This window comes from Trichosurus vulpecula, chromosome X (assembly GCF_011100635.1).
Source record: "Trichosurus vulpecula isolate mTriVul1 chromosome X, mTriVul1.pri, whole genome shotgun sequence".
Classification (NCBI taxonomy): domain Eukaryota; kingdom Metazoa; phylum Chordata; class Mammalia; order Diprotodontia; family Phalangeridae; genus Trichosurus; species Trichosurus vulpecula.
The window spans coordinates 52850543-52922631 of record NC_050582.1 but is presented as its reverse complement, the minus strand read 5'-3'; the positions used below and the strand labels follow the sequence as shown (position 1 = coordinate 52922631).

Genomic DNA, 72089 nt, shown 5'->3' with positions numbered 1-72089 from the left:
CCTGATGGTTAGAAGCTGCATTTAAGTGGTTTTCATGTGAATTTATCTGATTATTTGAAATTGAACAGTTTTCAAATTGATTTGGGGATTTGTTTGTTTGTGTCCTTTAACTATTTTATCCGCTGGGATAAATTGGTAGCCATTCTTTAGAGATTCTAGATGTCAGGTTATTATTAGGTGTATTTACAGTAAACCCTCTCCCCAAAACCTTTTCTTTTATTTTTATTTTGGAAGCATTGCTTTTTCTGTCCCACAAAATTATTTTTGTATAATCAAATCCCTGGATTACATTTCCAGCAATTTGTTGAGCAGATATAAAACATTCCCCCTCATTACGATTGAGATGGAGATATATCTATCTATCTATCTATCTATCTATCTATCTATCTATCTATATATATATATATATATAGAGAGAGAGAGAGAGAGAGAGAGCTATAGATATATTTCTTTTTCTTTCAGTTTTTTGATTTGATTTTTTAATTAGATCACATGTCCAATTAGAGTTTAGAATATCTGCTAGTGAGATATATACCTGAATACATTTTTAATCATAGTGCTATCCAAATTTCCTAACTACTTGTACTGCAGCAATAATTACTTTCCCCAATGTTTTATACTCTTGTTTTTATCAAACCCATCTCACATACATATATCCCAGCATCAGGTCCTAGATTTCCTATTGTGTTCCAGTGACCTAACTTTCTGCTTTATCTAGCACCCAAGAGTACTGGAGAGTCATTTATGACTATATTTTTTGGTCAAATCTGGATTTTTTCACCATATAGATATCTTTACTTTTTCATTGCCATCACTTATTCCTATATTATTTGACAGCTTTCTAAAACTTTCTCCAGTAGAAATGGTGATGATGACCAAGCCCTATGGTAGTCTCACAGATCTAGAAAAAGCTGGTGCCCATTTTTAATTGAAATGTCTCTGTCTCTTCATTTTACATATAATAGCAACTCTTGGTTTCGAATAGAAATTTTGGATCATATTAAGGAAAAATCCTTCCATTCTTATACTTTTTTGTGGTTTTTAACAAATGCTATATGTTATCAAAGGTTTTCTGCAATTACTAATAGGATTGTGTTTTTTTTAAATTTCTCATCAACATGATTTATCATTTTGCAAACTTTCTTTACACTTGAAGAGACCAAGGTCAAGAAGACAAGTGATTTAACTGGTGTTGCACAGCTCACTAGGTCCCAGAGCTGGGACTGGAACTCAGATCTCCAATCTCGTGGGCCAGCGCTCTTTCCATAATGCAAGATGCAACTTCTAAAATGTTGTTGTGTTTGAGTTATTTCAGTCGTGTCCGACTCTTCATGACCCCATTTGGAGTGTTCTTGTCAAGGATACTGGAGTGGTTTGCCAATTTCTTCTCCAGCTCATTTAAAAAAAATTTTTTTGGTCCTTTGTTCTGGAAGAGAGCTATGACATTAAGGAGGTGATGCCATGACTTGCAGTTGACTTCGATTTGAGTTAGAGAGGGCTGTGCAAAGTCTCACTTTCTCCTCTGGAGCCATCTGGGTACAGTAGCCAGATATAGATCAGCCAGCTAATTTTACAGATGAGGAAACTGAGGCAAACAGGGTTAGGGTCACACGGCTAGTAAGTGTCTAAGGCTGGATCTGAACTCAGGAAAATGAGTCTTGGTGACTCCAGGCCCAGCACTCTACCCACTAGACTTGGCTTTTGAATGATGTTTGGTCAAGGGCCATATTAAACTTAATTTATATCCCCGGAGGCAGCCAGCTGGGTGGGCTAGGCTTAGGGGACCATGTCAGGTAGTAGGGGAAACTAGCCTCAGGCTCAAATTTTGTCATGGATAATTGAGAATTGACTGCTTCACTCTGAATTTCCACAATAATAATAAATTATTATTATAACCCAAATTTCTGTAACAATTCAGATTTCAAAATGCTTTAGTCATATTGAACCCTACTGGCAGTTCTAATTAATAGCTACTACAGGGTCAATCCTTTCCCCACCCACCCCAAGGTGCTTCTCCCCTACCCTTGACCTAAAGTGTACTCTTCCTCCTTGACTATTTTTTAGAGTATTTTGTCTCTCCTTAGTCCCTTCCTTGTAGCATACTTATCTTGGTTCCATGTATCATCTGGTAAAATGAATGTAAAATCTCCTTTAGAAGGCAGAGACCTTTGGGACTTTACTTTTGTGTTCCTTGCCTCTGGCACACCCCCATTTAATAAATGAATTGCATTAAAGTGCCAAGAACAGCAGCAGGACAAGGAAATACACCTGAGTGGCAGATGTAGGTCAGATTCCAGCAGCCACTAGCTGTGCCAAGTTGACTTGTACCCAGCAGTTTGGGGTTATTCATACAGATGGCCTGATAGACTGTGTCCCCTCACACTGGCAAGCTGATGGGGGGGGCCAGGGCATTTAGCCAATCTCTCAGCAGTCCATCTTATGAGAGGGCTCATGGGTTGGGAAGTTACCCTGTCCCTTACATCTTCTGCTGGTCACCTCACTCAAAGTGAGAATCTGAAAAGACCTTAGCCTGAAAGGGCCAGGGTGTCCCAATGCATCCTGGGCCATCTCCAGTCATCCTGGTGGATATCAGGCCACTGGACCCAGATGGCCCCAGAGGAGAAAGTGAGGCTGGTGACTTTGCACAGCCCTCTCTAACTCAAATCGAAGTCAACTGCAAGTCATGGCATCATACCCTGATGCAACAGTCCTCTTAGAGAATGAAGGACAAACACAACATCTTCTGCTGATTGTTTGGCCAGTTTCTTTTTCTTGGAGAACCAGTGCTTCTTTGGGGCTCTTCAAGGCTCTCTTTTCTCATCAAGTTGCTGGACTTTTCTGCTCCGACCTGTCCTTCCTTGCCATCCTAGCACAGTGGTAGGTACAGCTAGACCTCAGTTAGTGTTTGGATGGAAACCCCTAAGCTAATTTCCAGAGTTGCACATCTCTGATCTGTTTACCACAACTCCACTTAACAAAGGCCCATACTGGTAGTACTCAGCACAGTCCCTTGCCTATGGGCTCTTCATTTGTTGGAATGCAGCCAAATGACAAGTGCCATTATCAGATGTGCCCTAGGAACCTTCATATATAGACAGATAGATGATAGATAGATGATAGATAGATAGATAGACATAGATAGGTATATATAGATATATACACATATACACACATATATACATATATGTGTGTGTATGTGTACATGCATATGCATGTGTATACACATGTATGTATATACATGAATTATATAAATTACAATTTTATATGTATATATAGACATACATATATACACATATATAATCTTGTATGCGCAGCCATGGTATACTAGCAATAACACAACAGTAAGAAAAAACAAGACCTCCCTGGAGGTCTGGCAATAATATTTACGGGTTGATCAATCAATAAACATTTAAGTGCCTACTATGAGCCAGGTACTTCACTAAGGCTGGAGTTATAAAAAGAGGCAAAAGATAGTCCCTGCCCTCAAGGAGTTCACATTTGATGGGGGAGAATAATTATAGTTAACATTTACATAGTGCCTACTATGTGCCAAGCACCAAGTGCTGGGGATACAAAGAGAGGCAACTGGAGCTTTAAGATTTGAAAACCTTAAGAGCCTTGGACTTGAAATCTAGGAGACCTGGGTTTAACCCCTGCCCATTTAGCCGTGTACCCTTGAGGAAATCTTTTAACCTCTCTCAGCCTCAGTTTCCTCATCAGTAAAATGGGGATAATAATAGCATCAAACTCGAAAGGTGGTTGTTAGAAATAAATGAGCTCATACGTGTAAAGTGTCTTTCAATCCTCCCTTGGTAGCAAACCAAACTACTTTGAAATCACTCTCCTGATTTAATGGTGAACTTCTGACTGCCTTGCAGGATCATGGCTCTAAGGCTGGAAGGTCATCTAGTCCAAACCCTTCATTTTACAGAGAAGAAAACTGAGGCGCAGAGGGGTAAAAAGCCTTGCCTGGAGTCACACATAAACTTAGACCCTCAGAACACCCCTCTCCCACACACCCGTATTCATATATTGAAAGAAACAGACTGTGTCCCTGTTCAATTAGGGGCAGCGAGATGGTGCAGTGGCTAGACTGGTGGACTTGGAATCAAGAAGACCTCAGTTCAAATCTCTACTTCAGACATTCACCACTTATATGACCCTGGGCAATTCACTTAACCTCTGTCTGCTTCAGTTTCCTTAATTATAAAATGGGGCTAATGATAGCACCATCCTCTAGAATTGTTGTGCGGATCAAATGAGATAGTATGTGTAAAGCACAGTACTTGGCAAACAGTAGGCACTTAATAAATGCTTGTTTTCTTCCTTCCTTCCCTCCCTCCTTCCTTCCTTCCTTCCCTCCTTTCTTCCCTCCTCCTTCTCTTCCTTCCTCCCTCCCTCCCTTTCTTCCTTCCTTCTTTCCTTCCTTCCTTCCTTAGATTAGAAACTCCATGAGGACACGAGTTGTGTTTTTGTATGCCCTGGAGCACAGTGCATTTAGTGCTTAGTAAATGACTGAATGATAGACACAAATATAGCAAGAGATGCCTTCTTCCTAGACTTATTCCAGCTAGGCCAAAACGTTTCCATCCTTTGGATGAGAGTAGAGGATGTGGCCACATTTTTAGTGCCAGGCAGGCGGGGGCTGTAGGGCACTGAATGCCTACTTCACCTTGCTTTCCCCTCCCTCTGTCCCAGAATGATCTGCAGAGGCAAACAAGTCCCTCTGCGGAGCCAACCAGGCCACTCGATTCTATTACCTTGAAGCAGGGGTGCTATAAATGGCTGAAAGAGCATCCAGGCTATGGCCACATCCCCAGGTCGGACAATCCAGAGTTCTGTCCACACCCCAAGCCAGATAATCCACACCCTGGATTCCTTTAAGTCTCAATTAATGTCCCATATTTTATAGGAAGCCTTCCTCAGCCCTCCTAAGTTTTAGTGCCTTCCTTTTCTCAATTACTTCCTAGTTATCCTGTATATGTCTTCCTTTGACTATATTTGCATATGGTGTCTACCATCAGATTGTGATTATCTATATCTTGTTTGTACCTAGTTGTTTACATATTGCCCATTTTTTGTCTTTCTCATATCCCTAGCACTCCACACAGTGCCTGGCACATAGTAGGTGCTTAATTAATGCTTGTTACCTTGTTGACTTGAGAAGGGATAAGGGACAGCTAACATCTTTTTTACACTGGATAACTTGAATCATCAGGGTTTAGTAGAAAGAAGCACACAGGCGCAGAATGAGGCATATCTTTTTGGACATGGCCAGTACCAAAAGCAATCAATCAATAAACATTTATTAAGTGCCTACTATGTGCCAGGTACTGGGCTAAACACTGGGGACATAAAAAGAGGCAAAAGACAGTCCCTGCCCTCAAGAAGCTGACAATCTAATGAGAGAGACAACATGTAAACAAACATATACAAAGTAAGTTATGGACAGGAGAGGGAATAGTTAATGGAGGGAAGGCAAGAGAATTAAGAGGATTCTAGAAAGGCTTCGGGTAGAAGATGAGATTTTAGTTGGGTCTTAAAGGAAGCCAGAAAGCCTCAGGGGTCAGAGATGAAGGGGGAAAGCACTCCAGGCAGGGAGGACAGTTAGAGACAATTCCCAGAGCAGAGAGCACCTCATTTGTGGAACAACCAAGAGGCAGTGGATTGGAGAGTACCTATTACAGAATAAGGTATAAGAGGCCCAGAAAGGTAAGGGGGCTAGGTCATGAGGCACTTTGAGTGCCAAATATAGCATCTTGTATTTGATCCTGGATATGATAGGGAGCCACGGGAATTTATTTGTCATCTCACTGGAGTGGGAAATCACTTTGAAATTGTTTTGCTTGACTATACATGTTTGTAACAGGGCCTTTGTTGTTTTCTTTCTTCTCAGTGGGATTTGGGAGGTTGGAAGGAGGAAAACTGATTCTTTTTAAAATTTAAATTTTTTTAAAAAGTCATTGTATTTGGAATCAGGTTGTGGGTTCAAATGTGGTTCTGATATTGACTAACCATATGACCTTGAACAAATTACTTTATGTCTCTAAGCTGTTCTCTCCCTCCTTCATGTTGTATGAGAATTTGTTGATGGAACTATGGAGGTTTAGCCTTTAAGAGAAAATCTTGGCAGGGGTAGAAATATTAGAGAGAGAATTCTTGTTCTACCATGGTGAGGAGTAGATGGCCTTGGAGATCCTTCCTTACTTGGAAATTCTACGACTTTCTTTCAGCTCTAAATCCCACAGTCCTATTTGCCTCCCTCTCTCTTTCCTTCCTCCCAGCAGTGGCTGGCTTGGTATGTAGAGGAGTATCAAGGAAACCCCTTCCCCATATACATACACATTATTTGTCCTTTGTTTGTGAAGAGAACCATGACACCAGAGAGGTGATGCCATGACATGCAAGTGAGCTGGATTTAACTGAGGGAGGGCTGTGCAAAGTCGGCAGCCTCGCTCTCTCCTCCGGAGCCAACAGGGTCCAATGGCCAGATCTAGATCATGATGACTAGGGATGGCCTCAGATGCAGTGCCTTTTTAAGCTAAGGTCTTTCCCAGGTCTCAGTTTGTCTGAGGCAAAGGCCATTCAATGATTAAGGCTAGGTAAGAAATGAGGCAGAGAATGGCCTCTTTACCTAGTCAAAATAAAAAAGAAAATATGTGTGTGTGTATGTATGTATGTATGTATAGGGCTGAAATTTCCCCATTAGAAATTCATCTCTTTGCATCTTAAAGGCTGGTCAGTCAATAGACCCCTTTTAAAAAGTAAACATCCCTGAGTAGAATAATTGATCAACCAATCATAAACATTTATTAAGTGCCTACTATGTGCTAGGCAGGGCAGCTAGGTGGTGCAAGGGCAGGTAGGTGACACTGCAGTGAATAGAGTGCCAGACCTGGAGTCAGGAGGACCTGAGTTCAAATGTGACCTTAGAAATGCATTAGCTGTGTGACTCTGGGCAAGTCACTTAATCCTGTTTGCCTCAGTTTCCTCACCTATAAAACGAGTTGGTGAAGGAAATGGCAAACCACTCCAGTATCTTTGCCAAGAAAACTCCAAATGGGGTCATGGAGAGTCAGACACAACTGAAACAACTAAAAAAAAATTTATAATTTGTAGCAGAACGGCGACAAGAACAATGTACCAGACACAATGTTAAGCGCTGGGGATACAAAAAAGAGGCAAAGGACATCTCCTGCCCTCAGGAAGCTTATGCAATAACATCTCAGTAGAGTCTGGCATCTATTAAGAGCAAGCACTTGTGGGCATGGTATATAATATAGCATGGTCATCAGAAGGGGAAGGACGCATACCTCTACTCCCTAACATTGGAGTACCTTTCAACCACTTACAATGAAATGGAATAAGCTTTTATTAAGAGCCTACTATGTGCCAGGCACTGTGCTAATCACTTTACAAATATTAAGTCATTTTATCCCCTTAATATCATATCTCCCATTTCTTTAGGTTTTGCAAAGTGCTTTCTTCACAATATCCTTGTGATCCTACTCCCAGTTTACAGATGAGAAAGCTGAGGCTTAAAGGATCAAGTCACTCATCCATCTAGTAAGTGCTCAAAACGTATGTCTCCACAGCTCAGGTTTCAAGGTTGACAAGCCTGTCCCCACTTTCAGATCACATGGCTGGTTCCCTGTTCCAATAATGTCTTGAGCTAGCCCCGGGCATGAGACTAGGATGGAGCCAGAGGATGAACCAAGGCAGGGGGTTCAGGGCAAAGGGTTTCTGGGCCTCCTGGGGAGCTGCCTCATAACAAAATAAAAGGGAAAGTGACATTGCAACAGTTTCTCAAGGTCAGACCCCTTGAATGTCAGAACTAGAAAGGAAGAGCCCAGAGAGACCATTACAGCCAACCCTTTTATTTTTCAAATGGGGAAACTGAGACTTCAGGTTCTGGATTCTCAGGCTGGACATACTTTACATCAGAAACAGAACCCTACTCTTCTCAGATGACTTGAGTCATTCTACTTTGGTATTAATCCGAGGGGGACAGGTGAGTGAAAGAGACACCGCGCCCCCAGACTGTCTCCTTAGAACCTCAGTTTGACAGATTCCACTCCCAAAGAAATATCTTCTCTTCTCCAAGAGTTGTCTCTGAAGCTTGGGGGTGTTGCCATCAGGTGGTGGGAGACTACACCATTGGTATGACTGAAACCTGGAGGTGCCGGCTTTGCCCGGCATTCACTTGAGGGTCCCCACATTTTCTCTCCCCAGAGACAGTGTCACAGAAGGTAGCTAGAGGTCAAAGGCCTATTTCCTCCAAAATGGATGGGCTGAGTTCTAGTTCTGAGGTTCAGTATACAGTGGCAGAAAGGGAGGGGGAAGAAGGCCTTTTTGATTTTTTTTAAATGAAGTTTACTCCTACCACCTTTCTCCTACTTAGTCTTCCTGTTCCTAGATTCCCTACACCTTCATGGCCCAAGAGACAACAGGACCTAGTACATAATCAGGATGACCTCAGTTCAAATCCCACCTGAGAAATTTCCTAACAACATGAGTTATTCCAAAGTGGAAAGGCTTACCTTGCGATGGTTCCCCTCCCTGAAAGTCTGAAAGCATTTACTAAATGCGTGACCCTGGACAAGTAGCTTAACCTATGTCTGCCTCAGTTTCTTCACCTGTAAAATGAGAATGATAATAGCACCTACCTTCCAGGGTTGTAGTGAGGATACAATGAAGCGATATTTGTATGGTGCTATATGTACATGTGAGCTATTTTTATAATTATTTAACTTCTTTGTGTCTCAGTTTCCTCATCTACAAAGTGGGAGGGGGTTGGTGATAGCCTCTAAGGTAAATCTATTATCCCAGAATCCTTACACCCTCACTTCAACACCTCCCCCACCCAAGGGTTGCAAAAATTATCCTCCTCTCCTCAGTCAAACTTTTGTTTTCTGTGTTAGGAAGCTTGAACTAATTCACACTAGCATGTGAATGGTCCACAACATGGTATTTGCAGAGGAAGGGGGAATATCTGAGGATGGAAGGTCATGGTCTAGACTGATGCTATCTCTTTAAGGCACCCCTACTGAAATAGCTGTTTTGCTCTATTAAGTCCTAAACCCACAGATTTTCTAGAAGCCCAAGAGTTTCACCCAGGGCTACAGTAGAACAGAATGGGCTGTGGGAAGGTCCTTGAAGTAACATAAAAAGTTTTCCAAATGGGGAGGCCTGGACTGGATGTGCTCAGTTTAAAATCAAATGAAGGCTCTCTCCCCCACCTGCTTAGTGATGAAACTCTTTCCACCCTCCACCCCACTCCCTACAGGGCTAGCATTAGACATCAAAGAATTTCACTTTGGGGCCATGCCTTTGCTGCTTGCCAGGAAGAAGGAAAGCTGCCAGGCCTGGCTTTGTGTCCTAAGACCTTCTCTTTGTCCCCTAGTCCTGGGGCGGGGATGCTTCCCAAGTAGAGAGACTCAGGGTCCCTCCAGTCTTGGGCCTCAGCTGTCTTCAGGGGAAGGCTGGCCCAGCTTCCTCTGCTCCCTTCCTCAACTTAACTGGAACTACCCTGTAGTAAGGGGGTTGCTAGTTACTTTTTAACATCTTGCTGTGCCAGTTCTTTGAGAAACTAGTTCTCGGACAGAATTTCAAATGACAGTGCCCAGAATTTATAACAGAACATTTTGAACTACAAAACAAACAAACTGTTTTTCTTTCTCACTGTCCGTACCTGTCCTTTCTCCCTTTGCCTGGGTCAGTAGTTTCCAAATGTTACGTACCAAAGCTTCTCCCACTCCTAGGGAGAGCAAACGATGGGTCCTCTCCTCCTGACCCACCTTGCAAAGAGCCGAGGCCAGTATTTTTATGAGCTTGGACTTCAGAGAAAATAAAATGAAGAATTTATGATAAGTTTTAAAGAGCAAACATCTTAAACAGACAATAAAAGAGCACAGATGGTTGTTATGCTGCTTTCACTGACACGGGATCTGAGATCTGGAGCTGGAAGGGGCCTCGTTGGCCAGCTTGGTCAACGCCCTCTCCCCACACATACAATTTGTTAGAGGGGGAAACTGAGGCAGAAGGAAGGGAAGTGATTTCTCTGAGATCACACACAGAATCTTAGCTTTAGAGCTGGAAGGAACTTCAGAGGCCATCTGGTACAATCTTCTCCTGCAGATGAGGCCCAGGGAGGGAAAGTAACTTGCCCAAGGTTATACAGATAGTGCCTCAAGTATGACTCCAAACTAGGTCTTCTGACTCTCCAAGTGCTCTATCCACTTCTCCACACTCATGGGACTTTCCCCCCTGAGCCTCAGTTTTAATCATCTGTTACATGGGAACTCAAAGATTCTCAACAAATTGGTTACAGAGCAAATATGGACCTGTATTGTTAGAGTGAGCTGGGGGAAAGTTCCTTACATGGCTGGTCCAACAAACTCAATGGAAGTAACCATCCTTTCAGGGGATCTGAGCTTCCTTTGGAGCGATCAGTAGACTTGAGAGTGAACAGGAATGACTGGTTGATTTCAGCCAGCCAAATGGGGGCCCACCCTCCCCAAGCAGTCCTCCTACGAGGCTGAGCACTGAGTCCAGCAATGCAGTCCCTGATTCAGACCCTTTGGGGAGTAGGAAGGAAATAGATATTTATCAAAGTGTCTACTATGTGCCAAGAACTGTGCTGAGCCCTATACAATTATTCTCATTTGATCCTGACAACTACATGAGGTCAGTGTTGTTATTACACCCATTTCACAGTTGAGGAAACTGAGGCAAAGAGAGCTTAAGTAACTTACCCAGGGTAACACAGCTATTACATTTCTGGGGTTGGATTTGAATTCAGGTCTTCTTGCTTCCAAGCCCAGCACTCTGTCCACTGTGCCACCTAGCTGCCTCAAACAGGACTCAGAGGAGTGACTCCGTGAGTGTGATAGGGCTGGGGTCCCCTCAGTGAGGGCAAATCTGTTTTCTGAGAACTGGCTTATCACCAGAGCCAGGCCCAGTAGAGACAAAGGTGGGGGAAATGAGAGATTTAAATATCAAATTTCCTTCCAGCTCAGACCTTTCTAGGAGATATTCTGTAAAGAAGTTGGGGGAATTGGTAATCACTTGGTATTACTGAAAAAAAGAAATTCAGTTGTGAGTATGTATACTCACAAGGTTCTCTCTTATGGCTCAAACTGTTCCAGAAGTCGGTCCCCAAAAAGAGTCAGTCCAAAAAAAAGTCTGATTACTAGGAGGGCCCCTGAAGTCACTGTCTCCTCTCCACTCCTCCATCTTCTACCAAGAGGACTATTTAGTAGAGGGCAGTATTCATTTACATGACGAAGTTCTAGAATTTTAAATAAATTCTTCTAATTTTGTTGGTGGCAGGTTTTTTTGGTCAGTCAACAAGCATCAACTGAGCTTGGTCTTATTTTTAGCTACTGTGGGCATTGATCAAGGCAGTGTAATGTAGGAAATCGAGAGGAGGCCTTGGAGGAAGATCAGGGTTCAAATACTGCCTCTGGCATGTACTGGCTGTGATGCAGAGCAAATCTCTCAGTGAGTCCAGAACAGGTTCTGTATTCGTTGACGGAGGGGGTTTCCAAACCAGTTGCTTCTAAACCTCAATTTGGTGCACATGATACCAAATAGCCCCATGATCCTTCTATAGACCCTGAACGTCCCCTGTCGTATTTATTTAGCACAGAAAAGGGCGTTGGCAGAAGGCTAATTTTCGGGCCAATCATATGCTCCCTTTTCAAATCAAAGCGGAGGGAGTCCTTACTATGTGCCAAGCACCGAGGATATAAAAACAAACGAAAAGAAATTAAGTCCCTGTCCTCAAGGAGTTTACAATCTAATGACAAAAGACACCAGGAAGCCTGATGGAGTAGGGGATGACGGTTAAAGACTACTCACAGTTTGTTCTGTTTGTCCTTCGTTTTGGGTGGAGCCCATTGCGTTCTGTGCCTCGTCCTGAAATGGAGGATTTGGAGTTCATGACTCGGTCGTCCAATCAGAGCGACGGAGAAGAGACTCTCGGGTCTCTAGCCTATCGGAGAGGCAGGGAATACAGAGGAGCTGTAAGCAGGCAGGCTGATGGGGTCTTGTAGATAAGATTTCCCAGTGCTCAGGTTCCAAGAGCATACTGCCGTGGCTATGGAACAGTATGGCAGGTGGAGGTTAATGAGGCGCTAGGCAACTTCTGGCCCCCCTCCTCAAGTGTAGATTTGGGGAGTTCGTGGCTCCAAGCTCCAGTCGAAGGGCAGAGGTTACTGCTGAGCTGTGAGTATATCGATGGGGATAGTTCTAAACTTTGAAGTGCCAGTTAAAATCAGAGAGGAAGAGGGTGTGATTGGAGGGCGATAAGTAGCTGAGGGTCTTGGGCCCCTTCCTGAAATGGAGGTTTTGGAACTTATGGTTCCAAGGTTCAAAGAGAGGGGTTAATCAGAAAGCAAGAGGTACCGAAGAGCTGTGAGTGTCAAGGTTTAGTGGACCTTGCTGGAGGATTCGGTTTCCCAAAGAACTGTTTGCAGAGACGCATCACTACTTGAGTGAGTTGTGTAAATAAATCCAAAACTGAACATCTGGTTGGAAATTAGGAACGGGAAATCCTCCCCTCACCCCGCCCCCCATTAACCCAGTTACTGTGAAGCACCCTTCATAGGAGGTTTGTTTCAGAAATGATCATCTTTTCTTGGATTGAAACTGACCTAGACAGAGAAATTCTTACTTTAATGCCTATCTATGTGTCTTTTTCATTATTATGTCCCAATGGCAATGTTTCAAGAATGAAGAAATTCATTCCTGAAAGAAATGAATGATCTAAGAAAGAGATGTGTTCTTCAACTCCAGAAATAATCCCCAATTGCCTGTGGTTTTAGTTCAGCCAAACCCAGAGCACTTTATTGTTTTATTATGATGTAACCCAGAATCATAAAAACACATCTTTCCATATTCCATCATGTCTCTCACTGTGCTGTAAATATTTTTCAATTAAAATATAAGTTGAAGAAAAAAAGCCTTAAGCTAGATCTTTTCTCTTTCAACAACAAAAATATTTATGAAGATGACAATTTATGCTTGCAATCAATTTTGTATGATTCACAAAGAAACGCTTTTAAAATAACTTCATAATAAAGACAGAAACCTGTTTTCTCACAGTTATGATTCATCAGTATTTTTGAACATTGGGTAAATCCTATCTTAGTAAATCTTTAGGAAAACTGCTAAGATCCTTCAAGAACTTGCTCAAAAATTCTCTTTTCTGAATTTTCCAACCACCCCACTAGCTAGAGACTAAAGACAAGTATCTGGTCACAATGTGAAGTTGTGTGGGTGTGTTCCAGATGTCTCCCTATCCTGTAAGGTGAAAAGACCGTGCAGATTGGAAATGGGGGATATGCCTTTTAATGGAGGTTCTATTGGGGGGAGTGCCTGAACCCAAAGGAATAACTGTAAGAGTAGGATTTCCAGGCCTCCTTTGAATTGGGGGTGGGACCAGAGAACAGGGCTACCTTTAAAGCCCCTCAAATTTCACCACACAGGTTATCTGACCAAACTCCCTTTCTGGCTACCACTCCCCAATCTGTGCTTACTCTCCCTTTAAGAATGTAAGTTCCTGAAAATGACAAATACTAGAGGGGATGTGGAAAAATTGGGAGACTAATGTACTGTTGGTGGAGTTGTGAACTAATCCAACCATTCTGGAGAGCAATTTGGAACTATGCTTAAAGGGCTATAAAACTGTATGTTCCCTTTGACCCAGAAATACTACTACTAGGTCTATATCCCAAAAAGACCAAAGCAAAAGGGAAAGGATCTATATACACTATGCAAAAATATTTATAGCAGCTCTTTTTCTGGTAGCAAAGAATTGGACATTGGGAGGATGCCCATCAATTGTGGAATGGCTGAACAAGGTGTGGTATATGAATGTGATGGAATACTATTGTTCTATAAGAAATGAGAAACAGGATGCTCTCAGAAAAACCTGGGAATATTTATATGAAATGGTGCAAGGTGAGGTAAGCAGATCTAGGAGAACATTATACACAGTAATAATCCTGTCAGGATGATCCACTGTAAATAACGTAGCTATTCTGATCAACATAATGACCCAAGACAATTCTGAAGGACTTACAAAAAATGTTTTCCACCTCCAGAGAAAGAACTGGTGAAATCTTAATGCAGATTGAGGCACCATTTTTTCATTTTATTTTTCTTGGGTTGTTTTTACAACATGGCTAACATGAAAATATGTTTTGCATGATTTCACATGTATAACTGATAGCACATTTCTTGTAATGCAACAGGTGGAGGAGGGGTGAGAGGGAGAGGATTCAGAAACACCCCCTAAATTTTAAATTAATGTTTAAAATAAATAATAAATTTTTAAAAAAGAATGTAAGCTTTTTAAGGGCAGGGACTGCCGTTTTCATATTTGTATCCCCAGTACCTAGTACAGGGCCTGGCAGATAGTAGGCACTTTATAAAAAGTTGAATACCACTCCATTTATTTAGACCCACTTTATATTTTTCATTATACTGAACTTGACAAACCCAGCAAACATGAGTATTTCCATGTACAAAGGACAGAAAACTGGATTGTTGGTGAAGCCGTCAATATCCATTATACGCAGCTTGGTTTTTTGCTTATACTCAACACAGTATTTAGGATATGATAAATTTACCATATTAGTTTCAAAGCTGTTCCACTTGTGTTTCCTTCCGAACCACTTTCTATTCTGCTCTATGCACTTTTTTTTTTTGGCTTTTTGGCAGGGCAGTTGGGGTTAAGTGACTTGCCCAAGGTCACACAGCTAGTACTTGTGTCAAGTGTCTGAGGCCGGATTTGAACTCAGGTCCTCCTGACTCCAGGGCTGGTGCTCTACTGACTGCGCCACCTAGCTGCCCCCGGCTCTATGCACTTTTAAAAATGCTTCTTCAGTATTCTTATTTAACTATTTGCATCACTATCTCTACTCCTTCCCATTCTCTTCCCTGTTAAAAAATAACAAAAAATTCTCCCTTGTACCCAACAAGCAGAGTCCAGCAAGCCATATCTACACATTGACCATGTTCAAAAACATATATCTTATTGTCTTCTCTAGGTCTGTCCATTAAGAGATGGAAAGTATATTTCAGAAAGTCATGGCTGGTCACTGCTCTCATTGGAGTCCTGTTATCTTTCAAAGTTGTTTTTTTTAACAAATATTTTTTCATTCATTCATTCATTCACTTGCCTCTGTAGCCAGCCTGGTGAAAGGCCAGTCAGTGCCATCACTGGAGGAAGGGAAATTAACTACTGACTTTCTTTCTGTTCCACCTCACTTGGTTCTGATTATGATGAATGCAAAAATAGATCTGTTTTTGAGGAGGGGGATAGGAAGTACACTAACGGTTTTTCCAATCCTAGGGAAAGATACATAAAATAATCTGGCCTAACCTGACTTTACTTTGTATTTTTAACTCTGGGGAATTGCCAAATTAAGTTGCCTTCTTCCATTTCCCAATTCCCTGGACAGAAGCTTACCTGATTCACAGTTGAATAAGCACTCAGGTATAGAGACAAAACCTTCTGGGTTGGAGATAGTGGAAGTGGCTTCTTGACTGTAGTTCAAAGGCCATTCTCAGCCTAGCCTTCCGTAGCCTCCCCAGCTTTCCTTTTTGGCTTCAACTCATCTCCCCCTATGCCCTCTCCTATGTTCCAGTCAAATAATTTATCATTCCCAAAGTTCTCTGTGTTGCCCATCCCTCACACCAGGAATGTTCTCTCAGAAGGCTCATCTCCACCTGCTGACATACCACCCATAGTTCAAAGCCCAGATCAAATGCTGCTTCATGAAGCCTTCTCTGATTTATGGTAGTTTATTTTGTAGTTCTTTGATAGCCGAGACTGGTTGTATCCCTGGCCCAGATATTAGGCTCTTGTAATAAAATATGATATATGATATAAATAATATAATATACACACATATTTATTAGGCAGTTAATACATTTTTTCATCTGAATTAAATTCTCTTAGACACATTCACACTCATCCCTGTATTGTGATTCTTTTTGCATTTGTTTCATCTCTCCTACTAGAGTATACACTTCTTGAGGAAAGGTTTTACTCTTTTTGTGTCTCCCAAAGATAGGTTACTTAATAAATACTTGTGGAATGAAGTGCTGCGTTAAATTGCAAGTCTACAGATTTAAACACCCTTTCCTGACTGGAGAGTCTGTGGCCTGTCTTCTCTTTAGTTAAGGTTAGAGTTGGTAACTGATAGGACAAGTTGAGGAAGGGCCCAGGTTGGGTGAGACTACATTGTTTTGTCTTTGAATGGCAGGCATTCAGCTCAGGGCCTTGCACGTAGTAGGCCTATATCATATGTTGGACCAAAACCTTTTTGTAAAACCCCATGTTAAAGGAACGTCAGCTGGGCAGATCTGGAGGCAGTGGCAAGACCAGTAAACTTACAGACCGGTAGGCCTGGGCTTAAAGACATTTTTAGCTGTGTGAGTTTGGACAAGTCTCTTCCCGTCTGATAGCTCTAGTTTTCCTTTTCTGTAAAATGGATAGAATCTTGCTCTCAAGGTTTCATCTGTAGCAGAAGCGACCTTGCAGGAGAGGATGGGGGTAATGGGTAGAGCAAAGGACTTGGCATTGGGAAGATTTGAGTTTAAATCCCACCTATGATGCTTCCTGGCTGTGTGGGCAAGGGTGATTCCCCTCCATCCTTTAAACCTTAGGCAGTTCTGTAAGATTTAAGCTAGTGATGGCTTGCAATCTGCCCTGGCAGAGAGAGTTCTCACATCTGCAAAATCATAGCATCCTGACCCAATCTTTACATTCCTGACCATCTTACAGCACTCTTGAGAACTGGGTCTCCCTCCCTGGCACCCCCACTTTGTGGCATGGAGCATATGCCTTCCCCGCTGCTTCTTGGCATCCCTAGCTTCTTTCAAGGCTCAGCTCAAGAGCTACCTACTTCCTATAGAAAGTCTTTCCTGATCTCCCCATTTGATTTGGAGGCCATCTAATTCACTCTCCTCGTTTTACAGTGGAGGAAACTGAGGCAGGGGAAGAGACTTGCCCAAACCTCCAAGTAGGATCATAAAATTATAGATCTAGAATAGGAGAGGGACTCAGAGGTCATCTTGTCCAATCCCCTCATTTTACAAAGGAATTTCCCCTCCAAAACTCAGTTTCTACATCTGTAAAATGGGCGTGTTAATACTTAACACTACCTACTTCACAGGGGTATTGGAAGGCTCAAATGGGGCGGGGGGAGCAGTTGTGATTCAGAAGTGCCACATTTCAGCTGTCATAACCACCAAGGCCAGAATGCATTTCTAGGCCATGTTGCATTTAAACATTTTGTTCTGGGTGTTCTTCCTCTAGAATTTTTGGACGGTCTTTGTAGAACATGTGACATTTCCAGAGAGAGAAGGCAAAGGGGCAGTGGGTAGAATATGGGGCTTAGAGCTCAGAAAACTTATATGCAAATCAAGCTTCTAACACTCACTAGCCATGTGACTTGGGTTGAGTCACTTACCTGTTGTCTGCCTGTTTTCTCATCTGTAAAATAAGAAAGCTAACAGATTTAGAGCCTATATGACAGGATTGTTAAGAGGCTCAAATGATATGATGCATGTAACACTCCATGTGAATGTTGGCGAATGCTTTCAACACTAAAATATGTGCATTTATAATATAATTTTAAAAGTGGCCCCTCTGGGATATACTTGAGGCAGCTGCCAAACTAGCTCCCCCCTCCAGCTCTCATATTCCATAAGTCACATCCCCAATTTGGCCCTTGATCTCTTCAGCTAGCAAGTGAAAAAAATAGATCATCTGTAAGGCCTCATGTGAGCCAAAATCCTGGGATCCTTCTTTCTTTCTGACTTCTTCCTCCCCCGCCCCAGGGCCTGCATACTGTACCCAGGGAGGGAAAAGAGAAGGAATCAAGCATTTATTAAGTACCTACTATGTGCCTGACACTGTGCTAAGGGCTTTACAAATATTATTAAATAATAATTCTTAATATTAATAAATATTGTGAAATATTAAACAACCCTGGGAGTCACATAGCTAGGCCTAATTTAAACTCAGGCCTTCCTGATGCCAAGCCCAGAGCTCCATCCACTGTGCCACCTAGCTTCCAGGAGGCACTCATATATGCATTAGATAGTGCTTTGTGCTTCTCTTACACATAGTAAGTGTTTAATAAGTGTGTTTTAATTCATCCTTTCAGTGTAAGAGATGTCTCTCCTGGCCAGATGTCAGGAGAAAGGGAGCCAACTCTTGACTCAGGCACACTATGTTCTGCTTCTCTTGAAAGGAGAGAACAGTGTGGGTATAAACCACAGCACCCAAAGGTGATCTAGAAGAGAAGTTTGATGGGGCCAATACAAGGAGCTCCATGGCCAGTCTTTCTTATCGTGCAGTGGTGAGTGCCCACTTGAGATTAGCCCAGGTCAGAGTAAGTATTTGAGAGTGGCAGACATTTCAGTGGCCCCGAAAGCAGGCCAGGCCAGAGCCTCAAGCTCCTTTCCCCTCCTAGCCCCCAGTACTTCTGTTCTTGGGGTAGCCAGCACACATGGAGGTGGGGAAAGGGGAAAGATTCAAGTCTTCTAACTTTTCCCCAGCATCACACTGGGACCAATTGCATAGCTGCATTTTTTCCACCACTAAGAAGTTACTAATCCTAGCAGCCCAATGACTATGAGCCCTTTTTATTAATAGGTGAGGGAGCCCACACAAAGAGAGAGAGAAAGTGATCTGGACTGGATCACCCTCCCAACCTTGAATGTCACCCTGGGCTTGATCCCACTCCAAGGCCACTCTGGAGATACCATTCTTCAGGCTTGTCTTACTGAGATGTGGCCACCAAGAACTATCCCTTGGATGGTATGTTTCTGTCATTGATCACTATTAGGAATCCAGAGCTCAGGATCCTCCCTGCTCTGCAGCATTGACTGAGAATTCAGCCCTGCACTGGCACTTGGGGAAGGTACAGGCCTGTAGTTTGAGAATGGCGTATGATGCACACAGATCATTGAAACATATTACAGGAGTAGTGTCTTAGAGAGGAGCAAATCAATGGACTGTGGGTAAGTCACTCAACCTCCGCTATTACTACTGAGACAATTTCTGTAGAATAAAAATTTCTTGAAGAAAGAGTGAAAAAGAGAGGAAGGAAGGAAGGAAGGAAGGTAGGAAGGAAGGAAGGAAAGAAAAAACAAAAAAAGAGGGAAGAAAAAAGGAAGGAAGAGAAAAGAACAAAAAACAGATTGGGGAAATATTTATGGTAAATATGACAAATAAAATACTTGACATCTAAAATATGAAACTGTTTAAAATGTACAAAGGTAATATCCAGTGCGTAAAGGACAAATGGTCAAAAAGTACAAGCAGTTTTCAAAAGAAGAAACACAAGTTATTAATAATCATCATTTAAAATAATGGTCATCCTCACTTATAAACAAACACATGCAAATTAAAACAACTTTGAGGTTCCAACTAAAATCCATCAAATTGGCAAAAAAAGGAATGAAAATAAATGAAACAATGTGAGAAGGTTGTGGAGAAACAAGAATATTCATTGCTGGTGCCATTGCCAGCTTGTGGAAGTTTTCTGGAGTGGTTAGGTGGTATTCATTAAGAATTACAAAAATAAACATATCCTTGGATTCCATCACTCTATTATTGGGAGTGTGCCCTCAAAATATTATTAAAAACAAACCAAAAAAGGAGCTCTCTATGAAATAATAAAATGAAATTGGAAGCATTATTTATTCGATCCTGTGATTTCATCGGGAAACTTCCTCCAGATTGGCATCTATCATTTCATAAGTGTTAAAAAAAAACACACACACTTTACAAATATTGTGAGATAGATAATGCAAGTGTTAGTGTAGAAAGTTCCAGCTCTGGAAGGGACATTAGAGGCCATCTTGTCTAATCTCTTCATTTTGCACGTGAAGAAAGGCCCTGAATGTGATTTGCCCAAAGTGATTTGCCCAAGATCACAGAGCTGGAAAGTAAGTATCTGATGTAGGATTTGGATCCAGGCCTTCCTGATTCCAAACCTAGTGCCCTGTTCACTACATCATGCTGCCCCTCACAGATCTGTAACTTTATGATCTTCCAATTTCCTCTATAAAAAGAAGGGGGTGTACAACAAATTCTAAGATCCCTTCTGGCTATAAATTTGTATTATAGATAGCGAAGAATCTGTTCATAAGATGATTTCCAAATGTTAATAAAGTTTTTATTAACCTTATTACCTGTAAGGTGATTTTTTTTCTCTCCCTCTCAATTCAGACTCCATCAGCTCTTTCTCTGGAGGTGCATGGCATTTTTCATCATACGTCCTTCCAAATTGTCTTGGATCATTGTATTGATCAGAAGATCTAATTCATAGTTGATCATCATTATAGTATTGCTGTTATCATATACAATGTTTTCCTGGTTATACTTATCTCGCTTTGCATCAGTTCATATAAGTCTTCCCAGGTTTTTCTGAAATCATCCTGCTTGTCATTTCTTATAGCACAGTAGTATTCCATCACAATCCTATACCATAACTTACTCAGCCATTCCCCAATTGATAGGTGTCCTCTCAATTTCTAATTCTTTTGCCACCAGAAAAAGAGCTGCTATATATGTTTTTGTATACTGTATATAGATCCTTTTCCTTTTTTAAAATCTCTTTGGAATATAGACCCAGTAGTAGTATTGCTAAGTCAAAGGGTATGCACAGTGTTATAGCCCTTTGGGCATAGCTCCAAATTGCTCTCCACAATGGTTGGATCAGTTCACAACTCCACCAACAGTGTATTTGTCCTCTCAATTTTTCCACATCCCCTCTAACATTTGTCATTTTCCTTTTCTGTCATATTTGTCAATCTGACAGGTGTAAGGTGGTACCTTAGACTTATTTTAATTTGTATTTCTCTAATCAATAGTGATTTAGACCATTTTTTCATATGGCTATAGATAGTTTTGATTTCTTCATCAGAAAACTGTTCATTTTCTTTGATCATTTAGCAACTGGAGAATAACTCATATTCTTACACATTTGACTTAGTTTTCTGTATATTTGAGAAATGAGGCCTTTATCAGAGAAAATTAGTTTAAAATGTTTTTCCTCCAGTTTCTTGGCTGCATCGTTTGTGCAAAACCTTTTTAATTATCCATTTTATATCCATTAATGCTCTCTATTTCTTGTTTGGTCATAAATTCTTCCCTTATCTATAGATCTAAAAGGTAAAATTTTCCACACTCCCCTAATTTGCTTATGGTATGACCCTTTCTTTCTAAATCATGTACCCACTTTGATTATATCTTGGTAGATAGTGTGAGATGTTAGTCTATACCTAGTTTATGCCAAACTGCTTTGCAGTTTTCCCAGCAATTTTTTGTCAAATAGTGAGTTACCTCAAAAGCTCAGATCTGTAGGTTTATCAAACACTAGGTTACAATGGTTATTTACTACTATGTATTGTGTACCTAATCTATTCCACTGATCTACTACTCTTTTTCTTAAATAAAAATGTTTTGGGGGTGCTGGGACCCTGAGAATGCCAAGGCAGAGTCGCCTAGAATGAATTCACAGACTCACACTGTCTTTCAGTCAAGAGACAGTTTATTGTAATGTCAGTACAAGCAGACGTTACAATTGGGGACCGTGCACCCTAATGGGGGTGAATCTAGAGCTTATATGGAAAAGGGGCATAGGAAAGGAATACCAGGGATGCTAATTAGGGGATCTAAGAGTATGGGTGTCTTTGGGAGCCATGGATGGGAAAGTGTAAGGAGTATACCTTGGGGATCTGGTGGAAGGAACAGTCTTTGAATCAGTATCTATGTGCCTGCTCTGATAAGGGAGTTACAGAGTTAAGCCTGAAACAAGGTTCTCACCTGGTTGGGGGGGGCCTGGGTTACTTTCAGAGACATGGTCTTACGGCTCTTTAGGGTCCAGTTCCCCCCATACTATCACAACTAGTACCAGACTGATTGGGTAGCCAGGTGGCTCTGCAATGGATAGAATGCCCAACCTGGAATCAGTAAGACCAAATCTTCCTGAGTTCAAATTGCCTCAGACACTTCCTAGCTGTGTGATCCTGGGCAAGTCACTTAACCCTGTTTGCCTCAGTTTCCTCATCTGTAAATGAGCCGGAGAAGAAAATGGCAAACCACTTCACCATCTCTGCCAAGAAAAACCCAAATGGGGTCACAAAGAGTCAGACACAACTGAATAACAATACACCAGAATTTTTTGATGATTACCTCTTTGCAATACAGTTTGAGATCTGGTACTGCTAGGCTGCCTTCCTTCATACTTTTTTTCATTGATTCTCTTGATATTCTTGACCTTTTGTTCTCCCAGATGAGTTTTTTATTATTTTTTCTAGCTCTATAAAATGATTTTTGGTAGTTTGATTGGTATGGCACTGAATAAGTAAATTAACTTAGGTAAAATTGTCATTTTTACTATATTGGCCTGTCCTATACATGAGCAATTAATATTTATTTCTCCAGTTGTTAACTGCCTTTATTTGTGCGAAAAGTGTTTTGTAACTATGTTCATGTAGTTTCTAGGTTTGTCTTGGTAGGTAGATTCCCAAGTATTTTATATCGTCTACAGATATTTTAAATGGAATTTCTCTTTCTATCTCTTCCTGCTGGACTTTATTGGCAATAATTAGAAATGCTGATGATTTATGTGAGTTGATTTTATATCCTGCAACTTTGCTGAAATTGTGAGTTATTTCAGCTAGTTTTTAGTTGATTGTCCCGGATTCTCTAGGTATGCCATCATACCATCTGCAAAGAGGGACAGTTTTGTTTCCTCATTGCCTATTTTTATTCCTTCAATTTCTTTTTCTTGTCTTGTTGCTATAGCTAGCATTTCTAGAACAATCTTGAATGATAGTGGTGATGGTGCACATCATTGCTTCACTCCTTATCTTATTGCGAAGGCTCCCACCATATCCCCTTTACAGATAATGCTTGCTTCTGTTGGTTTTTTTGTTATTGACATGATCAATTACGCTAATAGTTTTCCTTATATTGAACCAGCCCTGCATTGCTGGTATAAATCTTATCTCTCTCTAGTGTATGACCTTTGTGTTATGTTGCTGTAATCTCCTTGCTAGTATTTTATTTAAAATTTTTGCACCAATATTCACAAAGTAAGTTGAACTATAGTTTTCTTTCTCTGTTTTTCTGCTCTCCTTGGTAAAGGTATCAACACCATATTTGTGTCATAGAAGGAATTTGGTAGGACTCCTTCTATGCTTATTTTCCCAAATAGTTTATGTAGTGTTGGAATTAATTTTTCTTTAAGTGTTTGGTAGAATTCACTTGTGAATCTATCTGGTCCTGGGGATTTTTTCCTAGGGAGTTCATATGGTTTGTTCAATTTCTTTTTCTAAGAAAGGGTTATTTAAGTATTCTCTTTCCCTCCTGTATTAATCTGAACAATTTATACTTTTGTAAATATTCATCCATTTAATTTAGATTGTCAGTTTTATTGGCATATAATTGGGAAAGTCACTCCTAATAATTGCTTTCATTTCATCTCCATTGGTGGTACATTCTCCCTTTTCATTTTTGATACTGGATATTTTGGTTTTCCTTTTTTTTCCTTTTAACTAATGGTTTATGTATTTTATTTTTTCCCTAAAACCAGCTCCTAGTTTCATTTATAAGTTCAATGATTTTCTTATTTTCAGTTTTATTAATCTCTCTTTGATTTTCAGGGTTTCCAGTTTTGTGTTTAATTGGGGATTTAAAATTGTTTTCTAGTTTAATTGAATGCCAATTTATTGATCTGCCCTTTCTGTATTTTATTGATGTAAGCGTTTAACTTATTTTCTACACATTTCTTACTCACTTTGTAAATTACCCATGGCCAGTGGCTAATCTCAGCTCAGCTTCCTCCTGCCACCCAATAAATTCCCACCCCATCAGTCAGTTAACAATTTCTGTGTTAAACATTTTGTGTACTTGGAGTGGAAGGAGGAAGGTGAAAGAAATAGGGACCATGGTGTAGGAACTTTCACCTTAGGTAAAGGCAACTGAGTCGTCTAGTGGTTGGAGTAGTGGACTTGTAGTTAGGAAGACCTGAGTTCAAATTCACCCTCGGATACTTACTAGCTGTGTAACCTTGGGCAAGGCACTTAACCTTTTTCAGCTTTTTTCCTCGTCTATAGAACAAGGATAATAATTGCATAGACCTCCCAGGGTTGTTGTGAGGATCAGACGAGATAGTTTTTGTAAAATGTTTTGCAAACCCTGAAAGATCATGGGATCCTGAAAACCTCTAAAGAATTATGTACACTAATTACTTTTGAAGATGGAACAGATTAAACAAAGCAGAGAGAGTCAGGGCCTCAGTGTTGATAGGCAGCATAGACAAAGGACAACGATTTGAGAATATTTACAAAGCCACTGCTGCTGTGGGAATGCAAACTAATTTTTAAAAATCTTCAGCATAAAGATTAATTAAAATGATAAACGTGCTGTTACAAACAATATCAGGCAAAGCATTCCAAGGGCCGAAGGGAAATGACTTTGGGATTAACTAGTGTTTGGGATTACAATGATCGCCACATTCCTGAAAGCTGGATTTTATGTGCATTTCTCTTATTTTTAGAGGTGTGGAACATTTTTTCATATGGTTCTTTGATAGTTTGCATTTCTTTTTTGAAAATGGCCTCTTTGACTAATTATTGGGGAATGGCTCTTCTTATATATTCATGTCAATTCTACATAGAATATTATAAATAATATGTAATACACTGTACTATACATATTATATAGAAAATATATATTCTATATTACATATCAGATATTTATCAGAGAAATTTGCCACAAAGATATATATTCCATATATCATTCTATATATTACATATCAGACATTTATCAGAGAAATTTACTACAAAGATTTCTTTCCTCATTCCACTATGTCTTTTTAATTTTAGCTGCACTGATTTTGTGCAAACCCTTTTCAGCTGAACGCTAGACTTAAAGATGACCCCCGTAAAGATGAATTAGAGTCTGGATCTATGAGAACTGCCCTTTGTTTCCTAGAACATCTAAGAAGCGATTACTAGGACCTCTGTAGATGTTAAGATATAGAGAATGAATCAGCTTCCTAAATTCCCAACAGCCACTCACCACATAAGACCAATCATTTGTAAAGTAGCAGCTGCCTGTATTACCCCTTCATTAGCACTGATAATCTAAAACTCAATTCTAGGGGGACAAACTATTGCTGAGCTCTGCTCTCCAGACCTCTTCCCATAGGTTAGAATTCACTTTATAAACAAACAGAACAAAACAGCCCAGGATGTGATGAATCCATACTTATCTGCTACACTAAAAGTATGCATTTTAAAAAAATCGACACACAAACACAAAAGAGGTCATCTGTGTAGAGATGATGATTGCATCCATGGGAGGTGATAGATTACCAAGTGAAATAATATAAAGGGAGAGGAGGAGAGGGCCCAGGACAGAGCCTTGGGGGTTACCCATGGTTAATGGGAGCAAAGGAGACCGAGAATTAATCAGACAAGTAGAAGGATGAAGAAAGAGAGGATCCAGGAAGAGGTGATCAACAGTGTCAGAGGCTGCAGGGAAATCTTAAAGGATGAGGACTGAGAAAAGGCAATTAGAGATGACAATGAAGAGATCATTGGTAACTTTGGAAAAAGCAGTTTCAGTGGAATGATGAGGTGGGGAGCCAGACTGAAGAGGGTTTAGAAACAAATTTGGGGAGAGGAAGTAGAGGCCAAGGCAATCACTTTTTCAAGTTTAGCTGAGAAGGGGGAGAATTAGAAGGGATGGTTGGATCAAGTGGGGTGGGGAGGTTTATTTTATTTTTAAGTATGGGAAGGTGTATGTATACTGCAGGAAGGAGGCAATAGGGAGATATTGAAGGTGAGCGTGTGTGTGTGTGTGTGTGTGTGTGTGTGTGTGTGTGTGTGATAGAGAGAGAGAGAGAGAGAGAGAGAGAGAGAGAGAGAGAGAGAGAGAGATGCTGTAAAAATGAGAAGAAATGGATCAAGGATATTCGCAGAGGGGTTTATTTTGTCTGAGAAAAGCCAACTCTTCATCAGAGACTAGAGTGAAGTGGGGAATGATGTCAGAGGGATACGGGGTGAGAACAGGAGAAGACTCTAAGGGAATAACCTTAATTTTTCAGCAAAGTATGGGACAAGGTCCTCAGTTGAGGTGGAGAAAGAGGTGATGTTCATGGCTTGAGGAGAGGAGAGACAGAGAGAGAGAGAGTCAGAGACAAAGACAGAGATATTGTGATGAATGGAATAGTAAATCAATTAGGGAACAGTAGATTGTCATGCTGCAGTGAGTGACCAGGTGAGGTTAGACAAAATAAACTTGTAGTGGACAAGGTGAGTGTTGTTTCATGGCTTCCTGTTATCTCTAGGATCAAATATAAAATCTTTTGTGTGGCATTCAAAGCCCTTTACAATCTGGCCCCCTCCTACCTTTCCAGTCTTCTTACACCCCATATCTCTCCATATTCTCTGCTCCAGTGAGCCTGACCTCCTATCTGTTCCACAAACACCACACTTCATCTCTAGACTCTGGGCCCTTTCACTGGCTGCCCCCCATGCCTGGAATGCTCTCCCTCCCCATCTCTGCCTCCTGGCTTACCTGGCTTCCCTCAAGTCCCAGCTAAAATCCCACCTCCTACAGGAAGCCTTCCCTAATTTTCCCGTGATTCTAGTGCCTTCCCGCTGTATTCCCTCTCCATCTTTAATTTACTATATATAGAGCTTTTTTGTAGCCAGATGGCTACATGTTATCTCTCCCATTTCTTCAGATCCCAGCATTCAGCCCCATGCCTGGCACATAGCAGCCTGTGGCCAGGAGCTGAGGAGGGAGATTGTGGTCACATTCCATTGTTTAGCAAGGTTCCATCTTTCCCAGGACTCAGAAACCGTACATTTGAAGATTGTGCAGGATTGAGCTGGTTCACCAAGGGGTCAGCCTTGGGAGAGATGGCCAATGTAGCCAACATATGGGGAGTATGGAGGTCAGGGCGAGGCCAGAGACCTAGGAAAAGTCCAAGTAATGGACTGTGACCAGATTGATCTCTGTCTCTGTCTCGGTTTCTGTCTCTGATCAGGATCTCCCTATTGGCTCCTTCCTGCAGTACACAATCAGATTTTATGACCATGAAAGTGAATCACTTATAATACATGGATGGCGAGATCAAAGGTGTGACTATCCCTGTGCTTAACCAGATGAAATAGAGGAACAGGCCATGAGGACTAAGATTTCTAAAGTGTAAAATGAAAATGAAATGACTTCTAAGTTCCCTTTCAGCTCTAGACCTACAATTCTAGGCTGCAGAAATGAATTTCCATCATGTGGCAGATTATGAACTCCTCGAAAGCAGGGCCCTTGTCTTTCTTTGTATCTGCTCCAAGCACAAAGGCTTGCACACACATAGAATTAAATACACTTAATATTTCCCTTGTACTGCTTCTGGCATCTACATGTGCCAATTTTTTCTTGGTCAGAAATGTCCTTGCTTTTGCCTTCTTGGCCACCAGCCTCCTTCAAAATTGACTACGGACTACGCTCCCTTCTTTGCAGAAGTGGGGGACAGTGGGTGTGTATTCTAACATATATTATGGTTGTCCTTTGATTTTTGGTGAACTGCTTTTGAAAAGTACTTGGTAGGGGAGGAAGATATTTGGAAATGAAAGTGATACAATAATAAAATAAAATGTTAAATAATAAAGTCAATAAGATTAATCAATAAAAATAAGATTTTAAAATACCTGAGTCAGCTCAGAACTGGCCTTCTCAAATATTTATTTTTCATAATTACCTACCCTCCCAACCGCGCGCACACACACACACACACACACACACACACACACACACACACACACCACTGAGGATCTCCACTGGGTTGCTTCTTAGATCTCAGAATCAATTACCTTGTAATTAGTATAATAATTCATTGTAATGTAAATGTATATTACCCCATTTGGTATATGTGTGCCCCTTTCTCTTCTCCTTGTGTGGTACGTTCCTTGGGGTTAGAAACCACTGGGTCATTTGGAGTCATTGTCCAATTGTAGACCTTGGATCCCAGGATGAAAACCCCTCCTAACCAGTTGCTAATGCACCCACAACTAGTACAATTCCTATTTCTAGCTTCCCTTGTCCCCCCCCCCCAAGTTGGCACAGGGCTCCAAAGGATGTGAGAGGAGAGGGGGAGGGGAAGAGCAAGCAATGGGAGAAAACACCAGGCTCAAAGTTTGGGAACTCACAAGACTGAAAGCGGGAGATTGGGAGGGTGGGGGGAAGAGGGGGGATAGGAAGAGTGGGAAGGAGTGTGTGGAGCAGGAATCCTCAGATTGCCTGCAGTTGCACACTAGGCTCCACACCATGCCAATTTTTGTCACTTTTCCCTTTCGTCTTCTTGACCACAGACCTCTCTCAAAATCGAGTCTAGACAATCCACCCCTCTTTGCAGAAGTGGGAGACAGTGGCAGCTACTGCCCAGCAACTCCTACTATGGCTGAGTAGTCGCTTGTAAGGCTGTGATGCAGGATCCCAGGCCGCCAAATGGGGTGGGGAGCTCACAACTCATTTAGTCCGACTCTGTACTTTGACTCAGGAGAAAATAAGCTCACAAGGGCCGGAGGAGGATAGTTAGGGCAGGGGCTATTGAGGGGAACCCGCTTAGAGAATTTGGTTGGTGAACCCAGAATGTTCCTTGGGGGCTTCAGCTTGGTGTATCTGTGTTTTCTGGCCCTTTTCTCTGACAGGTCATGTCCAGTACCTCCAGGACTCCTAGAAGGATCCTATTATCCTGACTGGGTCGAGAAGGAATTCTAAGCCCCGGACTGTGCACTCCCCAATTCCCTATGTCCCCCGCCACACACACACTCAGAGGGTCAGCTAGCTCCTGCCCACAAAGTTACTATGCTCCTCGAAGGCCCTTTCAAGCCCTGTCCGTTTCCCCACTGGAGAGGGGACTGGGGACCCCACCCCCCCGCCCCCGCAGCAAACCACCCAAAAGAATAGAATGTGTGTGCTTGCGGGTGCGTGCAGAGAGCAGGCCAACCCTGCTCAGGAGACTGCTGTCTGCAAACCGCTCCACCCCCCCCCTCACGCCCCCCGCAATTGTGCAGCCATCAGGGCTCTCTCCGGGCAATGATTGTGCAGCCGTGTTGGAAATGGAGTTGGCGAAAAGAGCTATATGTGCAGAAAGGTTTGCGTGCACATGCAGCCTGCTAGGGGGCTGTTGGTGCAAAAGCAAAGACAGCGAGTTTTGCTTTTGCAAAAGATTTGCCGGTGAGGCGGGTAAACAACATCCAAAAGGCACAGGCGCACAGCACCCACAAGCTAGAGCGCGCGCGCATAGACATACATACACATCATCCTAAAATGCATATAGCTAGCGCAAGCCATACACATATACCACGCCACGAACACTCACGCCACACATACACATGCACCCCATATACATTCGTGCTCATCCTGACACAGAAAAAAAGCTGAGCCAAAAGAAGAGGGAGAACGCAACTGTTACAAAACCCTTCGTCAGGTTTTGTAACAGTTCTCTCGCCGCCGGCCAATGAGAAGCAACTCGATTGTCACGTGATTTTGGTTTATATAAGAAGACGCCGAGACCAGACTGTGATCGGGAGCCGCGGGGCGCGCGGAATGGGTGTAGGGTCTCCTCTGAGAGCTCAGAAACACTCTTCGTCATCCCCGGGAGCCCGAGTCCCAGTAGACGCCGCTGCTCCGGCAGCATCCGTCTCTGTCGTTCCTATCTCCTCCACCGCTGCCGCTGCTCCAGCACCTCCAGGGATCGTCGCAGCAGCTGCCGCAGCGGCCGCTGAGGCCGATCCGGTCTCGGCCCTATCGGGCCAGCTTTCCCGAGTGCAGTTCCAGCGGCGCCTCCAGCCTCGCGGCTTCTAGGCGCCTCCAACGCTCATCCACCATGAGCTCCAATCCCCGCCAGGGGCCGACGCTCCGCAACTCGGCGGGCAGAAATTCGGAGCCTCCCGTGGTGGCGTCGACATCGGGCATGCAGGGGCGTCCCGCCTTCCTGGAGGCACCCCCTCCGAGGCTGACAGTGACTCTTACCCCTGAGAGCCAGGAGATCCTCCAGCAGGCGGATGCCCTGGCTGCCAGCGGTAGCTTCCACGAAGCCCTCGAGCTGTACCAGGTTCTGTACCAGCAGCGGCAGCTGAGCCCCGACTACCTCGACAATCTGGTGTGCTGCCTGGCCGAGAGCGTCCGGAGCCGAGAGGGGCTCTTCGCCCCCTGGGCGCAGGGAAGCGGCGTAAGCCAGTCCCCCCGGGCGGCGGCGGCGAACCCAATGGATGTGGCGGTGGGAGTCGTCAAGTCGCCCTCAGCGCCTTGGGATGGGTTCCGATGCCGAAAATGTCACGGTTTCCTGTGCGATCCGGTGTCCCTACCCTGCGGACACACCTTCTGCAAAGTGTGTCTGGAGCAGGAGCCCCGCTGCGTCCTGTGCTGTATCCCTGGGCCTGGGGTCCCCAGCTGCAGCGGGGCCGCCTCGGGCGAGTCACTGCCTCTGCCCGTGCCGGGGCCGTCGCCAGCCATGCCGCGCCTGCGGGTCAATGTGCTGCTCAGCAACTTGCTGACCAAGTGGTTCCCGGGCCCAACCCAGGCGTCGCGGCTCCGCCACGAAGGCAACCGCCTGTACCAGGAGCACAAGCCGGAGCAGGCGTTGGAGAAGTACTGCGAGGCGCTCGACCTAGGTAAGGAACGGGGCCCGGGAGGGGGGCGGGTGCGACCCGGGGCGGTGGGGGGGGGGGGTGAAACCTGTCCCTCCAGGCGCGTCTTTCCCTCTCCTCTGCCCTGCTCACTCGCTTTGGGGACCAACTTTTCGCTGAGGAGGGTCTGACTTCCTGCTCGCATCCCAAACACCCGATCCCCCCAGGTAGTCCCGCAGGGAGGGCGGCGACCGAGGGCCGCAGGTGCCCATTCAGGGCAGTATGTGGCGCTGGCTGGGCGGCGGGTGGGTGTGTGCTCACGTGTGTCAGTCTGGCTAGCTTAGGGTCGGGGCCTGAATTTTTTCTGCCTCATCCTCTTGATCGTTCGGTCCCGAGGGGGCGTGGGGATCTGTGCGGATTGGTAACTTTCGGGGGGCATGGATGCCCTTCCGCGCGCGAGTCGCGAGTGGAATTAGGCCAGGAGAGCCTGATGCGTGCGTTGCATAAGCCCTTTTTGAGCTCGGCCGCTCGGGCCCGGCCCGGCTCCCGGCCCCTCCTCCCGGTGGGGCCGGGTTGTGTAACGGGTGAGGTAACTGAAGTGGGCCAGGGTTTCGGAAATCATCCCTGGGAGTGAGGGAAGAGAGGTGCGAGCGGGCGCCGATCACCCAACTGGCCTGTGAGTCAGGGTTACTGTTTACCATCACACGATTCCCCAGGCCGAAAGAGCTGCTTTGCCTCCTCCCCCCGCCCCCTTGCCCGGGCCCGATCAATTCTCCTTTGCCGTCGATCGTCTAGGCCTGTTTAGCCAAGCCCAGGTCGGCCAGTTTATGGTAGAAGCTTCTGAGTTGTGTGTCTGATTGGAGGGGGTCGGAATTGGAAGCCCCTTGGCCAGTTCGGAGGGTGCTATTCTTTCTGATTGCTGCTGCCTTCATTCTCCCTCCCTTTCCTCACTGTGACTGCTGCCGTCGCCCCCCCCCCCATGTATCTCCCCAGTACTGCTACATTGCAGGGGTGATGGTGGTCCAGGGCTTGAGTAGGGGCAATTTGAGGGTGGGGAAAACCGAGCTTGAAAGTAGCTCCAGTGGCCGACAGTGGGAAAAAAACACCCCCCCCCCCGGTGGCTGTGGCGTCTGAAATACGGGCATCTCGAGGGGCTATGGGATTGACGCAAATACATGGAAATGGGCAAGACTGGAACTACTTGTTGATTGCCGTCATAGGGCTGCAACAGGTATAAGCAGGGGGATGGCATCCAATTTACAAAGCAAAAATGTAATATCGAGGAAAAACGTGGATGGGAAGCAAAGGAGCAGTGACCAGTATTGCTGGAGGAGAGGCAAAATTGGAGGCCTCTTCTCCTTCCCCCCTCCCCACAACAACCCCCATGCAAAGGAACAATATGGCTTTCTGTGTCATTCTTGCGTCTCAGACCCAAGAAAGATTGCAGATTAAGGTACAGGAAAACTCCCTTTGGACCCATCGTCCACATCCAGTGACTCATCCCAGCAAAAAAATATCAAAGATCTTCATCCACCCTTAGCTGATGCTTATTAGCAAATTATGCAGAGCTCTAAAAAGGTCTGGAGAGGACGATTTTAAATCCTTGGGATAGGCTTTTTAAAAAAAAATGACGCTGGTAAGACAAGATGGCACCCAAGTCCCACCCTGACCCTTGAGGTCCCTTGTAGCTCTAGTGCTATGATCTTATGAACCCCCACCCCCTTTGGCACCACATCCAGAAACAGCCCCCTCCCCCAGTCTTCTAGTGAAATCAGAGCAGGTTTAGCAGACCCTATGAGAAAACGGCCTTTGGGAAGAGAAAGTCTCATTGTGCCACCCCCCTCATTTTCATCTACCCATTTTGGGAGTAGCTTTTCTAATCTTAGACTCCCAGCTGTGTGGCTATGGGCAAGACCCTTCCTTTCTCAAGGCTTCATTTTTCTCCTCTGCTATAGGTTGGGTTAGATGTGAACAAGAGTAATGAGATGATATATGTAAGGCACTATATAAATGTTAGCTGTTATTTCTTAATAATGGGGAGAAACTGCACAGAGGCAGATTTAGGTTCAGTGTCAGTCAGCAAACATATATCAAGCACCTACGTGCCTGGCACTGTGCTAAGCACTGTGGATACAAATAATGGCAAAAGCTAGTTCCTGCTCTGGAGGGATTCACAGCCTAATTAGGGGATGCAACATGCAAACAACTATGTACTAACAGGCTTTATACCAGCTAAATTGGAGCTCATTAACAGAGAGAAGGCACTAGAATTAAAGAGGATCAGGAAACATTTCCTGCAAAATATGAAATTTTAGCTGAGGCTTGAAGGAAGCCAGGAGGAGGTAGAGATGGAGAATCTTAAGCAAAGCCTCCAGTGTCACTGGTTTGCAGAGTACTGGGGGGGAGGGGGAGTTGGAATGTTCCAGAAGACTGGTGAGGGACAGGTTATGAAGGGCTTTGAATGCCAAACAGTATTTGATATTCGATGTTGATATGTTTTATTTGATCCAAGAGGTGATAGGGAGCCACTGGAATTTATTGAAGGTCAGGTCAGACCTGTTTTTTAGGGAGGTCACTTTGGAATGGCCAGATCCAAGAGGTATTGAGTTCCCAGTCACTAGGGGTCTTGAAACAAAAGCCAAATGCCCTCTTGTTGGGTACAGGTGTCCTCTGATACAAATTTGAGAGCTTCCACTCCTGAAATTTGATAATCTCCAAAGACCCTCGCAGCTCTGACTTTCTGTGCTTTTGCTAATTCCTAGTCAGTGCTATTGGACGCTAGGTGGCGCTGTAGATAGATACAGTGCCGGGCCTGGAATCAGGAAGATCTGAATTCAAATCCCCCTTCAGACATTTATTAGCTATGTGACCCTGGGCAAGTCATTTCATCCTATTTGCCTCAGTTTCCTCATCTTGTAAATTGAGCTGAAGAAGGAAATGGCAAACCACTCTAGTATCTTTGCCAAGAAAACCCCAAATGGGGTCACAAAGAGTCTGACATGACTGAAAATGACAACAACCACAAAAATCAGAGCCTTTCTCCAATTACATGTGCTTGCTTCTTTTATCTGTGTTTTCCTCCCAAGCCCTTCTATTTTTTATGCCTTGGTGGGGAGATTAGTGGAGTGCCTTGTCCCAAATGAATTTCACCTCTCCCTAGGGAAACTGCCCTTCCATCATGGGACTGCCTCATGTACACAGAGGTGGTCACCTGGCTCTCTTTAACTGGACAAGTCCTTGGCATTATTTGTCCAGTAGTGGGGGATGGATCTATGCTAAATCATTCACATACTCTTAATGTTTCAATAATAACAGCTAACATTTAGATAGTGCTTTTAAGATTTGCCAAGTGCTTTACAAATATTATCTCTCTTTATTTGCAAATATCATCTCATTGCTGCACGTACCCAGCCCCTGGTTAACATACATTTATTAAATCAGTTAAGAACAGTGCTCCTTAGCCAGGAAACATTCGGTCTGTGTGATGCTAACTGGATTGTAAAAGGATTAAACTCTCAACACCTGGCTCCCCCCTTTCCCACCCACCTCCACTTTGGGGGGTCTGGATAGTTAATTGTAACAGAATAGCAAGGCTTATTTTTTAGCTTATTTTACAGATGGTAAAATTCAAATGCAGATGGGTTAAAGTGAATGAAGGCAGGCCATTTATCAAGGCTTAAAATAGGATTACCAAAACTAAAACCTAAAAAATAAACAAAAAAAACCCAGCAAGAAAATGACAGTGCTTTATAAATGGTAAGTGGTGACCAGCTTCAAGGATCACTTGCTGGGCAACCAGATCAAGTCTGGACCGGTTTGCATCTGGTTTTGGGAGTGGGGCTCAGCCATCCAGCTCCCAGAGAGAACTACGGCTCTGTGCTGATGGTAATTGACGAGACTGTATGCTTCTGTGTGTTTCAATCAACAGCTCCAAATGACCATTTGCTCTATAGCAACCGATCTCAGATCAATTCTGTCTTGAAACGTCCTGAAGCTGCATTGCATGATGCTGATATGGCCTGCAGACTCCAGCCTCGTTGGCTGAAGGTGTGTGTTCTCATTGGGTGATGGGTTTGTTCTGGGTAGAAACAAGTAGGGAAGGTCCCTTCTTCACCCCCCCCCACATTTGTCCTCTATCAGCTCCCACAGGTGTGTGTGGAGGGGTGCTAAGAAAATGTTTAAAGGGTAGCCCCAAAGGGGAGATAGAGTATGGAGGAGTCAAAGAAGGGGACAGATAGTGCCTGTTCTCACGAAGCCTATATCTGCCAGCTGTCTCCTGTCCTCTAGCACCTCAAAGATGGCCTCCGAATGCAGGTCCCCAAGCACTAATCTTGGCCTTTCCTCCTTCTCTGATAAAATGCCAGTGGAGGATGACCCCCTCAAAGTCCTTGCATCCTAGGTAGCCTATTCACATTTTAAAATAAGGAATTAATTGAACCTAAACAATCCATAATGGTGAACTTCCAGCCACCATGGCAGAACAAGTTGGAGGGGCCTTTTGGGAAGGGTGGAAAAGGGCTTCTGGTGCCTTTTCCCTAGCAGGGAAAATGATTGATTTTGAAGCAGCTCTTTGGAGGTAGAAAATTTTCCAAAATTCAAACTGACCAGTTTTTTTTCCCCTCCTTAACTTGAACATTTCGAATGTGAATTTGTATGTTAAATTCAACGCAGCTTATCTGCTAGAGGGTTCTGAGATACATGTAGCCCCACTTCATTTATCTGGAGCCTGGGGCCCTGCCTCTCGAGAGTAGCTTTTATTGTTCTGATAGAAACCCAGTATCTAAATTTTGCCTAGGATACATATTGGTTCTATTATTGCCCCGCCCCCAACTTTAGCTCTCAGCTGCCTATGACATTCCAAAGATGAGCAGCAGAAAAGGTGCTGGCTTTCATTTCTCCCTTACCCCCACCCTTTATCCAAGTCTCCATGTAACCTGTCAAGAAAAAGACTGAGATGGGGGCAGCTAGGTGGTGCTCTACTGAATGGAGCACCCGCCCTGGACTCAGGAGGACCTGAGCTGAAATCCAACCTCAGAAACTTACATGTGACCCTGGGCAAGTCATTTAACCCTGATTGCCTCAAAAAAGAAAGAAAAGAAAAAGACTGAGGTAGTTCTCTATGTAACAAGTGCAGTGGCATTTGGCATGATTTGTAAGACATCAAAAGGCTTATCTGCCCCTAAATCTCTTTCCCATGGGCCTGCCATCATGCCCCAAATTTCATTGGTACATTGTCTCTAGAAGGCTTCTGTTAAAATTCACAATGTGTTATCTGGAACAGGTAACAGTAACAGAGAGCATGGTCCAGAGGATCATGGGATATATGACAAGTCACAGCCTGTTGAAACTTAGTTCCTTTTCCTTCCTTTGGCCTTAGTTTCCCCATCTGTAGTTAGACTAAATGTCAGAACCTGCAGGGACCATCTTATAATTCTCTTTTAACAATGGAGACCACTCCTGCTTCGATGTGTGTAATAATCTGAACTCTTGCTTGAGGCAAATTTTTGCTCAAGTGGGGCTTGAATGAGGAGACCTGTCTCTTTGTAGGGTCACTTACGCAAAGGCCAAGCCTTTGCCATCCTGGGAAATACAGAAGAAGCCCTTAGGGAGTTCCTGTTCTGTGTGGCTTTGGAAGAGGAGAACAGGACTGCCAGATGTGAAGCTGCCAAGGTGAGTCAAGCCGGCTCTCTTAGATAACTCCGGTGGGCTGGCTTCCCTGGGAAGTAAGGGGCTGGCCTGCTACCCTCTTTTCCTTGTCTGGGAGAGACAGAGAGAGGAAAGAGAATGAGAGATGAGACAGAGAGAGAGGAAAAAGAGAAAAAGAGGATTGATGAGATGAGACAGAGGCAGATCCCTTTGGGCCGAACTGACTCACCATCTTTTCCAAGGCTTCTGTGCTGGAGCCTCAGGGAAGGAACCATCACCTACTGCGCATCATTGCCCCTTACCTCCTGAGTGAAACCCTTCCATTCAGCATTTCCAGGAAATCAGATGCCATGATTTGGTGCACATTTATAGGAGCCCTCTGGGGGAAGGGTGAGCTTGGGGCTTTTTAGCCTTCAAAGTTTTTAGAAAATCAGTGGCTATTGAGGCCTGCGCAAAGGCCTCCTGGCTTCCCAAGGAGAGAAAGCAATTATCGAGGCTGCCTACCTGCTGTTCTAGACTGCTGCTTCTAATGATGAGAAGACGATATTGCCTTATCCCACAGGCTAGCACATGGGGAAGGAGGGAGGGATGGAGAGAGGGAGGGAGAGAACCCGGGAATGGGTTGTGGTCGGTCAGCAGATAGAGAAGAGGCTGACCTAAAGAGTAAAGGTCCTTGCTGGATTACGAAGCATTTACTGCGTGCCAGGCCATAGTCACTGGTAAGCCCATGCCTTGGTTCTAGCACACCCCTCCTCCGAAGGCTAGCACTCCCCTCTGATTAGGGAATTTTTTTTAGCTTCTTACCCTTTCTTTCTGAGCTCCTCCAGCCATGCTTGGGATTTCCCCCCTCCTTTTTCTCTCCCAACTGTTTTCATAACCACCCTGAGCTTCAGGGTCCTGTCCCTTCCAAGGGCCTCTAGGCGGGCACACAGTGGAAAGCGGGCTGGGTGGAGCTGACAATATGGTTGTCAGATTTGGAAAATGTATGTACAAAGACTCAAGTAAATGAAGGAAAAAGACTTAGAATGCAGATTGTTTCTGTGGTGGGCTGCAATTTCCTTCCACAGAATGGATGATGGAAAGAATGCTGGGTTTGGATTCTAAATGCCTGCGTTTGACACTGAGCTCTCCTTAACCTTGGGCAGGTCTTTTTCCCTCCCTAACCCTCCTCTGTACAGTGAGGGGGCTGGACTAGATGGCCTTTCAGGGATAGTGTGATCACTATGGTTGTGGGTTCTTTTGAAGGCTGAGACTGGACCAGAATTGCCTTTGGTTGAGCATTGTGAAGTGGTCTTTCCTACTGGGAGATGAATCCGACCTTGGAGTAGACCTTGGATTTCTTGAGGCATTGAGTAGTTCTCTTGTTTATACTGAAGAAGGGTTGATGTCCATTGGCCACTCTTTTTGCTCCCTTTGCCTCCACTCCCCTTTTCTTTTCTCCCTTTAGAAGGGAAGCTATTTGTGCTTTGTGATATGGTTACATTGGAAGGCCATGGCCTTTTTCCCCAGGTCTCACCTTGTAATTGTGTGGCCCAGCTGGACTGTTCAGGGAACAAAGTCCCCAGACCTCTGTCATTCTCTTCACTGTTGGGCTCTGGCTACTGGCCAACCACTGGGTAGGTTTCTGCCTGTAGCTTGTGTTTCCGCCAGCTCTGGGCCTTGGGAATCCAGGCACCTTTCAGGCCTCCAGGACTGAAGAGGGTTGAAATTGAACATAATTGAAAAAGCAGGAGAGAGCATGGCCTGTGACCTTAGCTGCTCAGAGTCTGGCTAGAGAAGCTGAAACTCAGAGATGACACCGTTGGGGACAAGGAGGGTCAGAGTCATTGGCAGAGGGAAATAGATGAGGGCTGACTAGAGGAGGAACAGAAATCAACCAGACTAAAGTAAGCTTAAGTTTGGGGTTCTGCAAGAAAGTGAACAAAGGGCCCGCTCCCTATGACTTGAGGATGCCCGACAGGAATGGCCGATATTCTCTGCTAGGACTTTCCCTGGCTTCCTCTGTCTGCTTCTTCAGTCCCTCCTTCCTTGTCAGATAAATGGGTCAGAAGCATATAAGTCTGCAGGCCTGCTCTGGAATAGTGACTATTGGGAGCTGGTTAGACTGCTGTCTCCCCAGTACCAGACCAGAATTAGTTCCTCATTGTCCAATGTGTTGGCAGTTCTCAACTAGAAAAATCACTTTTGTCCCTTGCTCTTCTTCTATAAGACAGTTGCTCCCTTTACCTTCAGAGCCTTGGAGAACCTAAGTAGTGAAACGTTCTGCTTTCTGTCTCAGCTTCTGTTTAGCTTCTTCTCACTCATCCCTGGCACTACCCAGGAGCGCTTAATAAGCATCCTCCAACTGGAGCCCAGCAGCTCTAGACCAAAAAGCAGTGCTGAGGCTTCCCAGACCCGTGGAGCTGCCAGCAGAGGTGACCCTCAACTGCCAGGATTGGTCCAGGTAAGGCAGACAGGCGCTGCTGGCTGCTGCTTGGGGCTCAGCCGTGTTCTAGACTTAGCCTTGTCAAGGAAAGGGGATCAAGGGGAGGGGGTGACAACTTCTTTCTCCTCTTCTGCTTTTTACTGCCGAGTCCAAGTCTTCCATGGAGCTCTTGGTGTCAAAGATCTGAGGGGAGAGGTTCATTAGAGAGGAAGGACCAGCCAGTCTGTAAAACTTAGAACAGCTCTGCCCACACCCAAGGCAGGAGGGAGCTGGGAATGTGGGCTCTGCTGGAGGAGTGATGGCTTAGTCTACCCACCTTCCTGTTGAAGCCCTCTCCCATGAATCAGGCTAAGAAACAAGTTGTCCCAAACTGTGCCTGGTATATAGTAGTATCTAAGTGAAAGGAGAGAAAGAGAGGACAGAAAGAGGATGTCCATGTGAGGGGATAGATTGGGGTTTGAGCCTGGGCACATACCAGCCAGATCTCAGCAGCATGACCTTTGATAGTGATACTTCCCTGGAGAGAGGGAGAGGTGGAGGGTGGTGGCACCTCAGACTCAGGACTTGGCATCAGGATGGGCCAGGAGTTCCTGGCAGCCCATTTAGATAGCTTCTGAGAATCTGGCATTGTGAACCAGTGGGAATGCCTGGAAGAAAGTTCCATTGTGAAGCATGATCTACCAGCATGCCAAATACTTGAAAATCTTGGGAAGAACAAGGTTCTCATTCTAGGAAGTTAAATCCTTGACCACCAACAGACTATGGGAGAGTAGATAATGGCTCCTTTTCCACCTCACTTTAAATCTTTCTCCCATTTTCCCTGTATCTCACCTACTACCAACCTGTACCCTGAGAAGAGGAGGCTGGCAAACTTTGACCTCCAGGCTGTGGATTAAGATTAGACAGGGATTTCCTCCAGGCCAGTCTCCTCAAGTTGGCACTGGATTGATTCCCTGGGTAAAGAAAAGTTCTTTCTGCTTTGAATAATCCCTATGTATCTAGCCAAGCTTCTGGGAAACTGGTTATCTAACCAGCTGACCTATTGCCCTAGTAACCTGCTTCTTAGGAATGCCATTCACAGGCTGCCCAGTGAGTTCCTGGCCTATCACAGTGTGGGACCATGGACCTTGAACTGATGGGGTTGAACGTGTTGTTGCTATGTCAGTTTTCAAGCATTCAGACCAAAAACTTTTTCAAAAAAATAATTTTCCCCCCTAAATCATTTTGGATTCTTTTTTTAAAAGAAACTTCTAAAACTAATTAAACGTTTCCCAATTCGGCGTGACAAATAGACTATTTCACACAGTAGTAGCATAAATTTGTATTGTGGCCTTTCCAAAAGGCTTGCCTTGTTATATTAACTGACATGTACATAGCACTTCACAGATATACATTTATCTTACTTGAATCCCGTGAGTAGGTGCTACAGGGATTATCCCCATCTTACAAGTAAAGAAATTGAGGCTTGGAGGCTAGGTGACTTGGAGTGGGGTTGCCCTACTCTTTTCCTCCTCCCCTCCGCCCCCACCCTAACCATTGATGGGAATCAGAGGAGGGCCAGCATAGCCACTCATTTTGCCTAATCTCCCTGTCTCACAGGAGATAGAGAAATACCCTCCTGCTCAGGAGACGCCAGACCCTCCTGGCTGCATTAGCCTGGATTGTGTGGAGGAAAGGAAAGAAGGGGAGCCCGAGGAGCTAGAGAAACAGACTCCAGTAGCCAGGCCTAAGGGGGAGGCTTCAGTGTTCCAGGCCCAGGAAGACAAGAAACAGGCTTCAGTGTCCCAGGCCCAGAAGGAGGAGAGAGAGGCCGCAGTGTTCCAGGCCCAGGAGGAAGAGAGACAGGCCGCAGTATTCCAGGCCCAGGAGGAAGAGAGACAGGCTTCAGTAGAGGAAGAGAGACAGGCCACAGTGTTCCAGGCCCAGGAGGAGGAGAGACAGGCTTCAAGGTTCCAGGCCCAGGAGGAGGAGAGACAGGCTTCAAGGTTCCAGGCCCAGGAGGAGGAGAGACAGGCTTCAAGGTTCCAGGCCCAGGAGGAGGAGAGACAGGCCACAGTGTTCCAGGCCCAGGAGGAGGAGAGACAGGCTTCAATGTTCCAGGCCCAGGAGGAGGAGAGACAGGCTTCAAGGTTCCAGGCCCAGGAGGAGGAGAGACAGGCTACAGTGTTCCAGGCCCAGGAGGAGGAGAGACAGGCTTCAGTGTTCCAGGCCCAGGAGGAGGAGGAGGAGGAGAGAGAGCTTCTGGAAGCCCTATCCAGGGAGACAAGACAGGCTGCAATGGTACAGCTCCAGGAGGAGGACATACAAGTTCTGATGTCTCAGTCTGAGGAGAGAGAGACTCTGCTCATCCCCTCAGAGGAGGAAGAGGAAGAGGAAGAGATACAGGCTGTGGTGGTCCAGGAAGAGGAAGAAGACATTCGAGCTGTGGTGGTTGAAGATGATGATGAGGAGGAGGAGGAGGAAGAGGAGGAGATAAGAGCTGTAGTAGTCCAGGGAGAGGAGGAGGAGGAAGAAGAGGAGGAGATAAGAGCAGTGGTGGTCCAGGGAGAGGAGGAGGAGGAAGAAGACGAGGAGATCCAGGCTGTAGTGGTCCAGCCTGAGGAAGAGATGCAGGCTATGTTGATCCATGTTAAGGAGGAAGACATACAGATTCCAGTGTTCCAGCCCAGGGAGGACGAAGGAGAGATCCTTCCTGTAGTGGTTCAGCCTAAGGAGGAGGAGATAGAGATTCCTGTGTTCCAGCCCAGGGAAGAGGAGCTATACATTCCGGATTTCCATATTAAAGAGGAGCCTCTTGACTTTCCAGATTTTGAGCTTAAAGAGGAACCGCTCTACATTCCTGATTTCCACTTCAAGCAAGAACATGAGCTAGACTTTTGCGACTTCCAGCTCAAAGAAGAGGTGGAAGATCTAGACTTTCCCACTTTCCATTTCAAGGAAGAGGTGGGCGAAGATATAGACTTTCCCGAATTCCACCTCAAAGAGGAGGATGACGAGGGGATACAATTTCCTGACCTCCAGCTCAAGGAGGAGGTGGAAGATTTAGATTTTCCTGAGTTCCAGCTCAAGGAGGAAGGTGACGATGATTTAGACTTTCCTGAGTTCCGGCCCAAGGAGGAAGATGACGATTTAGACTTTCCTGACTTTCAGCCTAAAGAGGAGCCATTAGACCTTCCAGACTTCCAGATCAAAGAGGAGCCAATAGACCTTTCAGACTTCCAGATTAAACAGGAGGAGGAAGAAGAGGAAGAGATACCAGTTCTGGTGACCCAGCCTGAATCGGAGGAGGAAACGTTGGCTCTCATGGCCCAGCCTGATGAAGAGGAGACACTGGCTCTGATGGCCCAGGCTTTGGAGCAAAAACGACAGGCTTCCATGTCCCAGTTCGAAGAGGGACACGCTTTTGTGTTCCAGCCTGAAGAGGCTTCCATGTCCCAGCCTGATGAGGGGCATGCTTTTATGTTCCACTCAAATGAGGGACAGGCTTCTCTGTCCCAGCCCAAAGAGGGACAGGCTTTTGTGTTCCAGCTCAATGAGGGACAGGCTTCCATGTCCCACCCTGAAGAGGGACAAGCTTTTATGTTCCATCCTGAAGAGGGCCAGATTCCCATGTTCCAGCCTGAAGAGGGACAGATTCCCATGTTCCACCCTGAAGAGGGACAGGCTCCCATGTTCCAGCCCGAAGAGACCCAGACTTCCATGTCTCAGCCTGAAGAGGGACAGGCTTTTATGTTCCAGCCCCCCATGTTCCAGCCTGAAGAGAGACAGGCTTTTATGTTCCAGTTTGATGAGGGACAGGCTTCAATGTTCCATCCTGAAGAGGGGCAGGCTTCAATGTTCCATCCTGAAGAGGGACAGGCGTTTATGTTCCAGCCCGATGAGGGACTGGATTCAGTGTTTGACCCCGGAGAGGGGCAGGCTTTTGTGTTAGAGTCCGATGAGGAAGAGGCTTCCTTGTTCCAGCCAGGGAAGAGACAGGCTTCTTCATCTCAAACCAGAAAGAAACAGGCTTCTTCATCTCAGACCAGAAAGAGACAGGCTTCTTCATCCCAGGCCAGAAAGAGACAGGCTTTGGGGTCCCAGCCTGGAAAGAGACAAGCTTCCTCATCCCAACATGGGAAGAGACAGGCTTCGGGGTCCCAGCCCAGAAAGAGACAAGCTTCCTCATCCCAGCCTGGGAAGAAACAGGCTTCTGCATCCCAGCTTGAGAAGAAAAAGGCTTCTGCAACCCAGCCCAGAAAGAGACAGGCTCGGGTACCCCAGCCTAAAGAGGGGAAGAAACAGGTGCGAGTGAGCCAGCCCAAGAAGAGAAAGGCTCCGGCAGCCCAACCAAAGGATAAAAAGAAACTGTCTCTAGTGACCCAGCCCAAGAAAAAGAAACAGACTCTAGCAACCCAGCCCAAGAAAAAGAAACAGACCCCAGTGACCCAGCCCAAGAAAAGAATAGGGCGGGTGGTCCAAGCCAAGAAGAAACCAGGTCGAGTGGTCCAAGCCAAGAAGAAACAGGCTCTGAACACCCAAGCTAAGAAGAGACAGACTCGAGGGGCCCAGGCCAAGAAGAGACAGACTCGAGGGGCCCAGGCCAAGGAGGAGAACAAACAGCTCAAGAAACGTCAAGTGCCAAGACGAAAACGAAGTGCGTCAGAGTCCTTAGGCTGTGAAGTACCATGCAAGGTTCCCAAGAAAGGTAATGTAGCCCAACCTAAAGAGATTCCATGGGGGCCCCAGAGACATTAAGTCTGAAAAGAGAATGAAAGATGGGATGATGTTCATTTTATAATTGAGGCCCAGGCAGGGGAAGTGACTTGTGTAAGATCATCCATAGAATCCGAGATATAGGCCCGGAGAGAAGTCATCTAAGCCACCCCTTTGTCTTACAAAGGAGGTAGCCTAGAAAGGTGAAAGCATTTCATGAAGGCCACATTGTACTTTAGTTAGTAAGAGTCCAGGTCCTTTTTTCCTGAACTCTAGGCTTCCCTCATCATGCCCCAAATGTGGCATAAGAGACATACATGCTGATGTCACCTCTTCCCAGTCGCATTCCCCACTACTCCGTAAGAAGCATGGAGATTCTACTTTATCTGGGGGGGGGGGTGGCGTCTTTCACTCCAAGAGAAGTCCTTCCCAAAGGCTGGAGTTGGAAATACAGAGCAAAAAATCTGCTCTCTGATGTTTAAAAACAAACCAGACCCTCTTAGGCCAGGGATAGTAGCTTGCTCCAGATTTGACTGGACATTTTACATTTCAGCGTCAGACAACGCCCAGGATGGGGATCATCCTCACAATGTTCCCTTTGAATCTTTCGACCCAACTGACCTGGATTGTCCTCTCTGCATGAGGTAGGTATGCAGCGCCATCAATCCTGTGCTCCTTGATGGGCCACTTTTCCTGATGCCTGCTGCATCAGCAGTCCAAGGCATAAGACTAGGAAAGCCAAAGTTTGGTTGTGAGGGACCTCAGACATGTATAGGCCATGTAATCCTGGCCAAGTCTCATAACTTTTCTGTTTCCCAGGGCGCTTTCTAGGAATAGAAGTTTCAAAGTTGGCACCACTTTGCATGGTGGAGGTATTTTTTTCACTGAGAGTTCCTGCACTAATGAAAAGCACAGGCTTGACATAAAAAACAGGAACAGATAGCTTCCAATGGATACTGCCAACCATAGACTAACACACCTCCTGGTTCCAGCTATCATCTCTTTTCTTCCCTCCCATCCCGAATCCTAACTTGTCTAGTAGAATCAGTCTTGGTGTTTGCAACACATGTGGTCTGACTGGGAAGAGAGTGGGAGGAGTAGCCCTCCTCATCCCTACTGAAAGCTCCCACCCTCCAGTGGGCTGGACTAGGCCTGGGCATTACAAGCTGGGCAAAATTCTTCATTCTGAACATGCCTAAGACGTTCAGCTGCAAAAGGAACAGCATTGTGTGATACAAAGGATACATCCATATAAGTCAGTGATTGGAGTACTGTGAGGGCATTCCAGTTCAGAAAGGATTGCTCTTCCACAGTGTGTTAGCCACTGGCCCCATTGGCTAGTCCTGTGTATATGCTAGGGCAGCTGAGCAGTCAGGACTGCAGGTACAGCTACTAGCCACTGGAGGGTGCTTTGCAGCCAGTTGCCTCTTCAGTCACCCAGTTGAGTTGTTCAACCCTGGCCTGCGTTTCTGGGGCCTTGCTCCAGTTTTGATGGTCAGTGTTGCCCTCTGCCTTTCATCAGTACTCCACTGGCACTGAATCCAGTGATCCCTTCTTGAAGGCCTCTCTTCAGGGGAGAGCCAGGTTTCTGTGATGACAAGGAAATGGAAGGAACATGAAAGGCGACTTAATATAAGGGGCACTTCCTGTACAGTAGAACAAGGGTTCCTTTGGGGTCCAATGAAATGAGAGGGCTAGGGATCCTAGATGGAGAGCTAGAAGGGACCTCAGTCCATGTAGTCCAACCTCCCCATTTCACAAAAGAGGAAAGTGATGACCAAGGAAGGGAAAGGACTTGCTTGATGCCCATGATGCCTATCAGTGGAAGAGCTGGGATTCTAATTTGCATATTAAATCTGAATCCACTGTATCAGGGCCTAATAGAATGGTGAGCATTAGCAGGAAACTGTCTGGGCCAGGGGTGGGGAACCTTTGGCCTCGAGGCCACATGTGGCCCCCTAGGTTCTTGAGGGCAGCCTTTTGACTGAATCCCAACTTCACAAAAAAATCCTCTTAATCAAAGGATTTGTTCTGTAAAACTTGGACTCAGTCAAAAGGCTGTACCCAAGGACCTAGAAGGCCACATGTGGCCTCCAGGTGCAGGTTCCCTACCCCTGGTCAAGGTCAGGGATTCTGAGTGGAAGAGAATGGTCATTAGCTGGACAGAGGGCAGTCACTTTGATTGCCATTTCTAGTAGTGATGGTTACTGAGAGGTGATCATCATTCCATGACAAGGCAGTGCGAGCAGGGTATAGATGTTGCTTAAGTTTTGGACATAGTGTTGAATTTTGAGGTTAGACATGGGATGGCAAAACACCTGTTCCTGGGGTTACTGAGGGCAGGGCTGATCCTGAGCCAGCTCCAGTGCTGGTTGGCTGACCTTAGATATGCTGGAAACCCTAACAAATGCTTCCATTTTAAATCTAGCTTTGAATAAATGCCTCCTTAGGGTTCTAACCCCCCTGCCTCACTAAGGAAACCCCCAAAAGCTTAAAATCAAGTTATATTCTCAGTTTTGGTATTTATGACTTGATTTCAGGCTGTTCTATGAGCCTGTCACCACTCCCTGTGGACACACCTTCTGCATGAAATGTCTGGAAAGAAGCTTGGATCACAACCCCAAGTGTCCCCTATGCAAAGAAGGCCTTGCAGAGGTAAGCCGGCATATTCAAGAAAATGTTATTAAGCATTGACTTGCAAGGCATCTGGCATGGTGGGGAGGGAGGGAGGGAGGTGGGGGGAGAGAGAGGGAGAGAGAGAGAGAGAGAGAGAGAGAGAGAAAAAGAGAGAGAGAGAGAGGGAGGGAGGGAGAGAGAAACAGAGACAGACACAGAGAGAGAGTGGGAGATGGAGAAAGAGAGAGATCAAGCCTTCATAGACCCTTTTCATGTGAGTTGAAGCTTTATGACAATAGATCCATGACTTCTCAGCCAAGTCATCATAGGGCTAACTCCAGTCTTGTCTCTAGACCTTTAACAAGCCTAGATGTCCTTATTTTAGGCCTTGCTTGAGATGAATAATTAGAGCCCAACCAAATTTTCTATACAGTGCATGACTCTGGGCTCTCAGCCTCAGTTTTCTCAACTGTTATATGGGGGTAAAAACAGAATAACTCCTGCCTCCCAGGATTGTAAGGATCACAAGTATATCAATCAAGGAAGGGGGGCATACTTCTTCTCATCCCCCTCCCCCTCCCCTTCCCTGGATTGATACACTTGATAAACTTTCCTAGGAATTAAAAGCTATAGAAAGCCTGACTTGTGTGTCAGAACAGCCTTAGGACAGGGCTCATTTGATCACTGTACCTTCATAATGACTGGGCAGGCCCCAGCAACAGCTGATTTCTTTCCTTCTTGGTGCAGTGTGTGTCTGTGAGGAAATGTTGCAAAAATGTACTGATGGAGGCAATGATTGCCAAGTATCTGCCTGACGACCTCAATGAGCGCAGAAGGATTTTCGAGGAGGAAATGGCAGAACTCTCCAAGTATGTAACCTTGTATATGTCATTTTGTCTCCCAGCATGTGAGGGAATGGACTGAAATGTAAGTCAAAATGAGTTCATTCAGGTGGATCCAAGGAAGGTATCCTTAAGGGCCAGGTGCTCAAACAGTAGGAGGCAGAGGGTAGGACCAGACAATATCTTTAGGCCCTTACAGAGCCAACATGATGCAGTAGAAAAAGTCCCCAACTCAAAGTTCCCAGTACTGGGTTCAAATTGCAGCTTACTACCTTACTACCTGTGTGGCCTTGGAAGAAGTCCTCTGCCTTCATTTCCTTATGTGCAAAATGAGGTGATTAGACTAGATGGCTTCCGAGGCCCTTCTAGCTCTAGGTCTCGGATCCCATTAGCCTTCTGGCTCAGGAATGTTCCAGATTCACTGAGTCGGTGCTCATGTGCTTGTGAGGGAAAAGGTTGGAACTGGGGCCCAAGTGATATCCCTGGCTCTGTCTGTTGGGAAGTATAATATGTCATTGAGTTGTAAGAACCTGCAGTGCAGTCTGGTTCCTAAGGCCACTGGCTTCTGGGCATTCGCTGCCCTGGCCACTGCTCGGGAAAGGCTGGACTCCTGATGCCTTTTGTTTGGGTTAAGAGCAACTACATTTCCCATTTTGAGGAATTTTTCCATTTGGGAGCCTATTTACAGGCACACTGGCACTCCCATGTTCTATTCTCATGGCTGTTTATTGGCAGTATCCTCTGGAAACTAGCTTTTCTGACTCCTTTTGGATCTTAGCATTTCTCTGCATCATTAAACAAAACTGCCCCCCCCCAATTTGGGCTTGGTAGTTTGCTTGCTTTCCTCCTTTCCTTTTTAGCCCCTGTGGTTCCTTGGAGGCAGACCAGCAAGTGGGAGGGTTGGGTGAGAGGGTCACAGGTGGGGCCAGGAATGATGGTGGCTGGGAAGGCCTCTGTTCCTAGAGTGAACTGGAGGCTCTTTCCTCCTCCTGGAAATAGCAGCTCCTCCCCAAACTGAAAGCAGAGGATCAGAAGACCCTTGTTTAGCAAGACAGCAAAATCAGGCAGGCCAAGACATTCTCCCACAGTGTTAAAGGTGCTCCAAAATGGCCACTCTCTGGTGGGGACATGAGGGAGAAACCCCGCTGTCAAAATTGTATTTCCCTTCTGCAGCAGCCTGAGTAGGAATGTGCCTATATATGTGTGTACCATGGCCTACCCCACTGTGCCATGCCCCCTACACATCTTCGAGCCCTGCTACCGCCTTATGATTCGAAGATGCATGGAGACCGGCAGCAAGCATTTTGGCATGTGCATTGGCGACTCCAGCAGAGGGTGAGTGTGACAGCCTGAGGGGATGGGGCCTGGTTCATCTGGGGTGTGGTGTGGAGGGGGAGAAACTCAGACAACTCAGACAGACTGTCATAGGCCAACCCCCACATTTTACAGATGGGAAAACTTAGGCCCCAGCGAGAGAGTGGGACATAGGCAACCCCAGACACCACTAGGATGTGAGTTGCTCTGGCAACCTGTGTGACCACCTTGAGCTTGCCATGGGAAAGGCATAGTTCCCTAGACCCCATAACTCGACAGGAATATGGCCCATGAATCCCTTGCTGTTAGTAGTAGCCTCTATTACTTTCTACCACATACCATTTTGCTAAGTGGGAAAGAGGAGAGAGGGCACACCAGGCAAACAGAATAGAGATAAGGATGAACACGGTGGTGGGAAATAGAAAGAAGAGACTGGTCTTACTATATGAGAGTATACTTGAGGGAGTGGCAGCCAGGCTACTTGTCCAAGGCTACAGAGCAGCTGAGCCAAGATTGGAACGTGGGACTTAGGACTCCAAACTGAGCTCTCTTCTTTCCCATTCCAGTGGAGATACTTCTCATTTCTCTTCCTTTCCTCCTTTTCTCTTTCCTGCTTCTTCCTTTTCAGCTTCTGTCTTCTATGCCTAAAGCCTCCACTGGCATCAAACTGATGCTTGGGACCCGTGGTGGGTTCATAGATTGGAGGGTGGAGCTGCCCTCAGACATCCTGAATTTCCCTTCAGTCCTCAGAACAGTGGGAGGGAGGGAGCAGGGACCTGACATCCTTGTTGTATAAAGGAAAGCTTACTCCCTAATCATTTGCAAGGACAGCTGTGTTCACTTGCCCCAGTGTGATTGAGGATCCTTGTTGTCTCAAAGCAGAGTATCTGTGATCATCAATGTGTCATCTCTGCTCTCTCAGCTGCCTTGATTAGATGACACAGGGAGAATGTTTTTTTGTCTTGTGTTTCTTCGGTACATGTTGTTCCTCGGTCCCACTTTAGTTCATTTACTGCAATCCCTGAACATCTGTTTAGGCCCAGTGAGTGGAGGGGAAGGTAGATAGGGTCATGGGCCCTGGGACAACCTTCCTTTGCAGAGAAGCCTCTGAGGACCCTCAGCTGAGCCAGTGTCCACAAGAAGAAAAAGGGCACAAGGAGTAAAGACTCTGGTCCAAGGGGCCATGCCTGACATGGACTCTTGGCTTTCTTGGTGGGGACCGTCAAGGACTCAGGCTCTGGAGTTGGTCAAATCATGGTCTAGAATCATCAAGGTGGCTAAGCTGCAGGCCTGAGGAAACAGCCATTGATTGGCAAGAATGATTGTTATACTTCCTCCCACTCCAATATGTAGGTTTGCAGAATATGGTTGCTTGCTGGAGATAAGAAGTGTTGAGTTCTTTCCTGATGGTCGCTCTGTGGTGGACAGCATTGGTAAGAGGAGGTTTAAGGTGCTACGGCAGAGCCAGAAGGATGGTTACAACACAGCAGACATCGAATATGTTGAGGATCACAAGGTAGGTCTGCTCTAGGGGCTGAGAATCAGGAAGCCAGAAGATGCCAGCAACTTAGAATGCCAGCCTGACTTCATGAGCATTTTGCTGGGGTTTCCCTTCAGGCTACTGGTGGTACCTTAGGAGAACCCACAAAGCTAGAGCAGAATGTTGGCCCCACTCCACCAGCTCAGTAGCTGAGCAACCCCAGGCCTCAAGAAGGTCACTTCCTTTAACTTGACCTGGGAGACAGATCCTCCCCAAACCCCCGTCTTCCTATGAATGCACTATGGTGGCGAGCAGAGTTAGCCAGTGCATTTTGACTTGGCTTGTGGTGGGAAGAAGAGGTAGCCATGACACTAGTCATTCTTCTTCACACAAGTCACAAGCATTCAGATATCTGTGAAATGAATGAAATGGAGCTTTGGAATGCTGACTTTGAATGGTACCCTCTTTCATGCCCTTCCTGGTGCTAAGAGAGGATTCAGAAGGAATGAATGGATGGGGATGGGTTAGGAATTCAGTCCCCTTTTAATATCTCCGATGGGGCAGATGTTTTGCTGTGAAAAGTAGTTTCAACAGCTGCTGGCCTCTTCCCCTCCCTGTACTGTGCAGTTGCCTACATGTGCACCTGTAAGTTGATGCACATGTACACAGACAGAAGCAGGGTGCCCAAACCTCTCTCCAAATGGGCCATTGTCCATCTGGATGGTTCAGTCATGCTGGCTGGATGGACTCAAGCATGTCTGGCTGAAGGGTCTTTGATAGGGGGACCAAATGCCCAGGGAGCAGCCAGCAGGCCCCTGCTCATGTGACTTCTCTGACTAATTACAGGTCGAAGGGGAAGAGTATCTTAAGTTGCTAAACCTGCACAGCTCCGTATATGATCAGTCACTCGCCTGGTTCAATTCACTCAAACAAGCACTCCGGAGCCGCATTCTGGGCCACTTTGGTCCCATGCCACCAAAAGATCTGGATCCACAGGTATGACAGAAGAGCTCCTGCCCACGAAGGGTTCCCGAGTTGGTGCCTGGATGAGTGTAGTCAGTAGCAGACCAGGGGACCAGGGCAAAAGTGAGTGGAGGTTGTTAACCGCTTGGGCCTCTGCTGCTTCCAGGCCATGCAAGTAGGAGCCTAAACCAAAGTTGAGAAGGCTAGCATAGGCAGTACTTTTGGCCCCTGGGGTCTCATCTCTCCCAAAGCAAAAGCAAGGTTGGCCCCCACAGTCAGAGACAGGATTCCTGTCATAGTGATGAGAACTCCCAGCTGGCTAGTAAAACTTTGGGCTGGGCAGGCAAACAGGCAAGGAGAAAGAGCCAGGCATGAGATGAGGAGTCCAAACTGAAACTCTCCGGGGGTATGTCAAGCATGCAGGCTTTCATGTGGAACTGGAACTCAGGAATGCATCAGACTTAACTTGTGGCCACAGCTTCTACCACCCTGTTCCATATCCTAAGGTCCCGTGCAACTTGGACTTGGTATATTCTCTGTGCAGAGGGCCCTTCGAGCCCTGTCTCTTTCTGTGTTCTAAAATAGTCACCTCCTGTCCCTAAGGTGACCTCATGCATTGTCTATTCCCAGAGTGTGAGGGAAGGGATGACCCTTCTCCCTGTGCTCAGGATTTAGGTTCCCTAATGCAGAAGCATCTCCTGGGTGAGGGAATTCTCCCACCACCTCCGTTGCTCAGCCTGAGCTGCTGGCTCTCAGTCCTGTCATCCCTTGGAGCTGGCAGAAGGGAAACAGCAGGGGTAAGGGCAGTTTTCCAAGAGAAGCGCAGAGATGCCCCAGGGACTCAGAAGGGCTCAGTGACACTCTTAGTAAAAGTTGTCACTGTTCCTTGGGCAGCACCAGCCCAGAGCTACCAGGTGGCTCATACAAGTCCAGCCCTGGAAGGGATAGCCAAGAGACACGAACTCTTATTCAGAGCCTTTGGAAGGTTAGTGGCAGTAGTGGGTGGGTGCAGAGGCCACAGAAGGACCAGTGGAATAGACCAGAAGACAAAAAATCTGAGAGTAGCCTAGAGACAGGACAGAGGACAAGGTAGATCCTTGTGCTTTGGGCTCAGGAAATCTACCAGTATCATGGGACTTTGTTCTGAAAATAACCAGTCCTCCTTTGGGTTTCTACTCCAGGTCAACCCCAATGGCCCTTCCTGGTGCTGGTGGATCCTGGCAGTCCTTCCACTTGAAAGTAGAGCCCAGCTTCCTTTCTTGTCCATGAAGTCCCTGAAGAACCGCTTGAATGGCATTCAGCGTGTCCTGACATTCTTGGCCTGCAACCAAAACCCAAACCAAATCCAAGTCCATGTCCAAGATGAAGATGAAGACCAGGCCCAAGGCCTAAGCCAAGAACAAGTGCAAGGCCCAAGCCAAGAACCAATGGAAGGCCCAAGCAAAGAACCAATGGAAGGCCCAAGCAAAGAACCAATGGAAGACCCAAGCCAAGAACCAGTGCAAGGCCCAAGCCAAGAACCAGTGCAGGGCCCAAGCCAAGAACCAGTGCAAGTCACAAGCCAAGAACCAGTGCAGGGCCCAAACGAAGAACCAGTGGAGGGCCCAAACGAAGAACCAGTGCAGGGCCCAAACGAAGAACCAGTGGAGGGCCCAAACGAAGAACCAGTGCAGGGCCCAAACGAAGAACCAGTGCAGGGCCCAAACGAAGAACCAGTGCAGGGCCCAAACGAAGAACCAGTGCAGGGCCCAAACGAAGAACCAGTGCAGGGCCCAAACGAAGAACCAGTGCAGGGCCCAAACCAAGGTGAAGACCAGGGTTCAGACCAAGACCAAGACCAGGGCCAGTAAAACCCAAGAGATGAAGAGAAAGGAAGGGGCTCTGCTCGGCATTGCTTTCCCTTCCAAGTTGGTTGGGGGGGGGGAGGGGGGGAACTTCTTGTCACTGTCTTTAATCGCAATATTGTCTTAATGGGTGATCATTATTAACCTCAGGGGGAGTGTTGAGCGGGATGTCCTAAATGACACCTGCTAGGGGGGTTACTCCATTTGGAAAACCCTCATTCCTGCCTCTCCCCCCCCTCCATCTTCTCTCTTCTCTCTCTCTATCCGCAATTGTTGACATGCTGCATTGCTAAATGAATGGCCTAGGTGTTGTTCTAGAGCACACAGTGATATTGTTTGCCTTCAAAAGTTCAGAAAATAGCATTTACATTTCAGAAAGAATGTTGGTCTTACTGTGAAACAATTTATGTTAATGAACTCATTTTGTTGACCCATGTTTGGTGTCGCTCCAAATGCTTCTGGTTGGATTCAAGCTAATGTTCACTACTTCATTCTGTTTGAATAATTTATTTTCGCACAATTGTGTCTTGTGGTGTTTTGTAAACATTGCGTCCGGGGACTTCCTTTTAGGTTTAAGGGGTATGAACTCTCTACTCTTCCCCTAGATTCCCCTTCCAGGGCTAGGTCTTCTGGGCCCCTTGGCTTCAACTTCCACACTCGACTGGGTTACTCCACCAAGTTAGGCCTTCTAGTCCAATGGCTCATAATTATTCTTCCACTCTAGCCCGTGGGCTTGACAGTTTTCCCTTTTAGCCCTACGGGTCCATGAATTTTCTTGGGAAGAAATAAAGTCTCTATGGCTCGGCTTGTATCAGAAGGGGCAGTGGGGCAGTGAAACAGGGTGTTTTCCCTGGGGCAGGACAAACCTGGGCAGCCCTTCATGGAGGAGCTCTGTAGGCAGTGGCTAGGATGCCCTTTATTGCAGGCTGTTCTGTTTATCAGAGAAGGAAAACATAGGAAGCCTTTTGTAAATGCAGCAAGTATTTGGCTTTTAAAACAACCCCATTTCATCAGAGAGTCTTGGGATTTGCCACAAGGGTGGGGGGAAATTAATTCAAGTAAGGAGGTTGGTCAAGCTCAGTCAAGACCAATGTCATTCTCCAGTCAGTTCTGGGCAGTGAAGTTCCAGGACCAAGAGAAAAGCTATTTGTTTTAAAGGGAGCAATTCAATTTGGCCTCTCTTCCAAAAAATTGTTATCATTCGATCTGAACTCCAACACTCCTTTCCCCCTTCACCCCACCCTACCTTCTTTGCTAATTAGGGCCTAAGAATGAATAGTCTAGGTGAAGAATAATCCTGGCCCAAGAACACCAGAAAGGAGTTTGGGTCCTGATGCAAAGCACTGGAAATGCGGCAAATGGTGCCGGTGAGTGGGGGCAGCTACGTCGTGCTGTGGTGGATAGAGCTCCAGGCCTGGAGTTCAGTTCCAGCCACAGATAACTTTACTAGTTAAGTGATCCTAAACAAGTTACTTAACTCTGCCTCAGTTTCCTCATCTGTAAAATGAACTGGAGAAGGAAAGGTAGACCACTCCAGTATCTTTGCCAGCAAAACCCCAAATGGGGTTGCAAGGAGTTGGGCATGACTGAACAATAGAGTGGTCACCTGCCTCTGGTCACAGTTATTCCCAGCTACAATGATAACACACACAGACCCTTCCCGAGGAGGTAGCTTTTCACTCACTGTAGCTGCTAAGCCAAGGGTGCATTTGTGCCTAACCCTCCCAAACCAAATATTCTGCTTCGGTCCTTCTGCTATAGCAGACCAGCCCATTTGGTGCATTGGATCCCGCCCTTTCATATGATAAAGGAGGGAGCAAACCCAGAGAAAGGCAAGAACTTTCCCAAGCTGCCCACTGGCTGGCCCAGGCCTGTAAGCCAGTTCACCTACCTCTCCAACCTTTTTCAAACCTACACTGGCAGCCACAGTGAATGAATGAAATAGTACATTACATGGCCCACACTGCTCAAGTCAAGTGTTACGTGGGTGCTGCTGTTGATAATTAGACTGAGTCAGTGAAGAGTGAAAACTCAGGCTTGAGTAACTTGACAGGAGGCTGCCTGGTCCCTTATCTACTGCTGATATAACAAGGTACATTGAACAGTTCCAACAAGACCCTGCTTCAATCCATCAAGCATTTATGGAGCACCTTCTAGGTGCCTGGCACTGAAGATGCAAACACAATATGAAACAATTGCAATATGGAATAGAATCTGTTGGAGTTCTGAACAGAATCCACCAGAGTTGCAGGAGGTCCATGGGGTATAATGGAAAGAAGCCCAGCTCTGCTTCCTACCTGTGGCACCCCTGATAAGTTACCTCATCTCTCTGGGCCACAGTTTATTCTGAAAAATGAGTTTAGATGACTCTCCCCCCCCCGAAGAAAATATGAGTATCCAGTGATTGCTGGGGCAGGGACTTGCTGAGAGTGCCCTTTGTTCACTTGTGTCTGATTCTTCATGACCCGGTGGACCACAGCACGTCCCGCCCTTCTGTCCTCCCCTATCTCTTGAAATTTGTCCGAGCTCATGTTCGTCGCTCCCATGACGCTCTCTATCAATCTCATCTCTTGCCATCCCCTTCTCCTTTTCAGTCTTTTCCAACATCAGAGTCTTTTCCAATGAGGCCTGTCTCCTCGCCATAAGTACAAGGCCATGCAGACCGAGTGAGAGCCCAAGCCTGTCAACAGCCTCCTTCCTAACCCTAACCCATTTTTAGCTTGGGAGCCAGAATGTCTGGCTAGATGCAGTATATGGAAGCCCTGCATTTCCACTCCACTGAAAAGCTCAACCATCCCTTCAGCATATATACCGAATTTATACTGTGGACCAGCCCGAGTGACTTTCATGACATTTCAGCTCATTTTGTGGGATCTTCTCAAGTATCCAAATCACATCTTTCCATAAGAAGTGACATATATTTGGGATACAAGTATATTCAACAAAGGTTGATATGTTCAAAATGGAGCTAGATGCTCCTAGGACTGCTTTTTGTCCTCATGAGAGAGCCTGACCCTGTTGACCCTAAGGTGAGCTGAAAGTCAGCTCACCTGGGGTCTGCTGAGTCTGACCCTAAGGCGCCACCTCCTTGTGAATGATGCAATTAAAAACCCCCAAGGGGCCAAACCTCTCATCATTATCAAGCCATGTGCCAGGTACTGTACCAAGTGCCAAGGATCCCAAGAAAGGCAGATACACAAGGTGCTGACCCTCAAAGAATTCTCTCTTTAGCAGAGGAGAAAATGGGCACACAACTAGGTGCATAGAAGAACATCTCAGAGGACAGGCACTGGGGGTGGGGGAGGGGCTGGGAAAGAAGGTGGGATTTGACCTGAGTCTTGAAGGAAGGAGGAGGGGGAGATGACATTCTAATGGCAAACCACTGGGGAAAATGCTCCGATGGAGTACCTCATTTGAGGAACAGCAGGAGGCTGATGTTGCCGGATCATAGAGGATGTGGAAAGGCTGAAGCATAAGAAGACTGGAGAAGTAGTAAGGGGTCAGGCTGTGAAGGGCTTTACAAGCCAGGGGACTATATATCTGGTCCTGGAGGTAACAGGGAGTCACTAGAGTTATTGAGGGAGAGTGCAGGGGTGTCCTATTCAGACTAAAGGCTTAGGAATATCGCTTTGGAAGGTGAGTAGAAGACTGGTTAAGACCAAGAAATCAAACTGCCTGTGGGTCAATTCTAGAAACCAAACTTGAGGAGAGGCTGGTATTTTGGTGCCACGGCTTGGACCCAGAAGATCCCTCCTGGGGTGCGTGTGTGTTTGTGTGTGTACAGCAGGGGTGGGAGGAGGCATCACACTGAACCTAAGACAGAAGCCCCCCATCCAGCCATCCCTTCAGCCTTGGCTTGTGTGGTTTGCCTGGCTTGTTTTTCCTCTGAGTTGGGTTTTTTCCATATTTCCTTAAACAAGATGGTTGCTACTTCCTGATGACTCAGTGCCTTTCTGCTCAGTCCCTATTATCACTGCTTAGCTAGCTAGGTACTAATAAGCAGTGCTGCATATGAAAAAAAAAACCTTTTGTGGACAGCTTTGCTTTTATAGATTACAGGTCACCGATGGAGGTGGATTGCATTGACTTCCTCCCAGCTCCTAAATGAGGGATTGTGACAAGAATTTTATATAGAGGAGCTCATGCCATGAGGTCTGATGTGAAATGGACTTAAAATTCAGCTCAAATTATTATGGAAATGTTACTGTGTATAAAGAAACACAAGGAAACTCTGGAAATGGCAGAGGATATCTTTAGCTTTATTCTTGGTCAGGAGGAATGGAGTTCCAATTTATGGATGCAGAGAATGTAGAGCTGGGTTGGATCTTAGAATGTAGGCCAGGATGGGAGAGTAGGGAGAGCCCTTAGAACACAAAATGACAGAGATGGAAGGGACTTGGAACATGAGATGGCAGCTCTGGGAGAACCCTTGGAACAGAAAATGTCAGAGATGGGTGGGACATTGAAACAATTTGAGAGATAGAAGGGATCTTAGTACGTAGAATGTGAGAGCTAGAAGGTCCTTAGAACACAAAGTCAGAGTTGGAAGGAATCTAAGAACGTAGAATGAAGTCATCCAGGCTCACAATCTTGATGGCCTCCTCAAGTCCTCCCTCACATACACTCCACATGGTAGGAAGAGGAGGGCATAAACATTTATACTGTGTCTACAATGTGTCAGGTACTTTACAAAGATCTCATTTGATTGTCACAGCAACCCTCGAAGGTAGATGTTGTTCTATCATTAGCCACATCTTACAGTTGGGGATACTAAGGCAAATAGAGGGTAAGTAACTTGTTCAAGGCCACATTGTTACTGTTATTCATCCTTCATTTTTCCAAGAGGACCAGTAACACCATGGGGTGATGTCTTAACTCTGGGCCAATTGGATTTCAGTGAGACAGAGTTGCACAAAGTCATCAGCCTTGCTCCCTCTTCCAGAGTCATCAGAGCCCAGACAAGACAAAAGTCAGAACAAGTATTGCTGGCCTGGGATTGCAGCAGATGACTTTGGCGTCTTCCATGTCTGACCAAGCTCTAAGTGCTCCACAGCGTCTACTTCAGCCTTCATGGCTGTTGGAACAAACTGTTCTCATCTACCCATTCCCTGGGGGAAGTCTTCACATGTTTGGGGTAGACATCCCCCTAACTCACCAATGGGTTTGAAACCTGTTAGTTACTTTCACCCTGGTTTAGCCTGTCTTCCAAGACAGTTTACTAAGGTGTGGCCATTACAGCTCCTTGGTGCCACAGGTGAGATTTGGGCGAATTGGGTGGACACCAAAGGTGGATGAGCAGCCCTGAAAAGGGCCCAGCAAGCCCTCACACTAGAGGTGCCAGTCCTCCTGAACACCCCATACAAACAACTATGGACCAACAAGCTAGATACAGGACAAATTGGAGATAATCAACAGAGAGAAGGCAATAGCACTGAGGAGAAACAAGGAAGACTAAGAAGGTGGGCTTTGATCTGGGTCTTAAAGTAAATCAGGGAAGTCAGGAAGTGGCAATGAGGAGAGAGAGAATTCCAGCCATGAGAGACAGTCAAGTGAAAATGTTCAGAGCCCAGAAATAGAGCATCTTGTTTGAGGAATAGCAAGGTGGCCAATGTCACTGCATCAAAGAGTACATGGTAAGGAATAAGGTATCAGAACACAGGAGAGGGGACAGCTAGGTGGCATGGCAGTGAATAAAGCACTGGCCCTGGAGTCAGGAGGACCTGAGTTCAAATCTGGCCTCAGATATTTACTAGCTGTATGACCCTGGGCAAGTCACTTAACCCCAATTGCCTCCAAAAAAGATAAGAAAGTGGGATTGGTTGTGAAGGGCATTGAATGCCAAATGGGATTTGTATTTGATCTTGGAGGTAATTATTGGCAGGGAGGGGAGGGGTGACATGTTTAGACCTGCACTTTAGGAAAATCACTTTGGTGGCTAATGGAGGATGGACCGGGATAGAGAGGGACATGTGGCAGGCAGACCAAGCAGCAGTCTATTACAATAGTCCAGGCCGAAGGACATAAGGGCCCACACTAGGGTGGTAGTGGTATCAGAGGAGAGAAGAGGGTGGATTCAAGAGATGTCAGAAAGATGAAATTGATAGGCCTTTCCTGGCAACAAATTGGATATGAGGGGGGAGAGATAGTGAGGAGTCCAGGATGATACCTAGATTGAGAGCCCAGGGGACTGAGAGGTCAGTGGTGCCCTCAATAGTAACAGAGAAGTTTGAAGAAACAGGGGGTTTTAGGGGGAAAGATGATGAATTTACTTGGACAAGTCATATTGAAGATGTCTGTAGGATATCAAGTTTGCAATGTCTAATAGGCAGCTGGAGATGAGAAGCTGGAAGTCAGCAGAGAAGTTAGGGCAGGATAGATAGATTTGAGAATCATCAGCATAGATGGTCATTAAATCCTTGGGAGCTGATGAGATCACCAAGGGAAGTAGTATAGAGGGAGAAGAGAAGGTGGCCCAGGACAGAACCCTGGGGGACACTCAAGGATAGAGGATGTGATCTGGAGGAGGATCCAGCAAAGGAAACTGAGAAGGAGCAGTCAGAGAGGTAGGAGGAGAACCAGGAGAGTGCAGAGTGTTCCAAAAACCTAAGAGAGAAGAGAGTATCAAGGGGGAGAGGCTGATAAATAGTGTTAAAGGCCGCAGAGATGGCAAAGGGAATGAGGGTTGAGAAAAGGCCATAAGATCTAGCAAGTAAGAAATTATCAGTAACTTTGGAGAGAGCAGTCTCAGCTGAATTATAGAGAGTTAAGAAGAAAGTGACAGGAAAGGAAGTAGAGGCACCTATTGTAGATGGCCTTAAGAGTTTAGCCACAAAGGGAAGAAGAAATATAGGACAACAGCTATCGGGGATAGAGGAATCGTGTGAAGGTTTTTTTGAGGATGAGGGAGGCACAGGCATGTTTGTGGGTAGTAGGGAAGGAACCAATAGACAGGGAGAAATTGAAGATGAGCATCAGAATGAGGATGACAGGAGGCAATCTGCCGGAGGACTGTGTCACAGTATGTGACATCTTAAAGGATTAATAAATGCCTTCTTGATTTACTGACCTTAAGGTACAGAATATCAGAGCTAGGAGGGACCCTATGAAATAACCTAATCCAACCTCCTCATTTTATGTGAGCAAGCCAAATTTCTCACCTTAAAGCCTTAATGAATCACAGACTGAGTTGGATTGGATTGCAGAGGTCATCTAGTTCAACATACACCCATATAAGAATGCTCTTCTACAACACCCCTGACAAGGATGTGAAGACTGAAGAGAACCAGTATTGGGGAACTTACTCCATACTCCCCTTCTGGACAGGAACCTGCCAGGAAGGTTTTGCTTACGCTAAGCTGAAATCTTCTCTCTATATAACTTCTATCCGTTGGGCCCCCTAGGGACTGACTGATGAAGGCCTATAGGAAGAAGGTCTAACAGGTAGGTGTTCACATCTATGGCATATCACACTTTCACAGAGCCTCTTTCTTGATCTTGACAACAAATGACCCCTCGAGGGAGACTAGGGCATATGTCATCACCTCCATCAACACTTGAAGGAATGGTCCATGCCATACATGGGTGATTTTTGCTTAACTGATTTTCTTCGTTACAAAGGTGGGGGGGAGCGGGAAGAGAGATATTTCCAGAAATGACTGTGATGTCAAAACGAGAGCCCTCAATAAAATCTATTTAAAAATTAAGAACCAAGCCCAAAATTGGGCCCTTTGACTGAGAGCCATGCCCTTTCCACTAGTCCACAAGTCTAGGGCCAAAATCAACCAGGACACCAACAAGCAGCAACTCTCCTTGGGTCTAGTTTGCCCCTCAAAGAGAACATGAAATAATATCAGTGTGTTCCACTGCTACCATCTCATCGAGGGCAACCGTCCACGTCTAGCAGTCAGTGTTCGTTTACAAATGGGGATTTATGTCCCCATCTTGGCATTAGATTTCCCAGGCAAATAGCAAGTTCTGCTCCAGGTTGCCCTTGGCGAGCTCCGTCATCATGAGTCTTCTGCAGCAAATTGGTAAAACAAAAGCTTCCAAAGTAGTGAGTGTTGCTTGGCACGCTTCATCAGAGTTTTCCTGTGACTGTTTCTATCTCTATAGTCAGCAAAGACCCAACAGAGAAAAGAAGTCATGGGCATTGGAACTGTGCGGCTCCATAGGGAAGGCAAGTAAGTTGGTGGAATCCAGTGCCCCTTAGGCCTTAAGGGGGTTTATGTCTGTCTAGCTACTGGACTCCTAAACTATCTCTAGACAGAGACAGAGACTAGGCCCAGGATTTCACTGGATGTGGAATTCCTTCTACCAATGGAGGTCAGCACCTTCCTTGTAACATAGACACTTAGAGAATTATCTCCAACTTTTTGGTCTCAGGACCTGTTTACACCCTTAAAAGTTATTGAGGATCTTTCCCAAGGAACATTTGTTTATGTGAATTATGTCTATTGACATATGGATTATATAGAATATATAGATCACTTGTGGGCAGCTAGATGACACACTGGATAGAGCATTGGGCCTGTAGTCAGAAAGACCTGAGTTCAAATCCAGACTCAGATACTTACTAGCTGTGTGACCCTGGGCAAGTTATTTAACCCTGTTTGCCTCAGTTTCCTCATCTGTAAAATGAGCTGGAGAAGGAAATGGCAAACCACTCCAGTATCTTTGCCAAGAAAACCCCCAATGAGGGTGGGTGGGGAGGGAGGAAGGGAGAGAATTTGGAAATCAAAGTTTTTAAAATGAATGTTAAAAATTGTTTTTACATGCAACTGGGAAATAAGACATATAGGCAATGGAGTACAGAAATCTATCTTGTCCTATAAGAAAATAGAGAAGGAGAGGGGTGTGTGATAGAAAGGAGGGCAGATTGGGGGAACGGGTAATCAGAATGGATGCTGTCTTGGGGTGGGGGAAGGGGTGAGATAGGGAGAAAGTGTGGAACTCAAAATCTTGTGGAAGTGAATGCTTAAAACTAAAAATAAATCAATAGGAAAAAACCCAATGGGGTCATGGAGAGTCAGATGCAACTGAAAATGACTGACTGAGATCACTTATATATGTATACATAGCTGTATTAGAAATTAAACCGTCTCTGTATTATTATATTAGCTTTAACCTCCCATAAGGGCCTTGGGGATCCCCACAGGACAAAAAAAGGTCCCAGTCTGAAATTCCCTCCCTCCTCATCTCTGCTTCTTGTCTCTGGCTTCCTTTAAGTCCCAGCTAAAATTCTACTTTCTACAAGAAGGCTTTCCCAATTCCCCTTAATGTTAGTGCCTTTCTTCTGTCAATTATCTCTAATTTATCACATGTATACACACATGTGTATATGTACATATATACATATATATGTATATGTACATAGAAATATACATATCTTGTTTGTACATGGTTTTTGCATGTTGTCTCTACATTGGACTGTGAGCCTCTTGAGGGCAGGAACTGTTTTTGCCCTTTTTTGTATCCCCAAGGCTTAGCACAGTGCCTGGCACACAGTAGTCGCTTTAAAAAATTCTTGTTAACTCACTAGCTGACCAAGAAAACCCCAGAGCTTTGAAATATATAAGCATGGAAAAGAACTGAGTTGGATCCATAGCTCTCACTGCACATTCCAATAAAAGCCAGCTGGATTTTTTTAAAAAGGAGCAAATGCAATAGCATTTTTATATCAGCTGCAGAAGAGAGATAACCCTTCTGACTATTGAAGAAGCACAGATTATTATCAGAGACAAGCTGAATGAGCTTGAAGATATAAAAATAATTTTTTTGCAAAATCACATAAATAAATACAAAAAGAAAGGCAACAGGATATGAATTAATAATGATAAACATTAATTGGAAAATCTTCAGCTCTGAAAGATATAACAAATTGATACTGCTTGCAATGGAACCAGTACTGAGTCCTTTCTCATATCTTGGCAGTGAACAATTACTGGTGTCTCAGAACACTCCACAGCCTTGTGATTCTGACTTCCCCCAGAAGGGAGGCAAATTTGGGGTTGCCGGACAGATATCCCTTAATATTCCAGTGAGTTCTGCTGTCTCTCAGAGAAGCACCCAAAATTCCATTGTTATGGTACTAACCTATGGGTTTGGATTCCATCCCACTAAAGCCCAGAAGGAAAACAAGCTTGCAGGTGCCAGAGAAGAAACTCTGTTCATTTTGTAAGGGCACTATCTGAATAACTCACCAGTAATAGAAGAGGACAAAGGCCAGGTATTTTGTTCCTCACCTCAATGTGGCAACATGGGATCCTAGCTCTTGAGCTATAAGGGATCTTAGCAGACATCTGGTCCAAGCCCTTCATTTTATGGAGGAGGAATCTGAGGCATAGAGAAGGGGAATGACCTGCCCAAGGTCATACGGATCATGTTAGAATTAAGATTTGACTATAGGTCCTCTGACTCCACAGTTACTATGTCATTTCAAAACACCACCAACACATCTGACCTTTCCCCTGCTTCTCTGAAGCTCTCACAAACTGCAGTAAGCTTTGAGTGCCGTGTGGAAGAGGCTTGAACTATGCATTACTGAGAAATGGAGGCCTCCATTGATGCCTCCCAAGGCCTGAATCTCAGTCAGTTCACTTGCATGTAATATCCAAAGTGGGTCATGTAGTGAATTCATGTTTCTTTTCCTTTTCAAAACAAGATTCTAGCAATTTACACAATGAAAAAAACAAACAAACAACTCATTGACCTAATAGCACATATTTGATAACAAACTCAGTAATCTTCTTCTTTCTTTCTGTGCTGACAATATGTTCTTTCACAGTGAAGGACGGCAGAATTTGATACTAGATCTATCGTCAGGGACGTGACATTAGCACTGCCCCCAGGAAGCAACCCCTGACAAGTTCTTCTCAGATCTCCAAGTAGGAATCAACACAAGGCCTAGCTACCACTACCTAAGAAGACCAGGAGGTGATCTAGACAAATACATGGCTCAAAAGGTTGAAACCCAGTAGAATTCTTTACAAAAGGGGCGAAAGGCAAAAATGGCTAGCTGAGCTGGCCTAGACCAAGCATACAGGGGCCCAGATGCTTAAGCTAGGTTGGGGGGGGGGGGTTGTCAACAAAGATAAGTGGGTCCAACTTCTCTCTATTAACCCTGGCTTAGGCTTTAAAGGAGGGAGTAACGAGGCCCATGGCTTTGGCTGGCAGGAGGCAACAGCCAAAATGCCTACCAATGCCATCTGACATTCCTCTGGCCTTGCAGCAGCTATGGTTCCCAAGGGATGGCTTTGTAATCTATGGCCCTTCTCCTTCCCTTGACTAGCCTTCCTAAGTTGGACAGATCCCCCACCATCCTGATTTCCAGAAATTGAGTTCTATTCAATAAATGCCACATCAAGAATATAAGCAAGACCCTCAGGTCTAGGTGCTCAGGATACAATGGTAAATAGGAAACTGTCCCTGCCCCCAGGGAGCTTACGTTATAGGGAGGGGAACAGGAAGATCCAACATGTCATTACTTGAGAAGGGTGAGAGCACGAACCATTTAGGGGATTAGGGAAGGCCTCAAGCAGGAGGTGAATTCAGAACTTAATTTAGAAGGAAGCTAGGGATTCTGAGGGCCAGAAGAGAGGAGGGAGAGCAGAGACTCAGAGACAAGACATGGCATATTGAGTTGAGGAAACAGGAGTAAGCCAGTTTGGCTGGAACCTAGAGTGCACAAAGATGAGTGATGTGGGATAAGATTGAAAGGGTAGGTTGGAACCAGCTTTAAATTCCAAGCTGAGGAGCTGGCATTTTATTCTTGAGACATTAGGGAGTCACAGAAGGTTTTTGAGCAGGGCAGTTTTAGGAATATAAATATGTCTAGAGGTTGGATTATAGAAAGGAGAAACTGGAAACTGAGGCCAATTGGGAGGCTACAACAATAGTCTAGGCAAGAGGTGATACGGGTCTGCACAAGGTAGTGGATGCGTGAGTAGAGAGAAAGGGAAGTAGAGATTTGGGGGTGGTAGAATAGACAAGAAAATTCAGTTTTAAGAAGGCTTTGACAAAAAGATATGTGTAGATAGCCTCTGTTAGACCATGTTAGCCAACTTATGGTACCAAAAACGTGGTCACCATATACCCAGAATCATCCTTCCCAGTAAGGCACCAACATCAGCCTTGAGCACCACAAAACTATTGCGTTATAGGCCTGAGAATTTGTCTCAGTCTGAACTATCTACAAGTGAACAACTACAGGTGCAGTATCATCCCAAGAGAGAGCTTTGTGCAGCTCAAGGAATGTCTTACTTAGAGATTCCATAGTCCCTCTGTCTAGTCACCCAAGTTCAGCCCAAATCTCTGTCTTCTCTCTTTCCTTCTTCCATTCCTCTTCTCCACCAAGTCCCTTCCCTCTCTTTCTCCATCTTCCTATTCCCAGTAATCCCTTTTCTTTGTCTCTCTCTCTTCACTCTCCTCAGTGGTCCCTTCCTTCTGTCTCTCTCCATTCCCTCCATCCTCCCAACCCCAGTTGTCCCTTCCTTTGTTCTTTGTTCTTTGAATGAGCCATAAATGAGCTCCCTAAGTAAAAAAATGCAGGACCATATGGATTTACAAGTCGATTCTACCAAATATTTAAAGAACAATTAATTCCAATACTATATAAGCTGCCTGAAAAAAGGGTAAAGATGGAGTCCTACCAAAATCCTTCTGTGACACAAATATGGTTTTGATGCCTATTCCAGGAAGAGCAAAACCAGAGGAAGAAAACTATAGGTTAATTTCCCTAATGAATACTGATGCAAAAGTTTTAAGTAAAATACTAACAAGGAGATTGCAGCAACATATCACAAAGATTGTACACTATGACCAGGTGGGATTTATACCAGGAATGCAGGTCTGGTTCAATATTAGGAAAATTATCAGCATAATTGACCATAACAGTAACAAAAGCAACAAAAATCAGATGATTATACAAATAAAGGCAAAAAACCCCTTTTGACAAAATATAACACCCACTCTTATTAAAAAAACACCAGAAAACATAGTAATTGATACAACTTTTTTTAAAATGATAAGTAGTATCTACCTAAAACCAAGAACAAATATACAGGAGAAACTAAATAAGTTTCCAATTTCCAATAAGATCAGTGGTGAGATGTCCACTATCACCATTATTATTCAATATTGTACTAGAAATACTAGTTATAGCAATAAGACAAGAAAGTGAAATTGAAGGAACAAGAGGAGGTGGCAACAAGGAAACAAAGCTATCACTTTTTGAAGATGATAATTGACTTAGAGAACCCTAGAGAATCAACTAAAACACTAGTCAAAGCAATTAACAACTTCAGTAAAGTTGTAGGATATAAAACAAATCCACACAAATCATCAGCATTTCTATGTATTACTAACAAAACACAGCAGGTAGAGATAGAAAGAAAAATTCCATTTAAAATAACTGAAGACAGTATAAAATACTTGAGACTGTATCTGCCAACACACACACACACACACACACACACACACACATCCCTATATAGACACAATCACAAAGCACTCTTTACGTAAAGATAGATTTAAATAATTGTTGAAATATGAATTGTTCATGGGTAGGCTTAACCAATGTAATAAAAATGACAATTCTACCTAAGTTAATTTACTTATTCAGGACATTCCCAATCACACCACCAAAGAATTATTTTTGCTGCTGTTCATTTGTTCAGTCATGTTTGACTCTTCATGACCCCATAGACCATAGCTCACCAGGCCCTTCTATCCTCCACTATCTGTCAAAGTCTGTCTAAGCTCACGTTTGTTGCTTCCATGACACTATCCATCTCATCCTCTAACGTCCCCTTTTCCTTTTGCCTTCAATATTTCCTAACATCAGGGTCTTTTCCAATTCTCTATCCATTGCACTCAGTCATTTGTAAAGCCGCATCGGACAGCCATTTTGTTTCCTTGCTCTTCTTTTCCTTTGGGATATTTTTTGTTGCTGCTATAAAGAATTACTTTATAGAGATAGAAAAAATAATAACAAAAGTCATCTGGAGGAACAAAAGGTCAAGGATATCAAGAAAATCAATGAAAAAATATGAATGAAGGGGGCCCAATAGTACCAGATCTCCAGTTATACTGCAAAGCTGTGATCATCAAAAACAATCTGGTACTGGATGAGAAACAGAGTAGTTGACCAATGGAATAAATATTTTTCAGATATACAATATACAGATGCAAATGAGCATCATAGTCTAGTGTTTGATAAAACCAAAGATCCCAGATATTGGGACAAAAATTTACTGTTTCACCAAAACTGCTAGAAAAAGTGGGAAGGGGTCTGGCAGAAAGTAGGCATAGACCAACTACTCACACCGTATACAAAGATAAAGTCAAAATGAGTACATGATTTAGACGTGAAGGATAATATAAGCAAATTAGGGGAGCATGAAAGAAATTACCTGTCAGGTCTATGGATAGGGAAGAGTTCATAACCAAATAAAAAAGATAGAGAGGGTCATAGGCAGCAAAATGCCTAATTTTGATTATATAAAATTAAAAAGTTTTTGCGCAGACAAAACCAATGCAGTCAAAATTAGAAGAAAAGCAGGAAACTGGGGGAAAATTTTACAGCAAGTTTCTCTGATAAAGGTCTCATTTTTCAAATATATAAAGAATCAAGTCAAATTCATAAAAATAGGAGCCATTCCCTAATTGATAAGTGGTCAAAGGATACGAACAGGTAGTTTTCAGAAGAAATCGAAGCTATCATTAGTCATATGAAAAATGTTCTAAATGACTAATAATCAGATGCAAATCAAAACAACTCTGAGGTAGCACTTCACACTTATTGTATTAATTGAGATGACAAAAACAAATGACAAATGCTGTAAGGGATATGGGAAAATAAGTGAATTAATGAATTGTTGGAAGAGCTGTGAACTAGTCCAATGGTTTTAGAGAACAATTTGGAACTATGCCTAAGGGGTTATAAAATTGTACATACCCTTTGACTCTGAAACACCACTGCTAGGTCTATGCCACAAAGAGATAAAAGAAAAAGGGAAAGGACTTATATACACAAAAATATTTATAGCAACTCTTTTTGTGGTGGAAACTGAGGGGTTGTTCCTCATTTGGGGAATGGCTGAAAAAGTTATGGTCCATGAATGCAATGGAATACTATTGTGGTGAAATAAATGATGAAGGGGATGGCTTCAGAAAAACGTAGGAAGACTTATATGAACTGATGGAAAGTGAGTGAGCAGAACCAGGAAAACAATCTACACAGTAATAGCAATATTGTAAAGATACTCAATTGTGAAAGACTTTGTGACTCTGATCAATACAATGATCCACAACAACTCCAAAGGACTCAGGATATAAAATGCTATCCACTTTCAGACAGAGAGCTGATGGTGCAGATTGAAGCATTTTTTCCTTTCTTTATTTTTCTATCTTTATTTTTCAGAATCTGGCTAATGTTTTGCATGATTTCATATGTATAATGGGTATCATGTTTCTTGTCTTACCAATGGGTGGGGGAGAGAGAGAATTTGGAACTAAAAATAAAAAGCTATTTTTTAAAAAATTACATGCAGTAGACATGACACTACACAGAGCGCCAGCTGGGAGGATACCACAGTGACAGTATGCCTAACTACATACAGGACATATAACACATGAATATCCTGAAAGTACATGGATATCCATAGTGCACAGCAATTAATCAAAAGCAATAAGGTTGGCTTGTTGACATTGGCATATGCTACCAACAGGCCTACGTATCAAGTATGACTTAAGCATAAGCAATAGCATATACACAAAACAACAAACAGACATTGGCTAGCATAAACACAACACACACAAAAAAGTAGTCATATGAACATAACAGCAAAACAAAAAAAAAACCTGACCATACTCAAGAAATAAGTAGTTCATATGTACAGCAGTAAATATAAGTAAATACATACAAGCCACATTATCACTGAGATACACGGGTAACTACATCTTCAGGTTTACCTGTAACACCATAAATTAGCCTAGTCACTGGTCTGATAGGTCTAGTTTCCCTGTCACCAACAGATCTCTCTGTTCCTGCAGCAGAGCTAGTAGTTGGTGTGGCCTGACTGGCACAGGATCATTATAGATGTGTGTCTACCCCGGGGCTGGCAGCCATGCCAGGTTGGCTAGGAGCATGTTAGATCCCTGTGGGTTGAATCTATACCCTAAGAGTCTCCATGGCAGTTTGGAGCAAGAAGAGTTGCCTCTGGTTTCTATTCTTCTGCCCTGTAATAATACATACAGTCTTCTTCACTGGATGCATCATTTTCAGTGCCCATATCTGGGTCAGGAAGTCTTTGTACAGCTGCTGGACAGCCTCTTTTCCTTAGCGGTTGCCTAGGTGAATGTCCGGCCATTCTCTCCACCTGCTCATTAGAAACTCCAATTAACTCTCCTATGGGCAATAGATGGTTGTAGTGAATAGACTTGATGGGGCCCCCTCCATTCTCTGAGGCTAGTTTGTAAACTGGAAAGTTGCCAAGTCTCTCAAGCTGGTAAAAAAAATCCAGCTCAACAGATGAAAGAGCCTTTTTTCGGTGTTTTCCTCAAACGTAGGAATCTGGTAATATCCACTATGCAAGTCCAAGACTGAAAACCACTGGCTGCCTAGCAGACAACCCAGGGCAGCTTGCACCCATGGCACAATGTACTGGTCCACTTTAGTCTTTTTGTTCAAAGTTCAGTAATCAGCCCACATTTGTCTATTTCCATTTCTCTTAGGCACCACCACAATGGGTGATGCATGGGCTGCCGGAGTCTGTGATGATGCCATTAACCAGAATTTCTTTGAGATGGTTTCTGAGATCCTCTATCATAGACAGAGGAATCTTCCTAGATCAGGGGTGGGGAACCTGCAGCCTCGAGGCTACATGTGACCCTCTAAGTCCTCAAGTGTGGCCCTTTGACTGAATCCAAATTTCACAGAACAAATTTGGAGTCTGTCAAAGGGCCACACTTGAGGACCTAGAGGGCCACATGTGGCCTTGAGGCCGTAGTTCCCCACCCCTGGCCTAGAGCTTTCTCTGAATGGTCTGGAATCACTGAGCTGGATTCTGTGGGGTGCACCTTGAGAACAATCCACATCCCATTCATGCAATAAAAATATGCCTGATCTCTTGCCGAGTTCCAGCCTCAATTTATGCTTTTTATGGTACTGGGGAGTCCCCAAAGTCAAATACCTCACAATACAGTGCAGAGGGCAAACACTTGGATCTCCTGTGATATTCCCTGGAACCCAAGTCTCTGCACAATCTGCATGGATGGTCAAAGCATGCAGGTATTGGACGCCAGCTTGTTGCTCATAGAACGTTGCTAGAATTGTGAAAAGACTAGAATTAGTTCTAATTGGTGTTAAGACTCCAGTGAGTGTTGGAGGCTGTGGATACAACAGAGTCAGAGCATCCACCTCTCTGTTGATACCAACAACTTCTTTGGGAAAATTTCAAGCTCACCTAGATGTATCCCAGGTATGGATAATCTTTATTACTCAAACCTACGAATCCATGCCCTGTCATAGACTTTAAAGATATTTTACCTAAATATCTGTCATAAAAAGATTTCCCAACAATGATGGTAATTTGAGATCCACTGTCCAGGTCAGCATTTCAATCCACATTATCAATTTTTACCATCTGCATGAGATTCTAGGAGTCCAAGTAGAAAAGAGCCATAAGGAATTGATGATGAGGTCAATGTGACTGTCTTTGGGACCCAGGGTGACCTCCTCCCCTGGGCCCACCCTGGTTTCCCAAAGCTAGATGGGAAGATTTTAACTGTTTCATGACCAACACTCTGTTTCCTTTGCCAGCACACCCAATGTAAGTATGGCCATCTAATCCACAGTTATAACAAAAGGTAGATAGGGTGTTCCTCTGATGATTGCCTTCTTGCCTTTGGTCCCCTCCCTGTCCAAGCAGGGCAGGATTGCGCCCTGCCCCAACCCTCACCTGATTGCTCCTGTGGCCCACACTGAAGAAGGCCTAGAGGCTACTGAGGCCAAGCCCTGTGAAGCTCAGAGTATTTGCCTCACCTCAGACATTGTTGGCAGCGCATAGATCTGATGGAGTGAGCTACATGAGGGTCATGTACCCAGACCCGGCTCAGTCTCTGCAATGTACTGTTAACACCCTATATTCTAAGGCTCCACAACACCTAGCTATCAGTCTCTGCACAAGCTAATCCACCCCCAGGAAGAACTCAGTAGGTTTGTTCTCCTTTGCACTGCTCAGTATTGGAGACAAAATGAGCATAGAGGTCTTCTGATCTACTCCCTCAAATACCTCAGGTGAATTCTGCATATGTTTATGTCAGGTACCATCTCACCTTGCCTCTATGAGGGCTCTTTGTCAGTCTTTGGCTCAGGGGCCTTTCAGCGTCCCTGGCACACCCTTGCCAATACAACTCAAGTCTCCGAAGACTGTTCTCCTGGGAGACATGGCTCATCTCCAGGGAAGATGCCTATTTGGGGATTTATTATCTGTATATGACAGGGGGTATGGCCTCAGCCTTATTCATAGATGAAATTGAATACCTGGATTTAGTTTAGACAGTATCTCTGTAGAAATATCTCTTTTGATTAGAAAGTAATTCCGGAAGCAATTCCACATCTTCAGAGGGTGGACAAGTCTGAAATTCCCAACAATAATTCCCTACTATCAATTCTTCTAGTATATTTCCATAGTCAAAATTCTCAGGTTGGACTAATTCCTGAGTTTGTCTCACCTGCCTTAACATCAGTGGCCTTAATCGTGCACTCTTCCAAACCACTCACTTTTCTGCCCAACATCCTTTAAATGTCCTCGTTCTCAAGGTCTGAGTCTAATATAAGATCTCAATGCTTTTCAGCTGCAAAAGCAAGACAGTAGCTCTCAATTGCCTTGGCTCCCATCTTTTCTAGAGATTTCTCCATGTGTTTCCATATTAGTATACAAATATTGATGCAATTTAGAAAGGTATAGAATTACGGCAAAATAGTCTATCAGATTAATATACTGTGCTTAAGTAACACAACAGTACAGCAAAAGGCATGAATTCAAATAATAAAAATAGTATTGGTGGTGGTTTTTTTCATGTATCGACATATAACAATCAATTATACATACAATAGCATTCAAATATTTGAAGAAATACACCATATCAATAAACTCAGCATTTACAATTAGAAAATACCTCCTAGGGGGCAGCTAGGTGGCGCAATGAGTGAGCATTGGCCCTGGAGTCAGGAGGACCTGAGTTCAAATCCAGTCTCAGATACCTCACACACTTACTAGCTGTGTGACCTTGGGCAAGTAACTTAACCCCAATTGCCTTGCCTTTTCCCCTCAAAAAAAAGAGAAAAAAATGTTCTTTAGGGGCAGCTAGGTGGCACACTGAGTAGAGCACCGGCCCTGGAGTCAGGAGGACCCGAGTTTAAATCCGGCCTCAGACACCTCGACACACTTACTAGCTGTGTGACCTTGGGCAAGTCACTTAACCCCAGTTGCCCTGCCTTCCCCCCTCCAAAAAAAAAGAAAAAATAAACTACCTCCTATGAAGAAAAAATAAATTTAAAAAATTGCAAACAAAAATTGTTT

At 44.8% G+C, this 72089-nt stretch overlaps 1 protein-coding gene across 1 annotated transcript; it reads left to right on the top strand.

Moving 5' to 3' along the window:
* Window positions 1–29939: 29939 nt before the first annotated feature.
* LONRF3 (LON peptidase N-terminal domain and ring finger 3) lies at window positions 29940–52512 on the top strand. The gene is made up of 12 exons (XM_036739830.1): window positions 29940–30726; window positions 34610–34728; window positions 36229–36351; window positions 38606–38770; window positions 40352–43439; window positions 44001–44091; window positions 45988–46102; window positions 46811–46932; window positions 48082–48240; window positions 49573–49735; window positions 50546–50695; window positions 51844–52512. Exons 1-12 carry the CDS (start codon window positions 29940–29942, stop codon window positions 52510–52512), a joined length of 5751 nt encoding a protein of 1916 aa, XP_036595725.1.
* The last annotated feature ends 19577 nt before the right edge of the window (window positions 52513–72089 follow it).

Coding starts and splice junctions, on each gene's coding strand:
- LONRF3 (XM_036739830.1), top strand. CDS start 29,940: ATGAGCTCCAATCCCCGCCAGGGGCCGACGCTCCGCAACTCGGCGGGC. Junction 30,727..34,609: donor CTGCGAGGCGCTCGACCTAG/GTAAGGAACGGG, acceptor TTCAATCAACAG/CTCCAAATGACCATTTGCTC. Junction 36,352..38,605: donor CCAGATGTGAAGCTGCCAAG/GTGAGTCAAGCC, acceptor TTTCTGTCTCAG/CTTCTGTTTAGCTTCTTCTC.